Here is a 72,089-nt window from a genome sequence, read left to right as displayed (position 1 = left end):
CGCTGTGGCGATACTGCGGGAACCTGCGACGCAGTGCAAGACGTGCTCGGCACTGTTCCATCCACTGTGCTGCCAACTCCCCATACCTCCTTCAAACTTTCCCCTCCACGGAGCCCTCGAACGGCATGGGCACGACCCTCGGAAGCGGCTCCGGCCTTGACTAGGACAAGACCCTGGCCTGCAGGACCCTCGGAACGTCGCCATGCCACGCCTGGAGGATGGTACCCTCTACAGCAATGACCACGCCGCCCGCTGGAGCTACAAGGACACCGGCGCGATCTCCGCTAGGCTAAGGACGACGCCCAGGACGACTGCCACGCCACGCACCATACCCCACAGTGTACTTTCCACAGTGCTCGACCACTGCACCCCTGCGATTCGGGGAGAAGACGGCGACTTCCACGATCTCCTGTGCGTGTACACCGCCCCTCCTTGTGTCTATAAAAGGAGGAGGCGGGCTTTGTCTTGGAGGTCGGGTCCATCTGGCAGAACACAATACTCAGCACTGCTCACAGAGCCCAGGCGCTCTTCTGAGCCCCGATATTGGCACTCGCCTCAATCAACTCCTCCTCTAGCAGAGATTTGGGAGCTTCCCTCCCTCTCTCACCTCGCTTGTACCCCCTACTACAGGCACCCCCAGTGCAAGACAGTATAGTGCTCTCGCACACCCCTTTGCTGGATGTACAGCCCCATGGCCGGAACCAGGATAAACCCATGCGTTACTGTGTTGCCTCTTGCATCAACATCTGGGACGAGGAACAGGCAGCATCATCACTAGTTGGGTCTGGACCGCCGGGTCAGGACGCCGACAGTGGGCGCGCCATGTAGGGGAGCGCTGCGTGACATTTCCCTTTTGTTCCCATTTGATATCCAGGGATGGCGAGCAGATCCAACCCATTTCCCATGGGCGCCTCGGATCCGCTCCCAGCGGGATACGAGATTCGGTTCGGGAGTCTTGAGTTCAGGGCAACCGGCAACGGTTACCTCATGGAGCTCCTCTCGCCCAGACACAACCCCGACGCTCCGACTTCACCAGCCTGGCACAACAGGTGCTCGGGCCAGCGCTCGCGACAGGCGCGCATGGAGCGGCGCTGGGCGGCACGCCTAAGCTCCCCCACGTGGGTTGAGGTTGGCAGGTCGTAGGTCAGCGTCGCGGCCGACGGAGCCACCACTTCGTCATCATGTGTTCCGGCACCATCTGCTCCGGCACCATCATCGACTGCAGCCTCGGTGCCTCCCAGGGAGGGCGCGACTGCGCCGTCGCCCTTTCCCTTCAGGATGCGCAACGCTGCCACCTATGCCTCTTCATCCAGCACCAAGTTCAATGAGTATGAGGATCTGTCGGGTCATCACCTCCTCTCGATCCGCAACCTCATCGCGTCATCTCCTGATGACTCCTACCCCGAGACGGCGGGTTCAATCGCCAACGACATCAGCTTCTTCATGGACAACTTCACGGCCGAGGACTACTCCGGGGTCCGCGACCTCGACGCTTTCCGCTCGTTCCAGCTCGCGGCGGCTTACTGCCTCACCTGCTCCGAGGACTCCAGCGAGGGGGATTACGATCCCACTCGGGAGTGCTTCATGGTCCAGCTCACGTACGGGCAAAACGACGGCGCTCCGGGCGATGACGGGAACGGCGGGGCAGACGCGCAGGCAAACCAAGCAGTGGTGCCTGTCGCGACCCATTCTTCTTCGTCAAGCTCGGCGGCGCGGCAGGCATAGCTGGCGCAACTCAAGGAGCTTCAAGCCAGGCTCGACGAGCAGCGCCGGTAGACACAGGAGCTGCGCACCGCACTCGAGCAGCAGCGCACCGCGTGCGGCGCACATGCCCAGGTGGCGGCACGCGTTGCCCGGGAGCGGATCCTAGCCGACGACAATGTCGACAAACCTCCGGAACTGAAAACGGCCGGCGAGAAACTTGTTGCTGCGGCCTACCTACTCCAAGAAATGCCCGAGCCATCAACGATTTCGGGTCGCAACCTGCACCACGAGGCACAGGTGCTCTTCGAACAAGCTGCTGTGCAGTAGGCCGAGAGCTCTACATCTCGCATGCGCTCGATAGTCCCGAAGCAGGCCGGTGGGACTGCACAGTAGGACCACGAGGCTTCGGTACACACTCCACCAGAAGGGAAGGGAAAGGCAGCCGCAGCGCATGGTGCGAAAGCACCCTCGGTGCATGACCGCATCGGAAAGACTCCCGCAAGAGAGCGACTCCACGACACGCGCGGACACGCCGGCGACGGCGACGCCCGTAACATCATCAATGTCAGGAAGTACACCCCTCGACGGGGCAGCCGTTTCGACCTCGAGCACGACAGGGGCGAGTCACCAGAGCCTCCGGGCACCCGTGTGTTCAGCCGTGAGATTCGTACCGCTCCCTTTCCCCCGCACTTTCGACAGTCCACCACCCTCGTCAAATACTCGGGCGAGACCGATCATGCGGTCTGGCTCAATGACTACCGCCTAGAATGCCAGCTGGGCGGTGCGACAGACGACGCGGTTATCATCCGCAACCTCCCCCTTCACCTCGCTGACGCCACACAATCGTGGCTCGAGCACTTGCCCGTGGACCAGATCCACAACTGGGCCGACCTAGTCAAGATCTTCGTAGGCAACTTCCAGGGCACGTACGTGCGCCCTGGGAACTCCTGGGACCTCAAAGGGTGCCGGCAGAAGCCCAATGAGTCCCTGCGCGATTACATGCGGCGCTTCTCCAAGCAATGCACCGAGCTTCCCAGCGTCACCCACGTCGAGGTCATCAATGCCTTTCTCGAGGGCACGACGTGCAGGAACCTGGTGCACGAGCTTGCGCGAAGCCGTCCTGCCAGTACCAACGACCTGTTCGATGCCTCCACCAACTACGCCGCCGGCGAGGAGGTAGTTGGTGCCATCTTTGATGGCAAAGCGAACAAGCGCAAAGAAGATGCGCCCGCAGAGGGCAACGGCAGCGCCAAGACCAACGCCCCCGCAAAAAACAAAAGCTGGGGAAGAAAGGAAAGAAGCCGGCCCCACCGAACCAGCGCGGACTGGGACAGGCGGAGGACTCTGACGAGGCCTTCGTCGCTGCCCCGGACCGCAAAGGACCTCGATGCCCCCCTCGAGGAGGTGGCGGCCTGTTCGATGATATGCTCAAGAAGCCGTGCCCTTACCACAAGGGCTCGGTCAACCACACCCTTGAGCAGTGCGAGATGCTCAGGAAGTACTACAACCATGTCGCGCATCGCGACGAGGACAAGAAGAAGGATGTTGGCGACAAAGGTGGAGACGACGAGTTCCCCCCCGGCGGAGAACACCTTCTTCATCTTCGGAGGGCCGATGACAAACATGACCACTCGGCAGCACAAGCGTGAGCGCCGGGAAGTCTTCTCCATCACCAAGGCCACGCCATCCTACCTCGACTGGTCGGAGGACACCATTTCCTTCCGCCACGAGGACCACCCCGACTACGTCCCACACCCGGGACGGTACCCGCTTGTTGTCGACTACATCATCGGCAACACCCGCTTCTCCAAGGTGCTCATGGACGGAGGCAGCAGCCTCAACATCATGTACGCCCACACCTTGGTGCTCATGGGGATCGGATTGAACAAGCTCTGCCCCAGCAAGTCGCCATTCCATGGCGTTGCGCCGGGGAAGCGAGTCCAACCCCTCGGCCAGATCGACCTACCTGTCTGCTTCGGCACGGCAGCCAACTTCCGCAAGGAAGTGCTCACCTTCGAGGTGGTGGGGTTTCGGGGAGCCTACCACGCCATCCTTGGTCGTCCCTGCTACGCCAAGTTCATGGCCATCCCCAACTACACCTACCTCAAGCTGAAGATGCCGGGCCCAAGGGGTGTCATCACCGTCGGCTCCTCGTTCGAGCACGCCTACGAGTGTGACGTCGAGTGCGTCGAGCACGCGGAGGCTCAAGTGGAGGACGAGGCCCTCGCAGCCACCCTCTACAAGATGGCAAGCGAGGCCTTAGACTCTACGCACCGGCACGCGAGCAGCTTCGAACCCGCCGAAGGTATCAAGAAGGTGCCCCTCAACCCGAATCACCTCGACGACAAGGCGTTGCAGGTCAGTGCCACCCTCGATAGCAAATAGGAAGTGGTGCTCGTCGACTTTCTCCGCGCCAACGCAGACATCTTTGCGTGGAGCCCCTCGGACATGCCTGGCATATCGAGGGAGGTCGGTGAGCACTCCCTTGACATCCGACCCAACTCCAAGCCGGTGAAGCAGCGCCTGCGATGCTTCGACGAGCTCAAGAGCCGGGCGATCGGCGAGGAGCTGCAGAAACTTCTGGCGGCCGGATTCATCAAGGAGGTATTCCATCCCGAGTGGCTAGCTAATCCTGTATTAGTAAAGAAAAAGAATGGAAACTGGAGGATGTGCGTAGACTACACTAGTTTAAATAAAGCATGTTCGAAGGTTCCCTTTCCTTTGCCACGTATTGATCAAATCGTTGATTCAACTGCGGGATGTGAACTTTTATCCTTCTTTGATGCATACTCCGGTTACCATCAAATCAAGATGAAAGAGTCCGACCAGCTCGCGACCTCTTTTATCACTCCATTCGGCATGTACTGCTATGTCACGATGCCTTTTGGCCTCAGAAACACCGGAGCTACGTACCAGCGGTGTATGCTCCACGTATTCGGGGACCATCTCGGGCGAAACGTAGAGGCATATGTCGACGACATCATCGTAAAATCCAGGAAGGCGGATGACTTGGTCGCCGATCTCAGGATCACGTTCGATTGCCTAAGGGCTAAGGGGGTAAAACTCAACCCCGAGAAGTGCGTGTTCGGAGTCCCTCGAGGTATGCTCTTGGGCTTCATTGTCTCCCAGCGGGGCATTGAACCCAACCCTGAGAAAGTCTCGGCCATCACTCGGATGGGACCGATCCGGGACCTAAAGGGGGTACAGAGGGTCATGGGATGCCTAGCGTCCCTTACCCGATTCATCTCGCGCCTCGGCTAGAAAGGCTTGACTTTGTATCGGCTCCTAAGGAAGTCTGAATGCTTCTTGTGGACCCCCGAGGCTCAAGAAGCCCTCGACAGGCTGAAGGCATCACTCACTCATGCCCCATTCTCACACCACCCATAGACGGCGAGCCCCTCTACCTGTACGTAGCTGCGATGACCCAAGTGGTCAGTGCGGTGATCGTTGTCGAAAGACAAGAGGAGGGCCATGCTTTGCCTATCCAATGGCCATTGTACTACATCAGCGAAGTGTTGTCTGAAACCAAGACACACTATCCGCAGATCCAGGAGTTGCTGTACGCGGTGGTCTTGGCTCGGCGCAAGCTGCGCCACTACTTCGAGGCCCATCCCGTCACCGTGGTCTCTTCTTTCCCTCTCGGAGAGATAGTCTGCAATAGGGAAGCCGAGGCTAGAATTGCCAAGTGGTCTGTGGAGCTGATGGGAGAAACTCTCACATACGCCCCTCGCAAGGCGATCAAGTCCCAAATATTGGCCGACTTCGTCGCTGAGTGGACGGACACTCAGCTGCCCCCGCCGCAAATCCAAGCTGAATGCTGGACCATGTACTTTGACGGGTCGGTGATGAAAGCTGGCACCGACGCCGGCCTCCTCTTCATCTCACCCCTCGGAGAGCACATGCGCTACGTAATACGTCTACGCTTCCCTGCGTCCAACAACATGGCGGAGTACGAGGCCCTCCTCAGTGGCCTCCGCATCGCCATCGAGCTCGGCGTCAAGCGCCTCGACGTACGCGGTGACTCTCAGCTTGTCATCGACCAAGTGAAGAAGGAGTCTAGCTGTCATGACCCGAAAATAGAGGCATACTGCAACGCAGTACACCGCCTCGAAGACAAATTCGACGGCCTAGAACTCAACCACGTCCCGCGCAAGTACAACGAGGATGCCGACAAATTTGCCAAGATCGCGTCAGGGTGGACCACCGTCCCCCCGAACATCTTTGCTCGCGACTTCACCAAGCCCTCTGTCGATTTCAAGGATCCAGCGGAACCGGGCCCCTCGAACGCCGAGCCCCCCCGGTGGGGACCCCTCGGCGGATGAGGCCGAGCCCATGGACACTGACTTCGAGACCTCCTCTATGGACGAGGCTGAAGCAATATAGATCGACGAGGCCCCGCTTCTGCGAGACTGGCGCACCTAGTACCTCGACTGGATGATTCGAGGGATCCTACCCTCGGACCGTGCTCAGGCGCGACGCCTCGCTAGACGGGCCAAGTTTTTCGTCGTGATCGACAGAGAGCTGTACAAGCGCAGTCCCTCGGGCATCTTGCAACGTTGCATCCCGATCCCTGAGGGCAAGGAGCTGATCCGAGACATCCACGCTGGCATCTGCGGTCACCATGCCGCGCCGCGCACCCTCGTGGGTAACACGTTTTGTCAAGGCTTTTACTGGCCCACAGCGGTCGCCGACGCCACCGACGTCGTACGGACCTTCGAGGGTTGCCAGTTCTACACTCGAAAGACGCACCTCCCGGCCCACGCTCTGCAGACCATCCCCATCATATGGCCGTTTGCAGTGTGGGGATTGGACCTCGTTGGCCCGCTGCAGAAGGCACTTGGGGGCTACACCCACTTATTGGTGGTAATCGACAAGTTCTCCAAGTGGATCGAGGCTCGACCCATCGGCAAGATCAAGTCTGAGCAGGCTGTTCTGTTCTTTACTGACATCGTCTTCAGGTTCGGAGTCCCGAATTCGATCATCACCGACAACGGCACCCAGTTTACAGGCAAGAAATTCTTGGCGTTCTGTGACAGCTACCACATATGCGTGGACTGGTCGGCTGTGGCGCACCCACAGATGAATGGGCAGGTGGAGCGTGCCAATGGCATGATCCTCCAAGGCCTCAAGCCAAGGATCTTCAACAAGCTGAACAAGTTTGGCCGGAGGTGGCTCACAGAGCTACCCTCAGTTATCTGGAGCCTGAGGACGACCCCAAGCAGAGCCACGGGCTTTAGCCTATTCTTCCTCGTCTATGGGGCCGAGGCCATGCTCCACACGGACTTGGAGTACGGGTCACCGAGGCTCAAGGCCTATCAAGAGCAGCAGAACCAGTAAGCCCGCGAGGACTCATTGGATCAAGTGGACGAGGCTCGAGACGTGGCGCTCCTACACTTTGCACGTTACCAGCAGGCCCTGCGAAGATACCAAGCGCAGAGAGTTCGACGCCGAGACCTCAACAAGGGCGACCTGGTGCTGAGGCTTCGACAGGACAACAGGGGCCGCCACAAACTCTCACCACCATGGGAAGGCCCATACATCATCGCCGAGGTGCTCAAGCCCGGCACGTACAAGCTGGCGAACGAAAATGGCGAAGTCTTCACCAATGCTTGGAACATACAGCAGCTACGTCGCTTCTGTCCTTAGAGTTCCAAGCCTCCGCCACCGCCCCCCTCGCCACCGTCCACCGTCCAGCGCCACCGCACCCGCGCCTCCGCCGTCCAGCGCCGCCGTCCACCGCCGCCGCCACCGCCCCCCCTCGCCGCCTTCCTGCGCCGCCGCCACCACACCTCCGTCGTCCAGTGCCGCCGCCTCCGTCCAGCGCCGCCGCCACCGCACCTCCGTCGGCCAGCCACGTCCACGCGGCCACCGCGCCGACTGCCGTCCATGGCTGCCGGGTGAGCTCGGCTCCGCAGCTTGCCCCGCCTCTTCGCTGGGCTCGGCTCTGCAGGCCGCCATTGCCGGCGGTTGAGCTCGGCTCCGCAGCCCTCCCCGTCACGAGCTCGGCTCCGCAGTGCCGCATTCGGGGCGAGGCTGCGCCTCCGCTGTGGGCCGACAGCGCCGTCGGCCCACCTCCGTTGCGCCGCATCCTCGCCGGGGCGTTGCAGGTCCGCCGCCGGCCACGCCGGACCTGCGGGCCGGGCGCCGCGCCACCGGCGTCACACCTCCACAGCGCCGCCTCTTCGCTCGGCTGCCGCGACCCCGCCGAGCTGCCGCCACCCCGTCACCTTCGATCTGCAGTAGGGTGAGTAGGCCGTGCGTCCTTTTTTGCACATCAAGCTTCAAATTTGTCAGTTGTGGTTTGACTTCTGTAAGCCCACCGCATGCTCCATGGATATATCTGTCACGGCGCCATATGCAAATAGTTGCAGAGTTTCTGACAATTGGTGCGTAGTATTGTGTGCTTATGTTTGGCATTACTGCTTGTTTTCAGGGAGTAATCTGATTATTCCACCAATTTGGTTTTGATGTCACAGGGAATATACTCATTACTCTTTAGTTGCTTCAAATGACTGATTAATAAGTAATATAAAGTTGAATTAAAATAACCACCAGCCCCTGTCAATCATAGCTTGTTGCTCCTATTAGCAGTCTGATAAATGGATGACTGTATTCTCTACTTTCTGAAGATGTGGCTATTTTAGTGCTTCCGGTCTATCTAGGTGATGAGCAATTGGCTCCGAAACCTTTATTTGCAACTGCTGTGTTTACCCTATTCAAATTCAACCACAGTTTAGTTTTACTTGTTAACTGTGTAGTGATCCAAATGAGCATATATTGCTGCATTCTTGTTAGCACTTATTACATGAAGACTGAATTGACACAGTGTGATTTATATTAGTAGCAATTTCTGTGTAGTGTAGAGGGCAATAGGCAGTTTGTCATAATCGTTTGTTTGTAAAAATGATCCGGTATATATCATTATTTATGAAGTTAAGAAACTACTTGGGTGAATGTTCCTCGCTGCCAATTCTCCTTAAGCTGCACCTGTCTCTGTTGTAATTTGTACATAAGGTACCAGTGAGTCATATTGAAAGTCCATCAGTGCACTCTTTTTGAAGGTTGCTTTAAGCTAGTGCGTGTATATATATGTTGTTCAAATGAGTAATATTGTACACAGTATTTATCTACATCAATTACTGTGTATTGATGACTGGATGAACATTTTATCTTTATCTGTACATTAGAATAGTCCAGTCATTTTATCTCTGAATATTTGTTCTCTTACGAAAATTGTTTTATAGTTGCCGGTGTATATATATCTCTGAATATCTTTATCTGTTTTATTTGGTCTTTTATAGTTGCCGCCCTCGTCACCTGCGACCAGTTCGAAGAAGGCCCGGAGCCAACCAGAACCGCGAGTCCACACCACGCCGGCCACGCCTACACTGGTGACCCACGGTAAGCACAGCCCGCCGGCCACCTCCGATATTATGTTCGTAGTTGATGTAACCTGGTTAAGCGTCTCCCGTTCGAAATAGATACGGTTGGAAATATGCAGATCTTTGCATATCTATGGCCGTATCTGTTTCGAATTGTCCATGTTATTTGGACAACCCGAGGTTGCGTAGATGGGGTTAGTTTTCGTGGTCAGCTCGCATCCGAGACAGAGTCTCGGCAACATCTCCCCATTGTTCTCCGGATACACAATCTCTCTTTCAGGACGTGTATCTCGAGAACAGCGCGGAGGTGCTGCTGAAATTCTGTCTCGGATAGGAGGGGATCATGGAAACTAACCGCATCTACGCATCCTCGGGTGGGATTAGGACATATCTTCACCTATTAGAATGTGGGGACAACGTGTAGTTGCATTTAATTTTGTTAGTACTTGCTGCCATTATAGAGGATGGATAACCGGCAGTGGATGTACACGGGACAACAAAGTAAGAGTGCCGTCACCATGGAATGGATTGAAAAGACCAACAAATTCTTGGAAACCGCATGGGGTCAGGCTGAAGGAGTGAGTGTCATGTGGTGTCCCGGCAGTCGTTGTGCAAACAACAAATGAAAAACAAAGACGGTTATGGGCCAACATCTTTTCAATTATGGATTTATGCCAGACTATACTCGGTGGACCTTGCACGGTGAAGGCCATTGTATGAGGGACGAGGTCATGAGGCAACCAATCGATGATTGTGATGCTGATGGTGGGGTTGGAGACATGTTACATGACTATCACGAGGCACATTTCGGTGAAGGACCGCAGGAGGAGGAGCCAGAGGCAACCGCAAAGGCGTATTATGAGATGTTGGAGGCGGCACAGAAACCACTTCACGGCCTAACAAAGGTGTCTCAGTTGGACGACATTGGACGCCTAATGGCCTTGAAGTCTCAGTTCAGCCTGAGTCGAGAGGTGTTCGACAGTATGTTGACCGTTTTTGGAAGCATGCTTCCGGAACATCACATTCTGCCAAAAATAATGTATCAGGCACAGAAAATTCTTGGTGCACTTAAGATGCCATATGAGCAGATACATTTTATCCGAATGGGTGCGTCTTATTTAGAAAAGAGTACGAGGCTGATGCTTACTGTCCAAAGTGCAAAGCCTCTAGGTTCCTGGAGGTTGACTCTGGTGATGGTCAGCCTAAGAGGCAGCTCATAATCCCCGTGAAATCGTTCGGTACCTTCCATTCATACCGAGGATCCAACGACTGTACATGACCGAGGAATCCGCGCAACAGATGACATGGCACAAAAATGATGTTCGATACAACCCTGACAAGATGGTGCATCCTTCCGATGGTGAATCATGGAAAAATTTTGATGCGATTCATCATGAGAAAGCTAGAGAAGCTCGTAATGTACGTGTTACGCTTGCAACAGATGGGTTCAATCCTTATGGAATGGTGGCCGCTTCGTACTCATGTTGGCCCGTGTTCGTTATCCCTCTGAATCTCCCCCCCGGGGTCCCATTTCAGCGACAGAACATATTCGTGTTATTGATTATTCCAAAGCACTGGGGAATAAAATGAGTGTTTACATGGAGCCTTTGATCGATGATTTGCTCAAGGCATGGGAAGAAGGGGTTTGGACCTACGACCGAGCGACAAAGAGAAACTTCAAAATGTATGTCTGGTACCACTACTCCCTGCATTACCTCCCAGCATATGGGATATTCTGTGGCTGGAGTACTCACGGAAAGTTCCCATGCCCAACATGTAAGGCAGCTCTGAAGTTCATTTGGTTGAGGAAAGGGGGTAAGTATTCATCGTTTGACAAACATCAACAATTCCTGATGACCATCCGTTTAGGCAAGACATTAGGAGCTTCACAAAAGGTGTCATAGTTACAGATTCCGCACCGCAGATAATGACGGGTGCAGCGGTTCATGCTCAGATAGATGCTCTTCGGGAAAATTCCGAAGGTGGTTTTGTGGGATATGGTGGGGAACACGCCTGGACTCAGAAGTCGGGCTTGTGGAGGCTCCCCTATATTGATGACCTCCTCCTTTCACACAACATTGATGTGATGCACACAGAAAAAAATTGGGGTGAGGCACTTTTTGGAACAGTAATGGACACAGATAAGACGAATGACAACGTTAAGGCTAGAGTTGATCTGGCAACATTGTGCGATAGACCAAGATACAAAATGAGGACTCCAGGACCCGGGAGACAATGGAAGAAGACACGTGCCGACTTCGTCCTAACGAGGGCCCAAAAGAAGGAAGCACTAGAGTGGATCCAAAAGTTACAATTTCCCGATGGGTATGCTGCGAATCTGAGGGGAGTGAACCTAACTACTATGCTAATCAATGGGCTCAAGAGTCACGACTACCACATATGGATTGAGCGGCTTCTTCCGGTGATGGTTCGAGGATACCTCCCTGATCATGTCTGGCAATCAAGTGCTGGCAGAGTTGAGCAATTTCTTCTGGCAGCTTTGTGCTAAGGAGTTATCTCGGGCTGTAATTGCGGACATGGAAAAAATGGCTCCTGTGTTGCTATGTAAGCTGGAGAAGATATTTCCACCCGCCTTCTTCAATCTGATGCAGCATTTGCTTCTGCACCTCCCGTATGAGGCACAATTGGGGGGGGGGGGGCCTGTGCAGAATCGTTAGTGCTATTCAATCGAGAGATGTCAGAAGGTTCTTCGAACGAAATGTAAAAATAAATACAAAATCGAAGCTTCCATTGCAGCGGCATATATTCTCGAGGAGGTGTCAAACTTCACAACTAAATACTATAGTGAGAAGCTTCCAAGCATGCATAATCCACCCCCTCGTTACAATGCTGACAATAATGAATCCAGCCTTAGCATTTTCCGAGGGCAATTTGGAAGTGCAAGTGATGCGAGGTACAAGACTCTGAACTATGAAGACTGGCGCCATATCATGTTTTATTTGTTGACCAACCTTTCCGAGGTGGAGCCATACATAGGGTAAGTTCTCGTCTAACCTGATCACAAGTTTCCATTGTTCAGCCTCCAATACATAGGGTGCATAATCCACCCCCTCATGTTTGATACAGGGAATTTCTTCATCAATTCTGGCGTCGCTCAAGGCCTCCTACCCCGAAGGAATCGAATGCCCTTCTTAAAAATGGCGTGGGAAATTCACAGCCCAATTTCATTTCTTGGATCAAATAGAAGGTGATCTCCATTGCAGAGCCCACTTTCATTTCTTGGTTCGAATAATATGATGAACGATGGTACTTGTGCTTCCAGGGCCAAACCGATTCATCTATGAGTGCTGAGTTGAGACAGGTTGTCGATGGATTTGGCTATAGGGTCAAGTCATTTAACGGTTATGATGTGAATGGATACCGCTTCCACACAATAGGGTACGAGCAGAGTCGGCCTAATCGAAGAACCACTAATACAGGAGTTTTTACGACGGGCCAAGTTGGGATCGACTATTACGAAAGATTATTAGAAATATACGAACTCCAGTTTCATGGTTCCGTACCACTGACTCCTGTTATATTCAAATGCCACTGGTTCGATCCTAAATTAACGAGGCATACACCCAAACTTGGCCTAGTCGAAATTCGACAAGATTCAAAGTTACCAGGCGACGATGTCTACATTGTGGCTCAACATGCCGTACAAGTTTATTATCTCTCGTATCCGTGCCAAACCGACAAATGACTTAAGGGTTGGGATGTTGTGTACAAGATATCGCCACACGGCAAAGTACATGTCGCAAGCAATGAAGAATACAACAATGACAGAGAGTTCTTTCAAGAAGAGGGGCTAGAAGGGAGTTTTGAGATAGACTTAACAGACGTGATCAAAATGGAAGTAGACAATGAAAGGGTTGTCCATGAGGCAGAGGTCGGAGATGAGGTCGAAAATGTTCATGACTTAGAATTACTTGAGCGACTGCGTTTAGGCTGAGACAGTGAAGATGACATTCCTCCTTCGGATACTGCTGCTTATGTGGATGATAGTGATGATGAGGATTACGATCTAGCGGCCCCCGATCATGACGACTATTTCTAAATCATGTATGATCCGCATTATTTAATACTATGTTAATTTGTACTAATATTCTGTTCATTTGCATCTTTTTTCAATTTTGTTTGTTTATTTTGTATCGTTTTCTATGTATCATCTGCACTATTTATTACTATGTTTATCTTTGCTAATTCGTTCACTCATCTTGATTGCAGGTGATTGAATCAAGATGCCAGGCGGTGGCAAGATATCTTTCCTGAGCTCTTTGTATCGGAGGAAAGGTGGAGAGCGTCCTGAGGGGTCCAATGTAGCAGAGGCGTCTGGGAGCCATGGTGGAGGAGGTGGTGGAGGAGGAAAGGGGGGGAGGAGGATGAGGAGGGAGAGGACACCTTCTCCTGTACAGGTGGTGGAGGAGGAGGAGGAGGCAGAGCAGGAGGAGGAGGAGGACGACGATGAGGAGGGGGGTGAGGAGGAGGGGGCAGCAGGGGAACCGCGGGTGTGGTTACGAGGACCGTCGACACTCCCGCCGCGGCCGATACCTCTAGAGAGAAGGCCGATTATTCGACCCGCAGGGCCTCGGTAAGTAACTTCAGATGTTATTATTTTTTTCATTTGATATGTTCAAAATCACAATACAAACTAATACTTTATCTTGAACACTTTTGTAGGAACTGGGAGATTATGTCTGGAGGTGCCCACAACCGGAAGCCCAATGGCATCACTGGTGCTCTGTGCAGGGAGCACTTTTCTGGGCTCGTGGAGCATGCCGGGGTCAGAGAGTTGGCCTACACGTGGGACCACTACATGACCGTTGCAGATGCAGATGATCGGGAAGTGAGGAACTTCGGCACCAAGGCGAGGCTGGTGGTCGGGGAATTGTGGGTAAGTAACTGTGGCACTACATTGGTCAATATATCGGTGGCCATTTAAATTCTTGGAATACATACTGCAAGTATCGGTCCTATATGCAGGATTTCTACAGGTGCGCTCCAGGTTATGATGTCAGGGCAAATCAAGTGGCTAACAAAGCCTGCTACAAACTGGTGAAGGACATGCACTACGAGGCGCGCGTTCAAGCCAATGTCCGATACATTGCCGATTATGAGAAAAGGTCGATCTAGAAAGGACCCGCAAGGGAAATCTATCTCAGGCTGGATCAATATGCGAGGGTAAATCAGGAACATCTCTACTCATTTTTTTGTGAATTTGAGATTCCAATGTGACATAAACCTAATTACGTGTAGGTGATCCCGAACTGGTGCGCCGGGAAGGCTGAGTGCTGGGCTAATCATCGTCATCGGAGTCCTGATCCTCCTCTTCGTCTTCCTCGTCATCATCGTCATCTTGTTCAGGCTGCTGGTACCGCTGGTGCGGATAGTATAGCTGGGATGGTCGATGGTCTAGCCCCATGTGGATGAACATGTTGGAGACGTCATAATGCATGGCTAAAGTCAGTCCCCAATTCTGCTGAGCCAGCTCGGTGTTGTGTGCTATGGTGTCCTGCATCTGCTGCTGCTGTGTGCCAAGTGTGGTGATCTGGTTCAAGAGGTTGGTGATGCTCCGCATGATCGGGTCCTAATAGTTGAAGCGTGCTGATGCCGAAGGACCCACCTGTGGACCATAAGACGGATGCATACCTGCAGGGTAGTAGGGTCCCTGATCACCGGCATACCCACTACTGCCAGCCTGGAACATATTCGGGTCGCCATGGGCATAGTACCCATAGGCTTCGTCGAAGCTCATGTTCTGAGTAGAAGGTCCGGGCTATGCAGTCGTGGAGACCGGGAGTGCTTGGCACGATGGTCCTGCTCCGGCTAGCTGATTCTGCCGGGTTCTGCTTCTCGTCTGTGGACCTGCAATACTCCGTCGCGCAGGCTCCTTCTTCTCCATCTGCAAGGTTAGGCTTTTCACCGCATAGAGAGAGAGATATCGGGCATGGGAGCTCGATCTCTCTGTCGTACCCGAGGTAACACATAAAGATAGAGTTTCCGGGCTCTTCGCGCATCGTGTGTCCCTGCATGAAGTGCTCAAGGCCAACCACGTACCTGAAAGCCTCGGTCTCTGGCATGAAGATGACTTCGGCATTGTCCATCACACCGACGTACCTCTCAATGCGAGTGACCAGAGAGGTCATGTTGATGGGGCTTTTGCTAGAGATCATCTTCTGCCAGTGAGCGAGCATGGTTCTGACTAGAGAGCAGCGAATTTGCTTCGCCATGGCGTACAAGTACTGCAGCTCAGGCAAGCTGCAGAGGCGAAGGTCTGCACGAGGGTGCACGACCATGGGGAGCCACTTGGCTAGGACCCTCAGGGTAGGATTATGGATGGAGACAATGCTGTTTTTGCTGCTCACAGGTTCATTTGATATTGCACTCCACCATGAATTTCGATCATAACGATGTTTCTTAACAAGCTCATTGGGGTCAAGAAAGCATCTTTTATGAAAACCCAACATGATGCTAAAGTCGTTTAATTTCATTTCAAATTGTTCGTTGAAGAGACGGAAATGAACTTTAGTTTCAACACTGGTTTCTTCAACGGCAAGAGAAATCAGAAATTCCATTGTTAAGAGTTGCGAACCTGGTTCGACGATATCGGTGAAGTTCTCCCATCCGACAGCGGTGAGGGCGTTGTTCATGTCCTGCTTGAGTCCTGTCCTCATGAGGAAGCGTGATTCGAACCTCTTGGCATGACCAAAGTTCTGCTTCTTCAGTAGCTCCAGGGCCTCTCATTCGTAGTCGTTCTTGACGGCGATTTGCTCGACCATCGTCAGGACCCTGATGCGGAGATGAGGCCTTGGGATTGCTGGATGTTCCTCTTCCTCGCGGGGCGCATTTGTATGGTGACTGCAGTCGACTGACATATTATTCCATGAGGAAGACGAACTCCGTGAGCTCCTCGAGCTTTTCGAGAACGTCCTCTTGATCTTTTCCTTGGCCTTCTCAAATATGGCTCCTGCAAATGTTAGCACACAATACCCGAAGGATACAATAATTAAGAGGAAGGGTTAGTTGTTCTTGCGAGGCGTTAAAGCACCACTCGCGTTCGTCGTTCAGCGCTCCATGACTTTATTCAAAGGAAATATTTTTGGTGTTTTCAAGATTTCTGAACTTCACTAAACACTACAGAATTTATTTGTTTTTGGGTGAGCTAGCGCTTGAGTTCTCCACTTGATTAACCCAAAAGAGCCTAACTAAGCAAAGGAACTCAAGAAGGGAGAGGAGATGGATGAGCTCGGGCTGGAACACGCAAACCTGAAATGCTGGTGCACTGACGAGCGTCTCCATCGTCGGGTTTTAAAAGCATCGCGCAGAGGCCTGGCCGGCCGGCCTCCAACCGAGGCGAGCGTGCCACGGCTGGGGTCTATGGTGTAGCTCTGCTGGTGGTGGTGCTCCCTGTCGGTGGTGAGGGGATGTGAACGGCGCAGGGAGGCCGGCCGGCCTTCATGGGGCCAAATGGCCTGACCTTGGCACGTTTAGTGCTCATCCTTTTTCCTTTGCTCCATGTGCACGCAATTCTCTCCATTTCCTGCTGCTCCTGGCAAACATGAATCAAAGTGGGGCTGGCCAGCCTAGGCAAGGCCGGCCAGCCTAAGAAGTGGACGAAAATTTTCGAATTTTTTTGTAAAGTTATTTTGAATGCAGATTTTTAGAAATCAAACATGCTTTGGTTGAAAACAAATATGTTTATGCAGAGATGAAGTAAAGCTTATGCAAAGAAAATTTGACTATCCTATATGCAATGTGATGGTGGATACGTACCATGGACCTCATGGCGCGGGCTTGGGTTTTGAGTCCGGAGCTGGAATCTCCTTCTTTTTGGTTCGTTTGTCATCGCTGGGTGGAGTTCCTGACGACGACCCTTTCTTCCGCCACACCTTCTTGGGTGTGGGTTTTGATTCGACCTCTTTTCTTTTCCGATTCCAGAAATTTCTTACGTTGGATCCTTCGTCTCGCATTTCTGTAGTTGTGAAGCTTAATTTGCTTCGCCTCCTCTTGAATCCGTAGACTTTCTACGTACTCAATGAGAGCTTCAATAGGTGGGATGGATGGCTTCTCCGGCTCTTTCTCGGATTTCTTCTTCCGGTTGATTGCCTTGACTTGAGAACATTGTTCGACCTTTGGTTTGAAGGCGAACGTCTCCTTCTGACCATTGATGTTGAGCTGAGTTTCTCCAGCTCCCACATCAATACTTGCGTTTGCGGTACTTAAGAACGGCCTCCCATGAATGAGAGGTGTCTTGGTGTCAACTTCCATGTCGAGAATGACGAAGTCTACGGGAATGAGGAAATTCTGGATTTTCACCGGAATGTTCTCCGCTTCTCCCGTGGGGTAGTGAACTGATTGGTCCGCTAGCTGCAAACACATGGCAGTAGGGTGTAACACCCGGTTTATAAAAGGACATAAACCGAGCAATCATATACGTGACAGGATCAAGTCACACGTATATACAACAGAATGAACAGTATCTCCCAGCACATATCACGTAAAAAGATATAATAAAGCGAGTATGAATGTTATTTATTACATAAATGACAAAAATATCTGATACATCGGAAGTATAAAAACATATACGAAAACTCTCGGAAGCTGGGCGCCACAGGGACGTCGACTGGGAGACGACCGCCTAGAAGTCCTCGTACTCCTGGTAGCTCTAGATGAACTTCTCCGCGTCGCCGGGAACTGAGCAGCAGTAGGGTATCCCCAAGAAGAACAAGAGGAAAAGGGTAGAGGAGGCAAGTGTGAGTACACAACTTGTACTCAACAAGTATAACACAAACTATGAGGCTCTAAGGTTGGCTGACTCGACTGCATTAACTTTTAAGTCTTGGCAAAATTTTATTACAACTATTTACTACAAATTGATGAATTACCATAAACCCAGTTACATAGTAATTAATCAAAATTAATTTTGAACTACTAAGAACCAAACCAAACCAAGCCACCTGGGGAACCCCCTAATCAAAGGAAGATAACCCCACTAATCAAAAGGAGGATCTGGGCCGCTCATAACCATGAGCACGGCTAGTATACCAGTTTTACACTCTGCAGAGGTTGCACGTTGTGACACCTCAGGTGTTAGCACCTTTAAATCCAATCAATGTACCTTAGTTAAAGTTAAAAGAAAAATTTGAGAAATTAATTTAAAGAGAAAGGATCAAATAAAAGACAAATCATACAAAAGAAATTAAAGGAAAAAGAAAAAGGAGTGAAAAGCTACTCAAAATTTAATTCAAAAATGTGCACAAAATTTTTTGTTGGCTCATGAGAGGTGTTTCAATTGACATGTGCTCAATTGAACTTCAGCCAAAATCAAGTCAAAAACTGAATAAAACTAAAGTCCTTTTGTGCAAATATGCAAATGTGCCAATAGTTCAAAATGTGATTTTCAAATGAAAATTTGCATAACACAAAAGTTGTAGATCTTGAAAAGTTATGCAAAAATGGTATTCAACACTTTTCCTTTTGAGCCCTCTAATTAGGAGAAAATTTTAGTTTACCGAGAGGTCCCTGGAAATTTCAGAAATCACAAAAGAGCCCCCATCTCCATCTCTCTCTCTCCCGGTGCTCTGTTTTCCCGCCGCCCGCCGTACGCCGCCGGTGGACTTCGTCCACCGCGCGCCCGCGGCCAAATGGACCCGGGGAAACCGTTTAGCGCCACCTGGCCTGCCCCTTGGCGCCCTCCCACGCCCACACGCGTCCCAGGCCGCTCCCGAGCCGCCACGACGCCCCCCGGCCATGCGCCGCGCCGCTGCCTCCTCCGCCCGCTCGCCGTCGACTCGCCCAGGCCGAATCGACCGCCCCCAGTCACTCCTTTCCCCACCCAGGAGCTCTGTGGCCTATAAAGACCCCCAGAACCCCCGCAGTCGCGCCCCTTCTTCTCTTCTTCCTCCTCCCGCCGCTCCGCCATGGCCGCCGAGATCCAGCTCGCGCGGACCGGCTAGCCCAGCCCCACATTGCCCCCTCCGACCACCGCAATAGCTTCGCCACCTCCCAGTTACGCTCCACGCGCGCAGAATCGAACCCAAACCCCCTTCCGACGCCGTTCCCCTTTTGCGCCGCCGCCGGCGAGCTCGGGCTCACCGCGGACCGGCCAGCTCCGGGGAAGACCGAGCCCGATAGCTACCCCAGAAGCATCCACGAGCTCACGCGGTGCTCGTGCGCGCCTTGTTCCCCTACCCCAAGCCCTCCTTCGCCTCCAGCGCCGGCGAACCGAACAACCGACCCGCCATCAACGCCGACGAGCTTGAACCTGTGCTCCAATCGCTCGAACGTCGACCAGGGTAGGTGTTCCTCGATCCTTTCTCCCCCACGCGCCTCCCCGTGGCAGCCCCGGTAAGCCCTGCACCGCAGAACACCACCGGCAAGATGCCACGGCGGAGAAGGCCGGCGAAGGACCCGGTTGTAATTTCTTTTTTTCGTTCAAGGGTGTCTCTGCAAGTTTTATAGTGTATACCAGTGAACTTCTAAAATGCGAAACAAATCACAGAAAAATCAGAAAAATGCAAACTCAACTGATCTGGAATCCTTGTAACAAAATCTACAAATTTTGTAACATTCACATTTGCAGAAACTCAACCGAATTTAATCTAGGGAAAAGATTAAGAAAATCACCTTATGCATGTTCATGAAGTTCTGCTCATCAAATGACATTGATTTTTGGATATGTTATAACTAATGGGATGCTAAGATTACAGTAAAAAGATGACATCAAACCAAAACAGTTATCAGGTTAGAACAATCAAGATTCTCTAATCTGTTGTTAGCACTCTCGATTTAATTCTGGAAAATATGTACATGAACTTGCTCTGAAAATTTTACTACAGTCTTGTGCCACTGAATCCCTGTAAGTCTCTAAATTTCAAATTTATTAGAGTTCATTTGCTATATACCATGATTTATGCTTGTTTAATCAACTTAATTCCTCATATATAGTTGTTATGCTCGGAAAAATCCATATTTATTTCTGGAGTCTCTTTTTAGCTCTGTGTCCCTATATAAAAATTTTGAGCTGCAGTTACTGAGTTTGGCTTTGTCGAATAATCATGTTTAGCATCTTATGGTTAGGGTTACTATTTTTGTTCTGAGAAATCTACAATGTTTCTGATCTTTATTTCTGGGCATGATCTTGCTTAGAGTATGTTCTACCCTTGATAAAAAGTTCAGATGCAATGCTGGTCAATTACATCTTGAGAAAATTATGCAAACTCATGTTAAGTTAACTGAATAACTAATTTAGTATAGTGAGTTAAATCTTGAAAAATTTTCTGGAGTATGTTTAACTCAGTACTAGTCTCTGGTAAAAATTTGAGAACCAAATCCTTAGTAAAACTTTCTGTAGATTTAATCTTTGTTAATGGCTTGCCGTTTTTAATCTTTTTATCACCTCTGCTATATAAGTGTATAAAATCTGGAAAAATTTCAGTACTGAGTGCATGCTTTGAAGTTGCTTGCATAAAATTTGTAGCATCAGAATCCATGTGGAACATTCTGTACAAAAATACGAAGTAACTAGATTAATCCATTTGCATGATTAGTTATAGTTTTTGCTTTATGGTTAAATGCTGAAATCTATACCATAATTACTTATTTTGAATCTGAGTTACTTTAGTGTTCATCACTAGCTCTTTAGTAGTTGTGATGTTAAGAAATAATGAAAGCATGTTATGTGTTGAAATTAAAAATGAAAACCCAAAACCCCACTCATTCATGAATAACCATAGTTATGCTTACTACTCTATAAGCGATTGCCCATGCAATGAAATGTGAAATCGGCACTAAATTAACTTACATGGACTACAACTTTATCGTGAAGGAAAGAAATTGTTATCCATGAATAACTCATAATCTTGCATTGCATATAGAAACGGTTAATCTCGCGGACGGAGACTACGAACTGGTGCCCGCGGACTCTCGTGCGGAGCAGGAGATTAATCTGAACTGTACTAACTTGTCTCAAGACCTGGGCCAAGCCCCCGAAGTTTTTCTGCCTGACAGTGCCCAAGAAGGCAAGCCCCGGCGCATAATCCCACTATTTTTCCGAATTACCATTCTGTTATCTATTTACTAATGTATGGTAATAGTTGGTTTTCTGCATATAAGTTCTCTAGGCGTTGATCGAGAACCCTAGATGCATGATCCATAGGAACCTATGTTTGATACCGGATCTTTTTATCGACTAGTTGCCATGCTAAATAGGCACGGTAGAAGTCGAGTGGTTCTCTGCCTCTCGCGAGCAATAGGAATTGTACTGACTTTATTTCCTGCTGAAATATAAGGACAACGGGCGGGGTTGTGTAGTTGTGATACCCCGCTGGTATAGTCAAAAATGGCTAAGGTCGAGGTGTGTGGCTCATTTTGTTAAGCGTTTGAAAGTACTAGCCACATACCGAGAAATATGGTAATCGGTAAGCTTAAGTACCTGATTGGACCGGCGAGTGGAACGATCTCGCACCCTCCTGGTAGAAGTAGGGTTCATTTTATGTCGCGACGTACGGGTGCAGAGTGGTCGGACTCTGTAGTCGGGGAGGGTGTGCCGGATCCACGGACTGGAAAGAAAGGGGAAAAGTAGCGTGGGCGGGAGCGAAGTCAATCCCCATGCGTGTGGTCTAGGTTCCCCTGGCCAGGTTGAAATTCGATTCGGAATCGTCCGCCTCTCACGGCATGAGATTGCTTAATGATTTCGGTCACATAGAGTAACAAGTGGAACATGATGATGATAATACTGCTGGTTGATTAAATGATTGCTCTACCATGTTTGTGTAGAGTTGGATGCAAACTTAGAATGGTTAATCTAACTAGAAGATGGCCAAATAAAACCTGAAAATAAGGATCAACATTTAGTGGCGTTTTTGGCAAAACAAACCCCACCAACCAAAAAGCCTTGCATGTCTAGTTATCGGACTATGTTATATCCGGTGACGGGTCAGTCTTGCTGAGTATTAGTATACTCAGCCTTGCTTGTGGCACTGTTTTTCAGGTACTAACTTTGAAGATCTGTTTGCGAGTCTTACTTGGCCTTGTACTCTGCCTCCGGGTTGGTCGGTTGAGTGGGATGGCCCTTCAGCTAGTGCTAATCACCCTCCCGCTGAGTGACGCATTCGTACGGGCTTTACCGATGCGTCACGTTATTTCGTTAGTTATCTTTTAATGCTTCCGCTGAACTTTGAGACTTGAATAATTTGAGGAGTTGGAACTCCTTAGTACTTCACTAGTCTGAACATGGTTTGTAATAAATTTTTCTTTCCGCTGCAATCACTCTGAGATGTATGAAATGGTTTGTGTTGTAATCTCTGGGCTCACCTTCGTGTGAGTGTTGTCTGCTGATCCTGGAATAGCGTGGCTTTTATCGAGGCTTCACTCGAGGAACTACCGGTGAGTGCCAAATTGGGTCAGAGTTGCTTAGCAACGAAGATCAGTGCACCCGGGCCCAGTAGTTTTGGGTGGTTCCGCCACAGCTGGTATCAGAGCTCGCAGACAGCCTACCAGAGATGACAGCCTCGGTTTTCAAAACAATAAATCAAAACTTGACTTCAAAACTACTAAAGTTTTTGAAAGAGTTTAGGATCTCCAAGGACAAGTCTAGGACGTAAAGCCCTAGGGGATCTTATGGGTATAATCAGGTGGCTTATTTTGTATGGCTAACTTCCAGCACATTACTTTTCAGTATTTAAATTCCGCAATTTAAATTCTGCAACTACATCGTCGCTACGAAGGTATGCTTACTCAGTCAGCTGAGGGAGTCTGACCTTCCCGTCGGTGATGCGAGCCGAACGCTGAAGCTCAAGCAGTGGCCTACTTGAGCTGCTGCCCATATACCAACTTCGGTTGAGTATATGGGGAGTAATGGTTCGAAATTGGAATTCAATTCCCCGTCAAAGACGGTACTCAGTCAATACGTTGTTTCGATAACGTATGCTTAACGTTGTCCATACGTCGGTAATAGTATGGATGCCGATTCTATAATGATCGGTAATGTATGGGGACGCTTTCGTGAGTGCTGGCACGAGAGGTTCATTTTATATGCTGTCAATCTTCTGCAGGTACGCTAACTTGAAATCGAATTACAGGCCATCTAGCTATATCGAGTAGCTATATAGTGAGAGACGTAATATGTATGCCACCAAAGTCATTGCGTAAGACCAAGATTACTTGGCGATTTTTCCTTGGTGAGGACGTATAGGTTCTGCATTCATTCTCAAAAAGATTAGCAAATAAATCTCTGGGGAAATCGCAAGCAAATCAGTTAAAACACTATCCTAGGGAGTATCCAGAAAGTCTGCCACCTGGTTTCCACGAATTTTAACCTTCTGATAAGTTACTCAAATCGACTTGGGGTAGTAAGACTAAATGATGTTTCCTAAGTTATCAAGCTGCTGTAAAAATTTGAGAATTTTTGAAGCCTTCTAGCATGGTATTTGTATTTTTGGATCAACCCTGTGTAAAACTGTTAACTCTGAACAGTCTATACAAACGAAATTTTTTTCGACCATTATAAGTTGTTCAAACTAAAAATCGTTCAACATGAAAGTTGTAGACAACTAAGTGATGAGCTTACCATAAAAATTTGAAAATTTTTTGACGTCTGGGTTGAGAGTTATAGTCAAAATACACCCTCTCTGGACACTCAGTTTTCCTGGTTGACATCACTCTGAATACCTGAGCATATCACCCCCATGGAATCCGAATTGAGCTTAGTGATGACTAGGTGAATGGTTCCTTAATATCAGAGGGATCTTGTGTAAATTTTTGAGAATTTTTGAAGCAAGTTCTCTACAGTTTTGGCCATTTCTATCACTGTTCCAGAGTTAGTAGTTCTTGTAACCATCAGCTGATCTATCGGTCTTTTGTTGGGACAGATGGAAGAGCTGCTGGTCGTTGACGCGCAGGGGCACGTGCACTCCGCCTGCCTGCACTGGGACGGGTTTCCCCGCCGTCTTTGGGAGCTTTTGAGTGCAGCCGGTTACCTCCAGCCACCGGTTTACGATGGCCACGAGTTTGTTGAGGACGGAGTTCGTCGCTGCAGTGTGACGATGGTGATCCCGCAGCACCCTCTCAACGGGTGGGAGCCGATCGTGACTCAGATGGTCGGTCACTATCTGCTGGACACCTGGGAGCTTACCGCCATGAGGGCGATGACCACCTTTTGCTCTTCGCACCCTCTGGAGGTGGTTCTGACCGCGTTCGGGTTGTTCCCTGCACCTGACCCGGCAGACCCGCTTTGGCTCGACCGGATGGCACACGTGGACGTGGTCGCTACCCTTGACCCGGTCGGGGCACTTCGGACGACAGCGATGTGCTTGGACGGCCTCTACAGGCTTCACACTTACCAGAGTTACGCCGTCGCTCAGTTGGTGGACCACGCTCAGGCCTTGCACCTGGCAGTCCAGCTGAGAGATGGGCAGCTTCAGGAGGCTAGTACCGAGCTCGAGAGCAGGGCTACTCTTATCGCCCAGCTCCACGGCCAGGTTCACGAGCTTCAGGACACTGTGTCGGATCGTGACGCCACGATCAACTTCCTGGAGGACCAGTTTCACGACCTGCAGCTTGAGGTGGACGAGGCTCAGGGGCAGCTCCACGCGATACAGCACGCGCAGGATGCCCTTCACGCACCTCCCGACGAGATGCAGGTGGACGAGGAGGACGAGCCCCAGGAGATCGAGGGCTTTTCAGAGATGGACTCTGAGGACCAGGCGCCGCAGCCCGCACCGGTTGAGGTTCACACTCCCGCGGCGAGTGAGGCATCGGTCAACATGTAGACCGAGGCGCTGTTTCTTAGCTTTTGTAGACTCCTCTTAGTGTGGCCTACTTTTGGATCATGGCTATTAGGCTAGCTTAGAGTTGAGTAACCCCCTTAGTACTGATGTTAGGAGTGACCAAGTAGAAATGAGAGAACGATGGATGTAATGAACCCCTAATGCTACTAGTGTTAATTAAGTGATCTGCAAAAAAGGCTGAAGGCAGCAGCTAGTTCGAATTTTTATCCTCTTTTCCTTTCGGATTTAGCTCCTGAGTTGAATACCAAAGTTGTTCCAAATTTAATCAGGAACCTACTCGCAAAATTTCAGCCCAAACGGATTGGTATTGCAGGAGATAATCGCAATTTACAGAAGCTCTGTTTTATGTGAAGCAGAAAAACCAGAGGAGGAGTAATGGAATTTTTCGACTAACCTACTCTGGAAATCTGACTTTGTGATGACTACCAAAGTTGTAGATCATGAAATTATCTATCTCCTGTAAAAATTTCAAGTTTATATCATATACCGAACTCCAGTTATGAGCGTTTTCGTATCGCTGGTTTTGCTGCACCACCTTATTAAGCAATTTCCAGTATCTCCATGTCATGTTGAGTTGTATATTCCATTTGAAATGATGATAATGATGAACCTAATGCAAAAGTACTCACATTTCAGATGGTTGGATCAACTCGAGGCACCCCTAGTGGTTTTGGAGCCGGAGGGAATGGCGATCCACCTCCACCTCCTCCACCAGTGGGTATTGCTGAGGTTCTTGCTGCCCAGACAGAGATTTTGCGGCAGTTGGTTCAAGCTCAGCAACAACCGCGGGGTGGGCATCATGCTCATCACGCACAAGAGGCGAGCTACCAAGATTTCCTCAGCACTCAGCCTCCGCTGTTCAATAAAGCGGATGAGCCTCTGGACGCTGACGCCTGGATTCGCACGATCGAGTCCAAGTTTTCTCTATTGACTACTCCTTGTTCCGAAGCGAACAAAACTCGCTATGCCGCGCAGCAGCTTCGCGGATCAGCTCGTATGTGGTGGGATCATTACCACGGGATGCTACCGGCTGATCATGTGGTGAATTGGAATGAATTCAAACTGGCTTTTCGAGATCATCATATTCCAGCCGGACTTCTTGACCGTAAGCTCAACGAGTTCTTGGCCTTGACTCAGGGCACTCGTACTGTGGTGCAGTATGCCCAAGTATTCCATCAATTGTGTCAATATGCTGGACATCACGCGGACACCGACGCTAAGAAGCGTGAACGCTTCCGTCGAGGCCTCAGTACCAAGTTACAAGAAAGGCTAAATCTTGTCCGTGCGGACTCCTTCAATGAATTGGTGAATATGGCTATATCTCAGGAGGATCTTATTTCTGCACACCGCGCTGAAAAGAAGCGCAAGGCACCTGCTGGACCCTCGAGTGCCTCTGCACCGAGGTATCGTATTGTGCAAAATAGCCCACCCGCACTCTCTCAGAAGGCCCCTCAGCCAGGGCGTTGGATTATTAGGCCTCCTCCACAGCAGCAGCAGACTCGATTCGGGCTTCCCCAGCAAGCTCGATTTGCACCTCAACAGCAGCAGAACGGCCCTAGGCCGAATGCCCAGCCAGCCGCTCGCCCCGATAATAATAACCGCTGTTTCAGATGCGGGAGTCCGGATCACTTTGCCAAGATGTGCCCCCAGGCGGGACAATCTCAAGGGCAGGCTCCTCGCAGAAACGATCAGAACAAGGGCAAGAGGCAAACCATCCAAGTCAGGCAGGGCCGACTTAACTTCACCAACCTTGCTGAACTACCTGAGGGAGCACCAATCATGTCGGGTACATTCTCTATAAACCATCACCCCGCAGTCATTTTATTCGATTCTGGTGCATCTCATAGCTTCATTAGTTCTAAATTCGGAGCAAGGGTTGGGTTAGATTTTTGCCACACAAAAGGGTCATTCATGATATCTACTCCGGGTGGCAAAGTTGCATCAAACCAAATCGTTAATAATGCGCCACTAAGTTTGGGTAGTAAAACTGTCCCTACCACTTTAATATTGCTGCCACTAGAAGGTATGGACCTTATTCTGGGAATGGATTGGATGAACAGACATGGGGTAATGTTAGATATCTCTTCCCGAGCTGTCGAAATAAATTCTCCAACTCATGGTCATTCGGTTCTATATTTACCTCATCACCAATGCAAGAACTCTTGTGCCTATGCCATGAAAGATACTCGTCTCGAAGATATTCCGGTAGTCCGTGAATATGCAGATGTGTTTCCGGATGATTTACCTGGTATGCCGCCAGACCGGGATATCGAATTTATCATTGAACTTCAGCCTGGTACAGCCCCTATTTCAAAAAGGCCGTATCGAATGCCGCCCAAAGAATTAGCCGAATTAAAAATCCAGCTGCAAGAACTTCTGGACAAGGGTTTTATTCGCCCAAGTGCTTCACCATGGGGTTGCCCAGCACTGTTCGTAAAGAAGAAGGATGACAGTCTGAGGTTGTGTGTTGACTACCGGCCTCTCAATGCGGTGACCATCAAAAATAAATATCCACTTCCCCGCATTGATGTACTGTTTGATCAGTTGGCTGGGGCAAAGATCTTCTCCAAGATTGATCTCCGTTTGGGGTATCATCAAATTAAAATCCGGCCTTGTGATATTCCCAAGACCGCCTTCTCAACCCGATATGGTCTCTATGAGTACTTGGTTATGTCTTTCGGTCTCACCAATGCTCCGGCTTATTTTATGTATCTCATGAACTCGGTATTTATGCCGGAACTTGACAAGTTTGTCGTTGTTTTTATTGACGACATTCTGATCTATTCCAAAGATGAGGCGGAACATGAGCAACATCTGCGCATTGTTCTTCAATGTCTCAGAGATCATAAGCTGTACGCAAAATTCTCCAAGTGTGAATTCTGGCTGGACACAGTCAAATTTTTGGGTCACACTATATCTAGTGAAGGCATTTCGGTTGATCCCAGCAAAGTACAAGAAGTGATGGACTGGAAACCTCCTACTTCAGTTCATCAGATCCGCAGTTTTCTCGGCTTGGCGGGGTATTACCGCAGATTTATTCCGGACTTCTCCAGAATTGCTAAGCCCATGACAGAACTACTAAGAAAGGATGTCAGGTTTAAATGGAACACAAAGTGTGATGAAGCATTCCATACATTGAGAGCACATCTAACCACTGCACCAGTCTTGGCTCAACCTGACAACAATAAACCATACGACGTTTATTGTGATGCTTCAGGCACTGGTCTTGGTTGTGTTCTAATGCAAGACAATCGGGTGATAGCTTATGCTTCCCGAGCTCTTCGACCACACGAGCTAAATTATCCCACTCATGATCTGGAACTAGCCGCCGTTATTCATGCTCTCAAGCTTTGGAGACATTATCTTATGGGCACCCATTGCAATATCTATACCGACCATAAGAGTCTCAAATACATTTTCACTCAAAGTGAGCTGAATATGAGGCAACGAAGATGGCTGGAATTAATCAAAGATTATGATCTGGAGGTTCATTATCATCCGGGCAAGGCAAATGTGGTAGCCGATGCGCTCAGTCGCAAGGTTCACTGCAATTGCCTTTCAATGGAGTCATATAATGACACATTGTGTGCTGAAATGCAAAGGCTGAAATTAGAAATTATTCCTCAGGGCTCTTTGAATCATATTTCGGTGGAACCGACACTCTATGACCAGGTCATCATGGCACAATTACACGACAAAAGTGTTGGTATCATCAAGCAGCAAGTAGTAGAAGGTGAAAATAAATATAAGTGTTTTCGAGTGGACCATAAAGGAATTTTGTGGTTCGAGGATCGCCTAGTCGTTCCCAAAAATCCTGATTTGCGGAAACAAATCCTAGACGAAGCACATCTCTCTAAATTTTCTATTCATCCGGGTAGCACCAAGATGTACCAAGATCTCAGACAAAATTTTTGGTGGACTCGCATGAAGAGAGAGATTGCCAAATATGTCTCAGAATGTGACACCTGTCAGAGAGTGAAGGCTAGTCACTTGAAAGTTGCTGGAGCTCTCCAACCTCTACCAATTCCGTCTTGGAAATGGGAAGATATCAGCATGGATTTCATCGTGGGCTTACCAAATACTTTTCAGCACCATGATTCCATTTGGGTCATTGTTGATAGGCTCACAAAGACTGCTCATTTTATTCCAGTGCATACTGAATATCGAGCCAAGAAATATGCTGAGATCTATATTGATCGAATTGTCTGCCTACACGGTATACCCAAAACAATTATATCGGATCGTGGTCCTCAGTTTGTGGCAAGGTTTTGGGAGCAACTCCAAGAGGCTCTCGGAACTAAATTAATTCGAAGCTCAGCTTACCATCCACAGACTGACGGGCAGACCGAAAGGGTTAATCAAATTCTTGAAGATATGCTTCGAGCATGTGTCATCCATTATGACAAGAACTGGGACAAATGTTTATCCTTAGCGGAGTTTTCTTATAACAACAGCTATCAGGCCAGTCTGAAGATGGCACCCTTCGAGGCCTTGTATGGTCGACGGTGTCGAACTCCTTTGAATTGGTCTCAGACTGGGGAACGTCAAATATTTGGACCCGAATTAGTGGTCGAGGCTGAGGAGAAAGTCAAAATAGTACAAGCTAATCTCCGAGCAGCTCAGTCCCGGCAAAAGAGTTATTTCGATAAAAGAAGGGATCCTTTGAAATTCATGGTTGGTAACCACGTCTATTTACGAGTGTCTCCAACTCGAGGCGTTCAACGTTTCGGAGTTAGGGGTAAGCTCGCACCTCGCTATGTCGGGCCATATGAAATCATTGAAGAATGTGGACCCGTGGCTTATCGTTTGCGACTTCCTTCACGACTTGCCACCATCCATAATGTTTTCCACATATCTCAACTCAAGAAATGTGTTCGAGTTCCTACGGAAATCATTGATCAACAGGAAATTTTAGTGGAGCCCGATCTCTCATATACCGAATATCCACTCAGAATTCTGGATCAAAAAGAGAGAGGTACTCGTCGAAAGGTGGTAAAAATGTATAAAATTCAGTGGTCTCATCACACTGAAGAAGAAGCCACTTGGGAGACGGAGGATTATCTTAATCGACACTATCCGGGTTTCCTTAGCTCTACCTCAGGTATATCATTTTCCCCACCTCAAATTCAATCATCCAATCTCGGGACGAGATTCTTGTTAAGGGGGGTAGGTTGTGACACCTCAGGTGTTAGCACCTTTAAATCCAATCAATGTACCTTAGTTAAAGTTAAAAGAAAAATTTGAGAAATTAATTTAAAGAGAAAGGATCAAATAAAAGACAAATCATACAAAAGAAATTAAAGGAAAAAGAAAAAGGAGTGAAAAGCTACTCAAAATTTAATTCAAAAATGTGCACAAAATTTTTTGTTGGCTCATGAGAGGTGTTTCAATTGACATGTGCTCAATTGAACTTCAGCCAAAATCAAGTCAAAAACTGAATAAAACTAAAGTCCTTTTGTGCAAATATGCAAATGTGCCAATAGTTCAAAATGTGATTTTCAAATGAAAATTTGCATAACACAAAAGTTGTAGATCTTGAAAAGTTATGCAAAAATGGTATTCAACACTTTTCCTTTTGAGCCCTCTAATTAGGAGAAAATTTTAGTTTACCGAGAGGTCCCTGGAAATTTCAGAAATCACAAAAGAGCCCCCATCTCCATCTCTCTCTCTCCCGGTGCTCTGTTTTCCCGCCGCCCGCCGTACGCCGCCGGTGGACTTCGTCCACCGCGCGCCCGCGGCCAAATGGACCCGGGGAAACCGTTTAGCGCCACCTGGCCTGCCCCTTGGCGCCCTCCCACGCCCACACGCGTCCCAGGCCGCTCCCGAGCCGCCACGACGCCCCCCGGCCATGCGCCGCGCCGCTGCCTCCTCCGCCCGCTCGCCGTCGACTCGCCCAGGCCGAATCGACCGCCCCCAGTCACTCCTTTCCCCACCCAGGAGCTCTGTGGCCTATAAAGACCCCCAGAACCCCCGCAGTCGCGCCCCTTCTTCTCTTCTTCCTCCTCCCGCCGCTCCGCCATGGCCGCCGAGATCCAGCTCGCGCGGACCGGCTAGCCCAGCCCCACATTGCCCCCTCCGACCACCGCAATAGCTTCGCCACCTCCCAGTTACGCTCCACGCGCGCAGAATCGAACCCAAACCCCCTTCCGACGCCGTTCCCCTTTTGCGCCGCCGCCGGCGAGCTCGGGCTCACCGCGTACCGGCCAGCTCCGGGGAAGACCGAGCCCGATAGCTACCCCAGAAGCATCCACGAGCTCACGCGGTGCTCGTGCGCGCCTTGTTCCCCTACCCCAAGCCCTCCTTCGCCTCCAGCGCCGGCGAACCGAACAACCGACCCGCCATCAACGCCGACGAGCTTGAACCTGTGCTCCAATCGCTCGAACGTCGACCAGGGTAGGTGTTCCTCGATCCTTTCTCCCCCACGCGCCTCCCCGTGGCAGCCCCGGTAAGCCCTGCACCGCAGAACACCACCGGCAAGATGCCACGGCGGAGAAGGCCGGCGAAGGACCCGGTTGTAATTTCTTTTTTTCGTTCAAGGGTGTCTCTGCAAGTTTTACAGTGTATACCAGTGAACTTCTAAAATGCGAAACAAATCACAGAAAAATCAGAAAAATGCAAACTCAACTGATCTGGAATCCTTGTAACAAAATCTACAAATTTTGTAACATTCACATTTGCAGAAACTCAACCGAATTTAATCTAGGGAAAAGATTAAGAAAATCACCTTATGCATGTTCATGAAGTTCTGCTCATCAAATGACATTGATTTTTGGATATGTTATAACTAATGGGATGCTAAGATCACAGTAAAAAGATGACATCAAACCAAAACAGTTATCAGGTTAGAACAATCAAGATTCTCTAATCTGTTGTTAGCACTCTCGATTTAATTCTGGAAAATATGTACATGAACTTGCTCTGAAAATTTTACTACAGTCTTGTGCCACTGAATCCCTGTAAGTATCTAAATTTCAAATTTATTAGAGTTCATTTGCTATATACCATGATTTATGCTTGTTTAATCAACTTAATTCCTCATATATAGTTGTTATGCTCGGAAAAATCCATATTTATTTCTGGAGTCTCTTTTTAGCTCTGTGTCCCTATATAAAAATTTTGAGCTGCAGTTACTGAGTTTGGCTTTGTCGAATAATCATGTTTAGCATCTTATGGTTAGGGTTACTATTTTTGTTCTGAGAAATCTACAATGTTTCTGATCTTTATTTTTGGGCATGATCTTGCTTAGAGTATGTTCTACCCTTGATAAAAAGTTCAGATGCAATGCTGGTCAATTACATCTTGAGAAAATTATGCAAACTCATGTTAAGTTAACTGAATAACTAATTTAGTATAGTGAGTTAAATCTTGAAAAATTTTCTGGAGTATGTTTAACTCAGTACTAGTCTCTGGTAAAAATTTGAGAACCAAATCCTTAGTAAAACTTTCTGTAGATTTAATCTTTGTTAATGGCTTGCCGTTTTTAATCTTTTTATCACCTCTGCTATATAAGTGTATAAAATCTGGAAAAATTTCAGTACTGAGTGCATGCTTTGAAGTTGCTTGCATAAAATTTGTAGCATCAGAATCCATGTGGAACATTCTGTACAAAAATACGAAGTAACTAGAGTAATCCATTTGCATGATTAGTTATAGTTTTTGCTTTATGGTTAAATGCTGAAATCTATACCATAATTACTTATTTTGAATCTGAGTTACTTTAGTGTTCATCACTAGCTCTTTAGTAGTTGTGATGTTAAGAAATAATGAAAGCATGTTATGTGTTGAAATTAAAAATGAAAACCCAAAACCCCACTCATTCATGAATAACCATAGTTATGCTTACTACTCTATAAGCGATTGCCCATGCAATGAAATGTGAAATCGGCACTAAATTAACTTACATGGACTACAACTTTATCGTGAAGGAAAGAAATTGTTATCCATGAATAACTCATAATCTTGCATTGCATATAGAAACGGTTAATCTCGCGGACGGAGACTACGAACTGGTGCCCGCGGACTCTCGTGCGGAGCAGGAGATTAATCTGAACTGTACTAACTTGTCTCAAGACCTGGGCCAAGCCCCCGAAGTTTTTATGCCTGACAGTGCCCAAGAAGGCAAGCCCCGGAGCATAATCCCACTATTTTTCCGAATTACCATTCTGTTATCTATTTACTAATGTATGGTAATAGTTGGTTTTCTGCATATAAGTTCTCTAGGCGTTGATCGAGAACCCTAGATGCATGATCCATAGGAACCTATGTTTGATACCGGATCTTTTTATCGACTAGTTGCCATGCTAAATAGGCACGGTAGAAGTCGAGTGGTTCTCTGCCTCTCGCGAGCAATAGGAATTGTACTGACTTTATTTCCTGCTGAAATATAAGGACAACGGGCGGGGTTGTGTAGTTGTGATACCCCGCTGGTATAGTCAAAAATGGCTAAGGTCGAGGTGTGTGGCTCATTTTGTTAAGCGTTTGAAAGTACTAGCCACATACCGAGAAATATGGTAATCGGTAAGCTTAAGTACCTGATTGGACCGGCGAGTGGAACGATCTCGCACCCTCCTGGTAGAAGTAGGGTTCATTTTATGTCGCGACGTACGGGTGCAGAGTGGTCGGACTCTGTAGTCGGGGAGGGTGTGCCGGATCCACGGACTGGAAAGAAAGGGGAAAAGTAGCGTGGGCGGGAGCGAAGTCAATCCCCATGCGTGTGGTCTAGGTTCCCCTGGCCAGGTTGAAATTCGATTCGGAATCGTCCGCCTCTCACGGCATGAGATTGCTTAATGATTTCGGTCACATAGAGTAACAAGTGGAACATGATGATGATAATACTGCTGGTTGATTAAATGATTGCTCTACCATGTTTGTGTAGAGTTGGATGCAAACTTAGAATGGTTAATCTAACTAGAAGATGGCCAAATAAAACCTGAAAATAAGGATCAACATTTAGTGGCGTTTTTGGCAAAACAAACCCCACCAACCAAAAAGCCTTGCATGTCTAGTTATCGGACTATGTTATATCCGGTGACGGGTCAGTCTTGCTGAGTATTAGTATACTCAGCCTTGCTTGTGGCACTGTTTTTCAGGTACTAACTTTGAAGATCTGTTTGCGAGTCTTACTTGGCCTTGTACTCTGCCTCCGGGTTGGTCGGTTGAGTGGGATGGCCCTTCAGCTAGTGCTAATCACCCTCCCGCTGAGTGACGCATTCGTACGGGCTTTACCGATGCGTCACGTTATTTCGTTAGTTATCTTTTAATGCTTCCGCTGAACTTTGAGACTTGAATAATTTGAGGAGTTGGAACTCCTTAGTACTTCACTAGTCTGAACATGGTTTGTAATAAATTTTTCTTTCCGCTGCAATCACTCTGAGATGTATGAAATGGTTTGTGTTGTAATCTCTGGGCTCACCTTCGTGTGAGTGTTGTCTGCTGATCCTGGAATAGCGTGGCTTTTATCGAGGCTTCACTCGAGGAACTACCGGTGAGTGCCAAATTGGGTCAGAGTTGCTTAGCAACGAAGATCAGTGCACCCGGGCCCAGTAGTTTTGGGTGGTTCCGCCACACACATCTTTACCCACAAGTCGTTAGCTACGCTAGTTGTTCATCACACTTCCTTAGGTGAGATGGCCAGCAAGCACACTACGAGGCCGTTACAAAGAATCTCGTTGGTAAGGAGTAACCGCGAGGGTTGGATCGGCGACGATGGAGCAGGTCTAGTGGGCGTCAAGACACAAAGCACAGATGAGGCCACTCAGTACGAGGGCCATAGAAGCTTACCACCCTTGCCCCACAGGTAAGTTACTCCAAACCAAAAAGACCTAATTAGTAAGCCAAGACCGTCCCTTTCCAGTCTTGTGGTTGCGCGGTTGTCCCAGGTTGTCGCTCTAATGACGTACGGTCCTTATGGAGAGTAGCTAGCACAAAATACAGTGCGAGCACCCTAAACCAAGTTTCTAGAAAAACATGTTTTAAAGGAGATGTAAACCACTCAAGTACAGAGCACAGAGGGTAACGCGCAGAATTAAGTTGCATAAGACCATTAACAATTTAATTAAAAAGGACCATGTGTGAGAGCATAACACCTAGCACAACTAACCAAAAATGCAACCCAAGGGATATATATAAGGTAATAAAGTGGCTAGGATGATCCTTATAGGCATACAGTATTAAAATGCAGTATGAAATTGTATTTAAAGGTGATAAGTGGTGTTCATGTTATACTTGCCTTCCTCAAACTACTCCTGCTACTCGAAGTGTCCCGCGGAGGGTGGCTCCTGGTACTCCTCCGACTGCTCAACGTCTACTCACGATCGCAACGCCAAAACAAAGTCCAGCACATACATATACATGCAAACAAAAGCAAAAGCTAAGAAACAGTACAACAATACATAAAAACAGCAAACAAAACTAAGCTAAGACTATTCTACACGTTACAACGATCGCGTGGACATAAAGAACACCTAAAACGGAGCTAGAACGCGAAATCTAGGCTTAAAACAAGATCTAGGGGCAAAACTGCAAAAAAAATAGAGTTCTAGGGGCTTCTGTGCAAAAACCAGGGCTAAAACATAATAACTGGAAAGATCCGAGGGCTGACGTGCAAAAAGACCTGGGCTGGACAGTGAGTTCTATTTTAAAGAAGTTCAGGGTCTAAAATGTAAAAACAGGGGCGGTTTTGGAATTTTTTTTCAACTAGCAGTGGACTGCGGGTTGAATCTAGGAAAGGTCAGGGTCTCTTTAGCAAATTCGACGGCATTGACCGGTATGCTGGAGAATTGACTCGGCTCGGGATTGCGGATGACCGTTGGATCTCCATCAAGCGGTCCTGGATGCGGGCTTGAGATGGGGCGGCGGTGCTGGTCGCCGGAGCGAAGCTCCGCGGCGGCGAGCTCGCCGGAGTTGGCGGTTCGGGCGCTACAGGGGTCCATTTGAGCTGCGGTCTGGAGCAAAAGAACTAGCATGGCACGTGTAGTCCACTGGGACCTCGTGCGTGAGTTGGGGATGGCCGGAGAGTGGAGCTCGGCGTGAAGGCGGCGCTACGGCCACGGAGTTCGCCGGTGTTCGGCAAAAGGGTGCTGTGGGGCTCGATTCAACACGGGTTCGGGTCAGGGAGGTAGCCCGCAACATGGCAAACTCAACTGGGTAGATCGGGTGGGGATTAGGGTTTCGCAGGGGCTCGCCACGGCGAGGGGCGGCGCTGGTGTTGGTGCTCGCCGGCGTGCGGCGTGCAGGCCGTTCTGGGGGTCGGTTGTGTGTGCAACAGGGTCATGTGGCTTGCGCAAGGCACGAGCAAGCCTGTGCAGGGGTCATGTGGGGCGGTGCAGGGCTGCAGGGCATCCGCCACAATGGAGCTGCGGCGGCGAGGCACCGGCGTGCGGGGTCCAGGCATCTAGGTGCGCCACGGGCGATGCTAACTAGCACAAAAGAACGGGGAAGTGGCGTTGATGCTCACCGAGGGCTCGAAACGTCGGAGCTGCAGCGCAGGGTCACCGGCGTCGAGGTCTGGCAGCGGGATTTGCGCTGTGCTCGTGGTCTGGGTAGTGCAGGGCTCCTCCGGGCGACTGGATCCGTCGGGCTGACTCGTGGTACTCCTGCGAAGCCAGCGCTGGGACCAGCGCGACCTGAGAACCACCGGCGGCGAGCAATTGCTCAGAGATCAGCATGTACCGGAGTTGGGGGCTCGACACTATTCCGGCAAGGTGAGCGCTTGGGGTCAGTGCAGAGGGCTCAGGAAGATTCACTGGACCGTGGCGAAGCTATTGCGGGGCACAGGGGAGCTTGCGCTGGAGCGGGGCGGTGTGGCCGCGGTGGCAGAGCTGCGGCACGGCGGAGCAAGGCGCAGCGTGGCATGGCTCGCCTTTGGGCTAAGAAGGAGGGCTAGGTGCGGGCGCAGGGGGAAAGTGAGGTTGCTAGGGTGCGGCTGGGTGTTTAAAGGAGGAAGCCGTGATCCTCGGCGCAGGGCGATGGCGATCTCAGCGGGGTTCGGTTGCAGATTTTGCGGATCGCGCAGATCACGCAACTGCCTGGCGTGATCCCAGACTCTGGGAGGCTTCTAGAAGCGGAGGGCATGATTGTAGCTGGCCGGTGGGCCTGCAGGGTTGAGGCGGTCCACGGGCAGCGGGAGGGCGAGCGGAGCGTGAGGTGGAAGAAAGGAAAGAGGAGCGAAGACGCTGATGAGCGGGCCCTCTCTGTCAGTCGCAGGGGCAACGCGTGCGCAACGCGGGAGAGAGGCTAACGGGCGGGACTGAGCTGCCAGCGGGGTGCGGGCGATGCGCTCGCGGCGCTGGTGGGGTTTGCTGGGCTGTGTTCCTGGGCTGAGGACTGGGCTGCTGGTGCACGAGCCGGGCCGGTTTGGGCTGCACGGGCGGGGCTCAGAAGCTGCTGGGCTGGTTTGGGTTTTCCTATTTCCCTGGTTTTCCTTTCCTTTTTTTTCAAACTCATGTCAAACTATTTGAATTCAAATGAAATTTGAATTCAAACCATAAGCACCCAACCAAATAAAACTTATGCACCAGCATGAATGCACAAACAAGTTTAAACCTAGAAAAATTTAATTACTTTTGAAAGAAAATTAATTTAAATGCAAGACTAAGCATATAAATCTTAGAAAATTAAATAAAGCCAATTAAATTTTTTATTAAATACTGGAATTTAAATTAGGGTGTTACATAGGGGCAAGCGCATGATGATTAAGGCGGTCATAGACTACCTTGGGCATGACGCTGACGCTTACTCCCAAGTCGCATAGAGCGTTTGAGAAGTGTTGAGTTCCGATGGAACATGTGATGGTTGGGCAGCCTGGGTCCTTCTTCTTCACCAGGAGAGGGTTGAGTATAGCTGCGCTACACTCTTCTATTAACTGCATGACCTCGGTGGTGGGAAGCGCTCTCTTGTTTCCAAGAATATCTTTGATATACTTGGCATACGTAGGCACCTGCATAGCATCAAGAAGCGGTATATTGACATAGAGCTTCTTTATTACCTCGACGAACTTGCCGAATTGTTCGTCGGCCACCGGCTTCTTTATCCGTTCCGGAAAGGGTAAGGTAGTTGTATCGGGGTAATCCCGTGAAGTTCTAGGGGGTTCCACGGGGTCTTCCTGGGCTGCAATTGTGTTGGAGTCGACAGCCTCCTCCTGCTCTTCTTCTTCTTCAGCATCGGCATGGCTAGCAGATATGGCTTTCCGCCGGGTTCCTGCACCCTGCGGGAAAGGTGGCTCTTGTGTGGACTTACCACCACGCGTAGTCACCACATTAATGTTTTCTTTGGTGGAAACTTCCGGTTGCCCGGGCAGTTTCCCCGTGTTAACGTTAGGACAGGATGAGGCTAGCTGAGCTACTTGAGTTTCTATCATTTTATTGAAGCTCAACTGGTTTTTAATAACGGAGTTGAAGCCCTCTAGTTGTGAGGCCAAGGATTCCAAAATCTTGTCATTAGCTAGAAATTTCTTGCTAATGTTGTCATTTATTTGCGTCTGGCCGTAAACTAGGTCTTTTAAGGAAGGCTGAAAATTGTTATTAAAATTCATACCTTGCTGATTTCCGAAGGGGAGGTTGGGCTTTGAGTTCCAACCTTGCTGAGGATGGAATCCTGAGTTGGGATTGTTATTGTTGGTGCCAACAAAATTCGCATCCTCTTGAGTAAGGGGGGCATGACGTGCCCGAGTGCCCAGTCTCGCCACATGTTTCACATGTCATCCGAGACTCCGAAACCTGGTTAGCCTCTATGTGTGGAGACTCCAGTTTCTTCATGAGAAGATCCATCTTGGCAGCCAGCATATCGACGCTGTCGATTTGATGCACGCCCCTTAGACGGGCTGGCTGCTTGTCACCTCTCCAACTCTGATTGGAGGCTATCTTGTCAATAAGCGTCTTCACTCCCGCAACATCGAGAGAGAGGAAGGAACCCCCCGCTGCTGCATCTTCGTGGTCCTTGGCTTGCTGATTCAGGCCATGGAAGAAATTCTGGATTATCAGCCATTCCTCCATGCCGTGATGTGGGCTTGCCTGAATGTATTCCTGCAGACGCTCCCAGGCCTCTAGGATGGTCTCATCCGGTAATTGCTGAATACCAGAGATTCTGTTCCGGAGGGCATTGGTCTTGCCTATTGGGAAGTACTTGGCCAGGAATGCATTTGAATAAGCTTCCCAAGTGTTGAAAGCCTCTTTGTTGGAGTAAAACCACGTCGTGGCCTTCTCGAGCAGTGAGAACGGGAATAACCAAATGCAGACGATATCCATCATAGTACCTTTGGGGTTCATGGTGTTACTCACCTCCAGGAAAGTCTGGAGATGGGCATTGGCATCCTCGGATGCCTTTCCACAGAACGGACTAGCTTGAACCATATTCACCAATCCAGTCTTCAGCTCAAAGCCGTCATTGCCGGTTGGTCTTGGTTTAGTCCAGAAGGAATGTGGCTACTGGACGGGGCTGAGAACTAACGAAGAGACTTCTGGGCCATGAATCATACGGCTGAAGTGGATGGCAAACTGATGGGCAAGGTAAGTCTTTTCTGAGGTGGGACGACGCGGCGTCTCACAATTCTCCCAATTCTTTCTGGATTCAGATTGAAGTTACTTGGTAGATCGAAATCGATCATGCACTGCTTTGCAACAATCAAAGAGATAGAGAGAGCAATGGTAAGCTCGCTAAGATTAGCGATGACGAACTAGTAAAGTCTATCAGACTATTTACGATCTCTTTAGACAATTGCTTCCCCGGCAACGGCGCCAGAAATGCTTGTTGGCGTTTCTTATGCCCCAATAGAATGTTAATTCCGCAAGCGCATAGAATCACTGTTGACGGTGCTTAAGTGCCATTTTCACCCGTCAACTGTACTCAATAACAAAGGAAAACTACATGCTTTACTCACATATTTGTATCACTAACCTCGCTCCACAGTTATTTTCGAGTTTTGTACATTTCAGATGAGCAAGAGCAGAATAAGACAAAAATACGCAGCAGACGCCACATAACTACGCAGAATATCGCATCCGGTGTCACACCCATACAAAGAGGGCCCACATGCAGAGGAAACGGGACCTCCACACAAGATGCACTAGAGGATAAGGATAAGATCTAATGAATCAACCACCCAGCAAAGGATCAGCACGAACGGCTGACAGGTGGGGTCGGCCGACCCCTAGGGTCAGGCGAACCTGGCCTGCAACGCGTCCAGGTGCATCTCGAGGAGGAGTCACGTCCAAGGCACCTGATCACCTTCCATATATGCGTTGGCGGGAAACCGACCTCCAAGTAGTATAAATAGGGCCTCTCTCCCCCCTCTCAACACACACTTCATTCCATTCTCTCCAAGAAGGCTCTCCTCTCTCTTGCTCTCTAGGTAGTGGAGCTAGGCTAGTTCTCTTTAGCGAGCAAGTCATCCTCGGAGTCGTTGAGCAATCCTCGGCTCCTGGTATGGCTTTGTTTCCAACTTGTCAGACTTCTATTCATAATATAGAGTTCTGCCATGGTTGCTTTACTATCTTGATAGTTTATCAATCCATGCTTAGATTGTTCATAAGTTATGCTACGGTCTTGGTTAGGCTAGATGATCCGGGTACGGATAGAAGTTCGTTGTGCTTTCGGGCTTGCTCTAGTGTTTTACTCGTCCATCCGAAGGGTGGGAGACCTGGGGGCACTAGAGTAGTGACTTCATACACGAGCGTGGTGCTCGGGTATGCGGGATCCTTCGGATATGACCGTGCTCCACGGTGTGGCTGGGGTAGACGGCAGGTGGTGACAGCCCTGTCTATCCAGCGTAACAGCGGTGTTGCGTTTAGCGTACTCCCCGACGTTCAGGTTCGGTGTAGGAGTTCATGAAAAGAGGTAACGGTACTGGATGTACTCCGGTACGGGACCTTCTCCCCTCTATCCCATTTTCCTAGCACCTGCAGTCCTAACCATGATCTAACATGACCCAGCTTTGGATAGAAGCACTAGGACACCTAACCTAGCCTAAGCTCCAGCTGACTTGACGTAGGATAGAGTAGTTCCTTGTTTTATAGTTTCTCTCCTTTATTCCTTCCTCTTGGAGGGTGGATGTGTGCTGTGTCACATTACCCTTGCTTATTCTTTATTTGTACTTACCCCTGTTAGAGCATTGCCTATTATTTGAGGCACAATGTCATGGTTAATGTTGAGTACAATACCTTTGCCGCTGCCGTCCTTTGGGACACACATAAATGACGATACCCTTACTCTCCGAGTGAAATGCTACAACGGTATATCCGTGTGCTTGCGGATCCATTTGTAATCGTATTGATTATACCACGAGAGTGGCACCCCTTGGGTGCAGTTGCTAGGATGGGTTCGGCGCCCTCATTTCTAGTGATTGCACTAAGGACTGCCAACAGGCATTTCTGGTGCCGTTGCTGGGAATTAACCATTCCTAGTGGTTGCCACGGAGAATTCTGGTGCCATCGCTAAGAAATGTCAACAATCACCACTGTCGCACTTAACCATGGAGTATTCCAGGATATCATATTTTTCCTCAGGGAAGCACTGTTGACGCTCCTTAGCGCCCCGATTTGTATACCGCAAGCGCACGATTTGTGTAGCTTTTCCCTTAGAGTATTCCCCCAAGGTTTATCAATCCGTGGATCGACAAAGAACTACCTAAGGTTTTCCATCTAATCTAACGGATCTATCCTAACATGAAGCATTGATTGCATATAAAGGGTGAACCTTTGACAGATATGAGTGATGTGTAAAGGTTGATCTCATCCATGAACATAGGCTTAATCATAGCAAAAGCAAAGACATGACTAGGCCTATCGTCATCTAGTTGTAGTTCAAGCTAACGAGCAAATAAATCATGCATCTCAATCAAAAGCATCTTTAAACTCAAAATCTCCAATCCGATCCCTCGATACTCCGCCTACTCTGTGGAGACGACCTGTCACGACGCCCCCCTTTTGAACGAAATACCCTGAAGCAAGTCGAACCCCCTTTGGTAGTTCCGCCATGAACCTCTAGCCACCATGACTACAAGATCATGCTAAGCGATCTATCTCGATAATAGATCTAGGATGAAGCAAACCTAAAGAAAAGAACGAAATCGAAAGAGAGAACATGATCGCTAATAGATTCGGAAGACATGATTATCATTACTCACATAATAGATTCGTTTGGATCGTCACCACCGAGTACATACCATTGATGACTCCAACTAGCTCATGAACTTCACCATGGCACAACCACGCAGGGAGGCCATGGCAGCTAGGGGTGGCCTAAGCCATCTCCTAGACAACTTCGAAGACTTGCGGCGGCTGTCGTCTCCCTCCGGTCTTGGCCCTAGGTTTTCGTCGAGTTCTGGGTGGATGGATGCCTCGAGATGAATGTGCGAGCTATTTATAAGCCGAGGAAGCCACCGGTCGAAGGGGAGGCCAAACCACCTTGAAAACGAGCTGGGTCGGCCGACCCCATGGGCCTAGGCCAGCCGGCCTACCCTGTTTCTGGCTCGCCTCGGTCTCATTTTTCGCGTGCAGACTCCTCGCATCTTCTAGAGTTTATGTCCTTCACGATTGCACCCCTTTTGACGTCGTTATCTTGGAGATATCTTCGAGGAAAGGATGGGATAGATTATCCTTCCTTAAATCTTCATTTGCTTTGCTTAATCCCGAAGTATCTTGATCTCATCTTCGTGGGCTTGGTCCTTTGGGCTCTCTTGGAGGATGGATGTGCATGAATGGGCTTCGAATCAACATGGGCTTTGGTCCTCCCTTTGGGCTTTGGCCTTCGTCTTTCTCCGTGTTAGCGCTCGATCACGGGCCTCGTCATTTCATGCTCCAAAATAGGCCAAAAACCTGCAAAAACGAAATTCCTCCAAAATATATGTGCATATGTGAAAATGACCAATAATTAGGCCGGGGTTAGGACGGTTAGTGATTTTGATATTGAATTCATGCCATTATCAAGGATAAACAAGGGATAAAGTGGGTACTTAAGGAGCGCCAACATTCCCCCCATGGTTAAACCTTGCTCGTCCTCGAGTAAGTCCAGGAGCTTTGCTTATAAAGAAATCAGCGTTGCCCCTCAATGTCCTCTCTGCACTTAATCATACATAACAATACATATTGCTCTCTCAAGTATTTATCATTTAAGTTCATGTTGTGATCGGCTACTTTTTCATTATGGAAGATAGACTAGCAATTAAAGAACAAGCCACAATAATAAATAAATGCAATGCTCTCAAACTTAAGCGAACTTCAAACCTTTACCTTGTTTCATCGTGAAGAGTTTTCAAAAGAATGCATATCAAACATAAGTGAGGTTCTCTTGCAAAAGATCATTGAAATACTCATCTCATCAAGTCGCTCAAGCCTACATTAGATTGTCTTCAACCTATTCTACTCATATGTAAAAGTGGAAGGCTTATGTGGAGCTTGGTAGGTAAAAACAGTCCTAGCAAAACATTATATCTGAAATATTGTCAAACTAAGAGAGAGATCTATTGGATTTACTGAGACTAGTCAAAAAGGCCATTGGAAAATAATGTTGGAGAGGGAGAAAGATGAAACACACACATTTAGATAGGTGGACATGTGCAAGTGGCAAATGGATGATCCCAAGACACAAATGAAGTTCTCGTTATCGGATTGCACATGGTTGGAAGATTTGAGTATGGAATAATTCTTCAAAGTAACTTGGAAAATTAATGAACCCAAAAAGAACTAAGGAGCATTTTATTCTTCTCTCTTTTTTTTCTTTCCTTTTCTCTCTTTTTTTCATTTTTCTATTTTTCTCTTTCTTTCTTTTTTTTCTTTCTTTTTGCTCCTTAGAACTTTTGATAGCATAGAATACTTACCCAGCCATCCCCCCATGCTTGAACGAATGCTCGTCCTCGAGTATGAATAGTGGGAGAACCAACTAGCTAGGCTAAGTATCTCAAATTCACCTTCTTCTTCGTAGAACCGCTTGAATCTCCGGGGAGCCTTGTCTCCCAAATTTTTTCTTTATATGGTGCCCTTGATTCTTTTGATTCCGTCGAAATGATAATCCATACTCAAATTGGGTTGTGGTCAAGGAGGTAATCACAAAAAGATATTTTTGGTTTAGAGTGGATATCCAGCGAGGTTTGCAAAATTCCCGAAGTAGAAACTCATAATGCATGGATAAATAGGCTAGCAGAAAGAAGGTTACACAAAAAAAAACGGAATGACCAGCTTCTTAGTCTCATACCAAAGAAATCAATCTTAATCCAACTCATCAAAATATAAGTTTGCAATCTAAAGGTTTCATCATGAAAGAATATGTATGTATAGGCTTTGGTAGGTAGAACTTTGCAAGAGATTCACAAATGTAGATAGCATATGAATTAAGTTTTCAAATTAAACAATCACAAGGTGTAAGGTCATCGGTAGACTTAAATCAAAGAGCAACATAGAATATGTGGGTTTAGAATTTAGTCATTTAACCTCCACAAATAAAAGAGCCAGTATTTAATCATTTTAATTCCATTTAATTGAGAGCAAATGGTCAAGTCATATACAACATAGCGTAGGTAAAACAAAGCAGCAACTTTCATCATTTTTCCATAAGCATAAGGCATTGCCAAAATGTATCAATGTGGTGAGCACAAAGTGATGGTGATCCTACACTTATTGAAAACAAAAACAAAACTAGGTTGTCCTCCTAGAAGCCATGTGATAGGTTGAGAGGTATATACAAAGTTTGCATCTATGGTTGAAGGCATATATGTACAAGCATTTAGAAAAAGAGATAGTTGAGGAAGAATTACCGTCCTTCTCGATGCTCGTAATAAAGTGTAGCGCGGCCTCCCCCATACTTAAGCATTGTGATAAGCATGGAAGAATAATCATGAGCATCTTGTGGCAACCGTGATTATCTTACTCCATGAGATCTTTCTTCCTTGTCCACGAAATCCTCCCCCATGCTTAGCGTGATGCTAGGCGTAGAAGGAGAAGATTGACCATCTTGCAATTCTTGAAGTCCTTCCCTCATGTGTATGAATATCATATTCAATGTGTCTTCACCTTTGTTGCCTGAATTTCCTTCAACTTCTTCTTGTACTAAGTCATGGTCCCAATCTTTGCTTCTTATCGTCGTCGCCTCCTTCAATTCCTCGTTGTCCCATTGCTGCCTCATCTTCACGAATTTTCTTTCAATTTCCAGAACAGAACCTGTACTGAAACATTGCTCCATTGCGAAGTGGACGAATTTTCCTTTCCAACGAGTCCTTATTCGCCCAAAATTGATTCCGAACAAGAGAGTTGTGTCCATTTTATCCCAGCGCTGCAATTTGTTCCGAATTTCAGAACGCGCAGCGTCCAACGTTTTTGCCATATCTCCTTGTACGGGTCTTCAAATTCATTGATCTTGGATGCGTTGGAACGGAAATTTCATGGAGCTTCTGAATATCAACTTTTTCTTCCTTGTACATCTCTGTCCATGTGCAAAATTTGATGAAAACAGCGGGGCTTGCTCTCGAACTTTGGAGATGTTGACGAATTTGATTTCTTCTTTGATCACGAATTTATGGGAACGCTTTGTCATGCCTGCAAAATAATTCAAGTGCACAATCTACCCCCAAGGTGACAGTTGGGAGTAGAAACAATTGCCAACAAACCAAAAACATCCCCTAAGATACTTAACTTATGGCATAATTAGTCTAGTGAAAATTAAACCTAATGGGTGTATGAGAATGCAAGTGGGAGGTGTGTGTATGCAAATGAGAGAAAAATGGATTGCTATCTTGGTCAAAAGAGCTTAAAGATGGTGGTCCGCAAATAAGTTTAAACACCACGTTTACACAAGATTGCAAAAGTTAAATGCTATCATGATAAGCATTACATGGATAGGAAAGCATACATCAATAAGATTGAGACCAAGCTAGCAAAAATGAGGGCATGAACAATGGATTGGATGCAAAGTGCAAATGCAAAGTTAGCAAAAACAAGTGTTAGCAAGGTTGAAAGGACCTTTCGATGTTGTTCCGCAACTAGTTTATTCAAAAATAATTGCTAAGAGTGTCAAAAAGCCTTCGCGACACTTCATAAGAAGTGAGGCTTTTGTCAATGAAAAGGTTATTTATCAAAAAAGGATCAAGCAACCGAGCTAACATGGTTTTAGAAGTAGGTTTATGGGTTTCCTATATTTTTGGCTTAAAACAAAATTTTGAAGAGAGAGAGTGTTGGGTATAGAAATTCTATCTAAGGTGGTTTCAAAAAAAACTAGAGAGAAACAAAAGTTAGATTTTTTTTTGAATGAAAAACATACCCTATGGTTTTGGGATTGCTCTATGAGTGGTTTTCCTAAGGGTTTTAGGATCTCAAAAGCAAGGCTAGTCAATGTTTTTAGAAAAGTTTTTTTTAAAATGCAACATGCAATGCAATGCAAGGGTGAGACGAACAACATGGTATGCAATGCAACACGGGGTGGGTGAACAAAATGATATGACACGATGAGGTGGTCTAAAACAAAACAAAAAGTTAGCCTAAGTTAACTAGCCACAAGTTTAGAATCAAAGGGTGGTGCAATGCTTCATAAATGTCTCTAAAAAGACACAAAGAAAAAGACTCAAAACGCTAATAGGCACACAAAAAGTTCTACAAGTTTCCCTAGATCAAATAACAAAGTGCTCCCTCAATAACATTTAGAATGAACAACATGAAGTTGTGGTTTTTATTAGAGCAACGGTACAATGTTACTTGATATTCCGATTAAAGAGTGCAATGTAGACGGTCATATTAATATATATAAAATAAAAGATCGGGTTGCCTCCCGCAAAACGCTTCATTTAGAGTCATAGAGCTCGACTTTCTTACATACCTTCTCATTGATGCGAAGCCATGGTCCTTCAAGCAAGAGGTGAAGGTGTTCCATGCAGCTCTTATTCCACTTCCCATGTTGGACATGATCAATCACGCTTAATGGAAAACATGCCCAATCGTCTCTCACATCATGGTCACCTCCTTCTTTGTTGTCCTTCGTCGCTACCTTTCTTTTCACGGATTTTCCTCTATGTCCAGATTGGGAATTGCGCTAAACAATTGATCCAATGCGAGGTGCACGAAATCTTCTTTCCAACAAGTCTTTATTTGCCCAAAATGCATTCCAATTGAGGGAGTTATGCCCCTTTTTCCCCGTCACTGCAATCTGCCCCGTGCAGATTTCAGCACGTGCATCTCCGATATTTGAGACATAGCTCCTCCCGTGGGTCTTCAATTGTATCGATCATGGATGCGTTGAACCGAGGACTTGATGGAGATCCTGAATATTCAACTTTCTTGCATTGTAAATCTCTGGACTTGTGCACAAAATTGATGAGGCTTAGCGACGTCCGTTCTTGAAACTTGAAGATGTTGATGATGGTGTTCAAAATTTTGGGCACAATTTCCCTCCTCATCATTTGAGTTTCATGTCCTGCATGGTTAGTGAAATTCGGGGCTTCTCCCGACATGTGCTCTTTTAGGGTCATGAGCTTGACCAAGCGCAAAGCAAGATCGAGATTTGCAATTATTTGTAAACATATGCAACATAATCACATCCTCAATTAAATTTCATCAACAAGGCATGGTGCAATTAAATGCAGATGTGTTTCTTGCATAGCGCGGAGCTCATTATTAGGCAGAGGTTCTTTAAGCATGAAATCAACCTTCTCAAGAAATTCTAGCCTATCATCATGAAAAGAACAAGACATAGAATTTAAACTTTCATTCCGACTATTGGTTCGAGCATGAGATTTTTAACGATTATCAACAAAACCAATAGAAGCTTGAGAATTCACTGTATACCTTAGCCTCGGAGCTTTTCATACTCATTGGAGTCGTGGTTCTTTGTGCGAGATATCATCTTGATGCACTCCTGGTGCTCCGTCGTGATTTGCTTCTCACGTCTCCATGTGTTGAATGTTGCGCTCTTGTAATCCGTCGTGGTTTGTTTGCAACATCTTCGTTTGTCGAAGGTCGACCGCTTGTGCCTTCATTTGCCAATGTCATTGGGGTTCTTCCTCTGCTCCAAACCTCTGAATTTTATCATGTACACTTGATGAAAACATCGCCCAAGCTCACCTTCATTGTTATCATCATCATCTTCTTTATCTTGTTCTCATCACGTTGCTCCTTCCTCTTCTTTGTGGAATCTCTCCAGTATACTCAACAGAACATATACCAAAATATAGATCTATTGAAATTTTTATGAAATTATCTTTCCAACGAGTGGTCATTCGCTTTAAACGGAGTCCAAACGAGGGAGTCATATCCGTTTCACTTTTGGCGCTGCGTGCTGTCCAGAAATTTCGAGAGTGCACAACCTTCAATGTTTTGGCCATACCCGCTTGTAGGAATCTCCGATTGACTTGGTTCTTGATTCGTTGGGACGGGAACTTCGTGGAGCTTTTGAATATCTAAAAATATGCTGCTATTTGCTTCTGAGGTTGAGCAGAATATTGATGATAACAACAATTTCTTACGAATCGATCCGAAGATGTCGATGATCTTGATCTTGTGGTCTTAGGAGCGTCTTGTTGTGCATCCTTGGCTTCAAGGTCATCACCATTGATTCACCAGCGAGTAGCATGGCTCCAATGGTCTTTCTCCATGGTTCTTGCTTTGCCTAAGGTGTCGGGATCGAAGGAGGCTCCCGTGCTATGTGTCGATGATCAGAGCAGTCTCTTTCTTTGATTGCACTTGACTAGAAGCTTCTTGAGCATCCCATGGAGAAGATGGGTGGCATCATGGTTCCTCTAATCTTATTGCCTCTAGCATTGGTCAACTTCAAATCATCAACTTTTGTGCACAAGGTTCTCCAAACATCTTGCGACATCGTCATCACTTTCTCCATTGTTTGTTGCTGCCTCTTCTTCATTGAATTCCTTGATCATCCTGCACAAAACATGTACCAAAATTCTACTCCATGGAAAGCCTTATGAAATTACCTTTTCAACGAGTGGTCATTGATCCCAAACGGAGTCCGGATGAAGAAGTTATGGTCGTTTTACTCCCGCACTACGCTGTCCCGAGAAATTTCAGAACGCGCAGCGTTGAAAGATTTTACCATAACTCTTCACACCGATCTCCAAAATTCATGATTCTTGATGCGTTGGAAAGTAGACTTGATGGAGCTTAAAAATAATCTATTATTTGCTCATGGTACTTCTCTGATCTTGGACGAAAAACTCATTACAACAGTAACACTTTGGAGATGATGATGATCCGATCGCACGATTTTCTTCGCGGGCATGCTTCATACCTATTGCTTGAACAAATAATTTTTCCCAAAAACATTAGTCTTTAAAATCAATTGACACGGCGGCGTACCTTATTTATCATCTTTTGCTTTGGGGAGTGGGAACTCGATAGCGGATGCTGGGCCACTAACAAAAGTTAGCACCTACCACTAAAGAGTGGGTCTTCACGTAGCCATCAACTTGCTTGAGTGAGATTGGACTTATAAAAGTACGGACGTTGAGAACTTCTCAATCGCTTTGTGTCTAGGGTTTTACCTACATTCATGGACACAAACAAGAAACACAGGATATATGCAATAATAAAATTAGGGTTAGTCCAAAAACTAGATAGATCGCCCTAGGGTTCGTGTTGCCGATCCCCAGCAACGGCGCCAGAAAAGCTTGTTGACGCTCCTTAGCGCCCCGATTTGTATACCGCAAGCGCACGGTTTGTGTAGCTTTTCCCTTAGAGTATTCCCCCAAGGTTTATCAATCCGTGGATCGACAAAGAACTACCTAAGGTTTTCCATCTAATCTAACGGATCTATCCTAACATGAAGCATTGATTGCATATAAAGGGTGAACCTTTGACAGATATGAGTGATGTGTAAAGGTTGATCTCATCCATGAACATAGGCTTAATCATAGCAAAACCAAAGACATGACTAGGCCTATCGTCATCTAGTTGTAGTTCAAGCTAACGAGCAAATAAATCATGCATCTCAATCAAAAGCATCTTTAAACTCAAAATCTCCAATCCGATCCCTCAATACTCCGCCTACTCTGTGGAGACGGCCTGTCACGACGCCCCCCTTTTGAACGAAATACCCTGAAGCAAGTCGAACCCCCTTTGGTAGTTCCACCATGAACCTCTAGCCACCATTACTACAAGATCATGCTAAGCGATCTATCTCGATAATAGATCTAGGATGAAGCAAACCTAAAGAAAAGAACGAAATCGAAAGAGAGAACATGATCGCTAATAGATTCGGAAGACATGATTATCATTACTCACATAATAGATTCGTTTGGATCGTCACCACCGAGTACATACCATTGATGACTCCAACTAGCTCATGAACTCCACCATGGCACAACCACGCAGGGAGGCCATGGCAGCTAGGGGTGGCCTAAGCCATCTCCTAGACAACTTCGAAGACTTGCGGCGGCCGTCGTCTCCCTCCGGTCTTGGCCCTAGGTTTTCGTCGAGTTCTGGGTGGATGGATGTGCGAGCTATTTATAAGCCGAGGAAGCCACCGGTCGAAGGGGAGGCCAAACCGCCTTGAAAACGGGCTGGGCCGGCCGGCCCCATGGGCCTAGGCCGGCCGGCCTACCCTGTTTCGGGCTCGCCTCGGTCTCATTTTTCGCGTGCAGACTCCTTGCATCTTCTAGAGTTTATGTCCTTCACGATTGCACCCCTTTTGGCGTCGTTATCTTGGAGATATCTTCGAGGAAAGGATGGGATAGAGAATCCTTCCTTAAATCTTCATTTGCTTTGCTTAATCCCGAAGTATCTTGATCTCATCTTCGTGGGCTTGGTCCTTTGGGCTCTCTTGGAGGATGGATGTGCATGAATGGGCTTCGAATCAACATGGGCTTTGGTCCTCCCTTTGGGCTTTGGCCTTCGTCTTTCTCCGTGTTAGCGCTCGATCACGGGCCTCGTCATTTCATGCTCCAAAATAGGCCAAAAACCTGCAAAAACGAAGTTCCTCCAAAATATATGTGCATATGTGAAAATGACCAATAATTAGGCCGGGGTTAGGACGGTTAGTGATTTTGATATTGAATTCATGCCACTATCCAGGATAAACAAGGGATAAAGTGGGTACTTAAGGAGCGCCAACAAGCACTATGGTAAAGAGTATCGTAAATCGAATGATAACTGTACTAGTTAATCAACCGACTCTTTTAGACGGTGGTAAGCCAGATACAAGGATAAGATAAATGGCCAGTCTATGACCGAGTGACACACGGAGACTCAATTCCTTAGAGAAGTAGGAGCTGGGAGGACAACGAGCGAGATAAGACACCTGATACACTTCTGAACTATCGAGCTGGCCTCTCTAGATCAGACTAACTATCCAACTTATCTTCGGGAAAGAAGAGCTTACTTCGGCGGCCTCAGGGAAGGACTCAGACTGGGATGAGAAGGGAGTCCAATGGCATTGTTGACATTTCTTAGCGCAATCACTAGGAATGGTTAATCCTTAGGAACAGCGCCAAAAAGCCTGTTGGCAGTCCTTAGTGCAATCACTAGAAATGAGGGCGCCGAACCCATCCTAGCAACTGCACCCAAGGGGTGCCACTCTCGTGGTATAATCAATACGATTACAGATGGATCCGCAAGTGCACGGATATACCGTTGTACCATTTCACCCGGAGAGTAAGGGTATCGTCATTTATTTTGTCCCAAAGTACGACAGCGGCAAAGGTATTGTACTCAACATTAACCATGACATTGTGCCTCAAGCAATAGGCAATACTCTAACAGGGGTAAGTACAGATAAAGAATAAGCAAGGATAATGTGACACAGCACACATCCACACTCCAAGAGGAAGGAATAAAGGGGAGAAACTATAAAACAAAGAACTACCCTATCCTATGTCAAGTCAGCTGGAGCTTAGGCAAGGTTAGGTGTCCTAGTGCTTCTATCCAAAGCTAGGGTCATGTTAGATCATGGTTAGGATTGTAGGTGCCAGGAAAATGGGATAGCAGGGAGAAGGTCCTGCACCGGAGTACATCCAGTCCTGTTACCTATTTGTATGAACTCCTACACTGAACCCGAACGTCGGGGAGTACGCTAAACGCAACACCGCTGTTACGCCAGACGGACAGGGCTGTCACCACCTGCCGTCTACCCCAGTCACACCATGGAGCACGGTCATATCCGTAGGATCCCGCATACCCGAGCACCACGCTCGTGTATGAAGTCACTACTCTAGTGCCCCCAGGTTTCCCACCCTTCGGATGGACAAGTAAAACACTAGAGCAAGCCCGAAAGCACAACGAACCTCTATCCGTACCCAGATCATCTGGCCTAACCAAGACCGTAGCATAACTTATGAACAATCTAAGCATGGATTGATAAACTATCAAGATAGTAAAGCAACCATGGCAAAACTCTATATTTTGAATAGAAGTCTGACAAGTCGGATACAAAGCCATACTAGGAGCCGAGGATTGCTCAACGACCCCGAGGACGACTTGCTCGCTAAAGAGAACTAGCCTAGCTCTACTACCTAGCTAAGAGAGCAAGAGAGAGGAGAGACTTCTTGGAGAGAATGGAATGAAGTGTGTGTGTATTGAGAGGGGTGAGAGGGGGCCCTATTTATACTAGTGGAGTTCGGTTCCCGCCAAATGAACGTATGGAAGGTGATCAGGAGACTTGGGGGCGACTCCTCCTCGAAATGCACCTTGACGGAAGGCCGTCCAGGTTCGACCGACCCAGGGGGTCAGCCGGCCCCACCTGGCTGCCTCTCGTCCTTATCCTTCTCTGGCAGGCTGACATGTGGGCCCTGATATCTTTCCTTGTATGCATTATGCGTGGCACGCCCGTTTGCTCTGCCAGATGGGCCCTCCTTGTAAGTGGGTGACGCTGGACGTAATATTCTGCGTAGTTGTATGGCATCTACTGCGTGTTTTCGGCTTATTCCGCTCCTGGTCATCTGAAATGTACAAAACTCGAAAACAACTGTGGAGCAAGGTTAGTGATACAAATATGCGAGTAAGGCATGCAGTTTTCCTTTATTATTGAGTATAGTTGACGGGTGAAAATGGCACTTAAGCACCGTCAATAACTCCCCCAAGCTAGCCCTTTGCTCGTCCCGAGCAAAGTTTTAGACTTAGGTTGTTGATCAGGAGTTGCTACAATGTCGCATTCCTGACTTATGCCCAAGGCACAACCGAGTGTTCTTACCTTTATTCTGAATAAGTGGCCTTGTTCGCGCCTTTTACCTTACTCCTGTGGGGCTTATAGCATCATCCTCATCTTTAGCGGTTGAGGGTCAGAACGGCTTGTAGAGTACCACTTACCACTCCTTTGTTCAACCGTCAATCCGGAGGTTTTATAAAGTTTTTGAAAAGAAATAATGTAGTTCCTCGGGTGATCTCTCAGATCGCTCAATGTGTTTCATTCCTCACCAAGGCCTTTTTATGCGCCTTTCTTTTTCCATCCTACTTTTAATGGCTTCTTTTTGGTGGATCTGTAGGTACGGAGGATATAATGGCAAACTTGCTTCTAATATTTCGCTAAGTCAAAGACCGGATCCAAAGGAGAAACAAGTCATAAGCCTTGATTGTGCAAGTGTGTGGATCTTTTTGGTGGATGATGGATGTGTCGGTGTTTACCGCCAAGCCTGCTCAGGGATACCTTTAGCAGTAGGGTTTGTAGGTAGGGATCGACAGCTCTGGAACTCGATGGTGCAAGGAACACAAAGATTTAGACAGGTTCGGGCCGCGAGTTGCATAATACCCTACGTCCTGTGTGGTAGTTTGTATTGCCTTAGGTGTTGATGTGTTTCGAGGGGATCTCTGCCCGCCCTTATATATCCGGGGGACAGGGTTATATGGAAAGTCCTAGCTGAGTACAGTTGGAGTCCTTCTACAACACGATCGGGTAGTTTACTTGTACTGCAACTAGTTCTATGCCTATTCGGGTAGTTACAAAAGAGGTAAGGTACATCCATGAGCTATCCCTTACTCTAGAACATTCTATGTTTGTAAGCAGTACTGCTGCCCTGGGTCTGACAAGCCCCCGAGCTCTTCGTAGCCGAGTCCTGCAGGCATCGAGTACTTGGCTGGGCATTTTCGAGTTCTTCGAGTAGTCAGAATATCCTTCTGGTTGCTTCTGACTTTTCCTTCAGATACGTCGAGTAGTCCTTCAAGTACTTCCGTTTGCATCGAGGCTGTGAGGTGCTCAAGCCTCGAAATCTTGATCATATATTGTGCGCGAAGTACTCGCGCTCCATATGGAGTAGCCCCTGAGCCTTAGGTTGAATCGTAGAATCAGGCTGAGGGTCACTTCAGTCTTTTTCTTCTTCTTTATTTTTCAAAAAATTGAAAAATAAATCTCTGATACATATGTTCCGTAGCCCCCGAGTCTTGAATTTAAATGCCTCCATTTAGATTTAAGAATAGTAAACTCTTGGCAAAAACTGAAAACTTTCCTAAGAAGGAGAGAATCCGTTGGCATCCCAAATATTCACAAAATTGCCCCTGAAGACCTTATAAAGCCGGTTGAAAACTTCTAAGGGTTTCACCCCTTGAATTCCTGGCCGCCGTCAAACTCAGATTTCACATTAGCCTCTTCTCAGTCAAAATCCAAAAGCCCTTCTCGTAGCCCCCGAGCAAAAACTCGTGGCTTTGAGATGGCTCCCAAGAAGAACAAATCCGAAGTTGATGAGGGAACTGTCGCCAATATGTCCATAGGTTGGCGTAAAAGCAAGATATCTGAATCATTAGTCCGGGAGTTGGAGAATATGGGTCTCCTTAAAGAGCAGGGTGTAAGCCAATGGCGCGCTGGTAAAGGAGAAGATTACCCCATGGAAGGTACCCTTGAGACCATTATGTTTCGCGATTTTGTAGAACGTGGTCTCACTCTTCCCGTGTCAAAATTTTTCTATAGACTTCTTCAGTTTTGGGGAATTCAGTTACTCCATCTCACTCCCCAATCCATCTTGCATCTTTCAATTTTCACTCATTTCTGTGAGGCATTCCTTGGACTTCTCCCCCATTTCCATCTTTTCCAACATTTCTTCTTCCTTATTCCAATCCCTAATGCCACCAATCCCGCCGTCGTCGGGGGATGTGAATTGGTACTCTGCCCTGAGAACCGAGGCAAGTACTTGGCTTATGATCCATCAGGTCAAGGAGCCGAATGGAAGAAATTCTGGTTCCATGTTGGGAACTTTGAATCCCCTCTTCCAAAAAGGACTGTTGGTGCCCCCAAGTCCAGGAGAGCTGGTCGAGTAGAGGACCTGGTGGCAAGCAAGTTGAACCAATTCTTCGTGCGATTGCCATTATTAAGAAAAAGGAGTCACTGGAGATCATGTGGTCTTCTCATTTATCAGTCGCCGGACGCAGCCTCTCCAGCTGCGAAAGCATCCTGCCTTTAGATATGAAGGTACACAGGATCCCACTAGGATGTCCTCAGAACCATTGGCGCCGTCTGAAGTAATAAAGAGATGCTGCAAAGTACTCGATAACTTCGACAAGTCTTTGACGCTTCCAACACTCTTCTCGGCACAAAATCCTCTCGAGAATGCCTGGGTACGTGCTTTGGATACCATGTCGAGTACTTGTAGTTAACCAGTTTTGATGTTCTGACTAAGTATTGGCTTCTTTCTACAGAAGAATTATAAATCCTGGTATTGTATGCCTCCGACTTCTGCAAATGCTGATTCTGACGACAGCAAGAAACGGAAGGTGACTCTCGGATCAATGTTGCAGAGGGAAGTTCCTCGTCTCGATGCCGGCGAGTAAGTATATAATATTTTGTTGATTGTATCCCATTTGCCTCAGCTTTCTTATTCAGAATCTTGCTTGGCTAGGGTCCAACATCTTTTGGTGCATAAAAAACACCAAAGCCAAGACTTCCGCAACTGGGTGTCGAGTGGTTCGGAAGAAACTAGTCAATCAGCCCCCGATTCTCCTGTAATTGGGTTGATCGAGACCCCGACTGCTAGTTTTCCGAGTGCAGACACAGCTAAGAAACCGAGCGAACCAAGCCCTGAAACATCTGATACTCCCGCAGCTGCTGAAGGAGCTTCCAAAGCTGGTGGATCTGGGAATAGTGGAGTAGAATGGTCAAAAGGTCCTTCCGTTCGACTAGTACCATTCTAGTCTATGCCTCAGTCGGCCCAAGAAGAGCTGGGAAAGGAACTATTTGATGATCCACTATTGTCTCTAGACAATATGAAGAAACTTGCAGATTGTATGCAATGGAGCTTTAAATTCACCAAGGTGAGTCTTCTGCCATTACTTGTCTTTGTCGAGTAGTTGTTGATATCTGACCAGATTTGCCTTGTATGTCTCAGGATATAGCCAATCGATCTTTCTTGAAATCTCATGCTTTATATAAGACTGTAGACAATCGTAAGATCTTAGAAGAGCAAAAGATCATGATTGCCAAACGACTGGATGAAGCTCTTGCTGCTCGGAACAAACTTTATGAAGCCAGTCAGCAGATCATCTAGAGATTTGTGACATGAAGTGCCAGATTAAGGACCTTGAGGAAGAAAGATCAAAGCTGCAAGAAGAAAATTCCAGGCTTTTGAAGCAATTGTAGACTGCTCAAGCCTGTAAGCACTCGATTTTTTTGTCCTGATTTTGCTTTGTCATATCAATATCTAAGATATCTTCCCATCAGGTTCTCCGGAAGACCATACTCGACTAATAGCAGCAGCTCAAGCTCTTGTGGATGTGGTTGATACTGAAGAAGAGTCGTCAAGTAGCAAGTCTTTGGTGGAGCGTTTGGAAGAAGCTCCCCAGAAATTTTTCGACGTTATGACGGCTACTTCCAAGAATTATCTAACCCATATGATAGGAGTTGTGAAGTCATACTTGCCTCGGTTTAATTTAGCTCCGATAGCTAAAGGAATAGCTCCCAGTTGCTCAGATGAGAAATTCTGAGAGTATTGTAAGGAATCAGAAGTGATTGCGGAGGAGTTCTGAAGAACATGGCAGAGTAGACTGCTTGTAACAACTCTTATAATCTTCATTGAGCTCTTGTCGTTGTTCATAGCTTGTACCCTGTTGGTGTGTCTTCAGAAGCATAATCTAATACCGTAGGATAAGTATGAACTAGTCGATCAATCGAGTAGAATACCCACATGGAGTAATCCTTAAAGTTATTTAGTTAGGATGAGTCCCGTTTGGACTATTCAAATAGAAAAAACTTGTAAAGATACCCATAAACTACTCGATCAGGCGAGTAGTGTGTCCTTACCAAGGACTGGAGTAATCCGTAAGACAAAACTGTTAGGTACAAACCCCGTCGGGTTGCCCAAGACGTAAATGTCATAGGGATATCCAATTCTTATTCGAGCAAAGTGAGTAAGGTGTCCTTTAGCCAATGTAACACCCTAATTTAATTTCCAGTATTTTATAATAAAGTTAATTGGCTTTATTTAATTTTCTAAGGATTTTTGTGTTAGTCTTGCATTTAATCCAATTTTTGTTCCTCAAGTAATTAAAATTTTATCATAGGTTTAATTTTGTTGTTGCATCATGCTGGAGCATTGTTTTATTTGTTTGAGTGCTAGAGTGAATTCAAATTCAAATTTGAATTCATTTGGCTTTAGTTTGATTGGTGTTTGAAAATAGAAAAATAGAAAAGAAAACAAACCCAAACCCAAAACTCAGCAAACCAGCCCAGTTTACTTTCACCCCGGCGGCCCAGCCCACTCCCACTCTTTCCCTTTCCCTCCCGCGCCAACAGCCCAACTCGCGCTCAGCCCAGGTCCTCGCCCGTTCGGCCTAGCGCTTCAGCGCACGCGCCGCCCAGCCGCTGACAGCCCGGGCCCCCTCGTCAGCGTCTCCTCCTCCACCTTCCTTTCTTCTACCTCGCGCCCGAACTCCTCTGTTCCGCTCCGCCCACACCCCCGCTGCCCGTGGCCCCGCTCCGCCCCGTGCGCAGCCCGAGACCGTGGCCCGCCCGCCAGCCCGCACACCCCTTCTGGAAGCTTCTCCCGAGCTCGGATCATCCCAAATCGTGGGACGAGATCCGACTTCCCCGCGCGGCAACCGCCGCCGCGATCTCCGCGCTACGCCAGCCGGGCATGCACGCCGAGATTAGCGGGTTTCCCTCCTTTAACTCCACCCCGCACCCCCTGCACGACCAATCTACACCACAGCCACCGCTCCACCACGGCCGCCCCCAGAACACCAGCGCCGTTGCTCTGTTCCGCTCCGCCGTACCCCGCACGTTGCTCCACCGCAGGTGAGGTCAGTTTTGATTTCATCGCCGTCGGTTTTGCTCCGGCCGCCCTGACCCTTGTACACCGCCGCAGACGCACCCCGAGCCAATTCGTGGAGCCAAGGGACTTGGAGCGCACCGCAGCGACCTTCACCTGAGCTCCGCACGTGCTTCGCCGCCGGCCATCGTCGACAACTCCCATGCGCGTCCTCCTTGCTTGATTTCAAGCCTTGGTGAGCACCGGCCTGGCTTCCTCTCTCTTATGCGCTAGAAGTTGTGGCACATTGACTCTCCAGTGATCGGAACGCCGTGCTCCGGCGCTCCGCCGCCGCGCACGCCACTGCCCCGCCGTGGCGGGTCCTCTGCAGCGCGCCACCACCTCGCCCGAGCCACATTTCATCTCGTGTTGGCCTTGCACTCAACCACGGGCACGTTTGCGCACAGTTCTAACACCAGAGCAGCCGCACGCACGCACACCGGCGATGCGCCGCCACGGAAACCCGCCGCCGCCCTTGCCCTCCACACTCCGGACCTCCCCGAACCCCGTTAACCCCTCGGGAGGCTTATGCATGTCGCCTAGAGGCTCCTAGACCCCAGCCCCGCTCAAATCCACCCCGGGAAGGCCGAGATTGACTTACGCCGGCGATCCCCCGCCGCGGAAACCCTGTTTCCGGCGAGTTCCGCCGCCGCCCGCGCCCCAACTGCTTGTAGCCGTCCGATCTGAAACCTAGGGCCCAGATTAGATCGAGTCTCCCTCAGATCTGAGCCACTAGATCTAGATCCAATGATCCACATGCAAAGATAATGGTTCGCCTGGCGTTTTGTTAAAGAGCCCCTCGGCTTTTATTGAAATCAACCCGCAGTCCGCGCCCGTTCAAAACTATTTCCAAAATGACCCTGTTTTATTTACTTAAGCCCCTGAGCTTTCCCAAATTAGTACCCGCAGTCCAGACCTGTCTTTTTCGCGAGTTAGACCCCAGAACTAACCTTTAATTATGTTTTAGTCCTCAGTTTAGTCCAGAAACCCCCTGGAACTCTAGTTTTCTTACAAATAGGTCCCTGGAACTTGTTTTTAGCCTAGATTTTGCGTTTTAGCTCCGTTTTAGGCGTTCTTTATATCCGCGCGATCGTTGTAACACGTAGAATAGTTCTAGCATAGTTTTGTTTGCTGTTTTCATGTATTGATGTACTGTTTCTTAGTTTTTGCTATTGTTTGCATGTATGTTTATGTTGTGTATTGTTTTTGGCCATGTGTTCGCGAGTAGACGTTGAGCTACCAGAGGAGCCCCAGTACCAGTACCCGGAGTAGCCGTCTTCCGACCAGTTTGAGCAGCAGCAGGAGCAGTACGAGGAAGTCAAGTATAACATGAACAACACCTATCACTTTTAAATACATTTTCATACTGCATTTTAATACTGTATGCCTATAAGGACTTTCCTAGCCACTTTATATCTTTTATATATATCCTTGGGTTGCATTTTGGTTAGTTGTGCTAGGTGCCGCGCTATAACACATAATGGTCCTTTTTAATTAATTTGATTAATGGTATATGCAACTTAATTCTGGGAGTGGCCCTCTGTGCTCCGTGCTTGGGTGGCTCACGTCCCGTTAAAATATGTTTTGTTAGAAACTTGGTTTAGGGGGCCAGCACGGTGCTTAGTGCTTGGTTGGCCACTCTCCATAAGGACTGGTTCATAGAGCGACAACCTGGGACAACAGCGCTACCACAAGACTAGAATGGGACGATCTTGGCGTAATAATTAGGTCTTTTTGGTTTGTAGTAATTTACCTACAGGGCAGGGGCGGTAAGCTTCTATGGCCCTCGTGCTGAGTGGCCTCGTCTGTGGTTCGTGTCTTGACGCCCACTAGACCTGCTCCATAGTCACCGATCCACCCTCGCAGTTACTCCCTACCAATGAGATTCTTTGTAAAGGCCTCATAGTGAGTTTGCTAGTCATCTCACCTAAGGAAGTGTGATGAACAACTAGCGTAGCTCACGACTTGTGGGTAAAGATGTGCAACCTCTGCAGAGTGTAAAATTGGTATACTAGCCGTGCTCACGGTCATGAGCGGCCCAGATCCTCCTTTTGATTAGAGGGGTTATCTTCCTTTGACGAGGCAGGTTTCCCCGGGTGGCTTAGTTTGGTATGGTTCTCAGTAGTTCTTAATTAATTTTGATTAATTACTATGTAACTGGGTTTATGGTAATTCATCAACTTGTAGTAAATAGCTTTAATAAATTTTTGCCAATACTTAAAAGCTAATGCAGTTGAGTCAGCCAACCTTAGAGCCTCATAGTTTGTGTTATACTTGTTGAGTACAAGTTGTGTACTCACTCTTGCCTCTTCTCTACTTTTTCCTCTTGGATACTCTACTGCTGCTCAGTTCCTGCCGACGCGAGGGAGTTCGCTCAGCGCTACCAGGACTATGAGGACTTCTAGGCGTTCGTCTCCCAGTCGACGTCCCTGTGGCGCCCTGCTCAGCTCCGGAGAGTTTTTATCGTATTTGTACTTCGCTTCCGCTGTATCAGACATTTATGTCATTAATGTAATAAATATCATTCGTATTCTCTTTATTATATCTTTTATGTGATATGTGCTGTGATATACTGTTCATTCTGTTGTATATACGTGTGACTTGATCCTGGCATGTATATGATTGCTCGGTTTATGAACTTTTAAAAACCGGGTGTTACAGCCAAGGACTAGAGTAATCCTTAAGGCAAAACTGTTAGGTACAAACCCCGTCGGATTGTCCAAGATGTAAATGCCAAAAAGATATCCAAAACTTACTCGAGCGAGGCGAGTAAGGTGTCTAACTTGTAGACTGGAGTAACTACTAAGATTGACCTGTTAGGGTGAACCCCGTCGGGTTGCCCAAGATGGACAAAATGTAGTAGTATCCATAACGTACTCGAGCGAGCGAGTAGTTTTACATTGACAGCAATGCTGGAGTTCCTCATAGTTGACCTGTTAGGATGAACTCCGTCGAGTTATCCAAGATGGACAACTAGTAAAGGTATCCATTCACCTTCTCGAGCTAGGCGAGTAGGTTGTGCCCTTTAAGGGAAAGGATGCGGCTTGTGTAGTTGTTCTGATGGAAAACTGTGTAAGCTTATCCCGGACTGGTGATGCTGTCAGACTTCCTTTAATGTAGTCGATATGTCAATAAGAATCCTCACTTTATGAAAGAAATCAACTGACACCACCAGTCTGCTTGGATCAAGGATAAAACTTGCGCAAGTATTCAATGTTCCAGGAGTTCGGTACCTCATTGCCATCTGCAATAGTGATTTTGTATGAACCTGATCTTATAACCTTAGTTACGATGAAGAGACCTTTCCATCTGGAATTTAACTTGTGCAGTCCTATCTCATCCTGAATCCGGCGAAGTACTAGAACTCCAATGTTGAAAGATCTTTGCTGGACGTTGCGGTCATGATAGCGTATGACTCCTTGAAGATATCTAGCCAATTGAGTTAAGGCGTTGACTCTGGCCTCTTCCACTGAATCTAACTCCAGTTGTCGAGCTTCATCTACTTCTCTTTCTTGATAGGCTTCTACTCTTGGGGATCTCCACATGATATCCGCGGGTGGTATAGCCTCTGACCCATAGGTAAGGAAGAAAGGAGATTGTCCAGTTGCTTTGCTAGGCTGGGTTCGCAGCCCCCAGACTACATGAGGTAGTTCTTGAATCCACTTTCCGCCTTTCTTGGTGTTGGCATCGTAGAGTCTTTTCTTCAAGCCATCGAGTACTAAACCATTGATGCGCTCAACTTGACCGTTTGCCCGAGGATGAGTCATGGAAGCGTATTTGACCTCGATGCAGGAGTTGTCACAAAAATCCCAAAAAGATTGTGACGTGAAGTTGGAGCCAAGATCTGTAATAATGGTGTGAGAAAAACCAAACCGATGGATAATGTCGGAGATGAAGTCCACTGCTCTATCTGATGAGATCTTGATAATGGGCTTGTACTCGATCCACTTGGTGAACTTGTCGACTGCTACCAGCACATGATTGAATCCTCCTGGAGCGACGGTTAATGGTCCGATCATGTCCAAGCTCCAACGGGCGAACGGCCATGATGGAGGGATTGTTATCAAGTTGTGTGCTGGGACGTGAGTCTTTTTGCCAAAGAATTGGCAGCCAGGGCACCGTCTGACCAAGTCTTCTGCGTCCGAAACAGCTGTTGGCCAGAAGAATCCCGACCTATACGCCTTGCCGACTAGTGTCCTTGATGCAGTGTGATTGCTGCAAACTCCTTCGTGTATTTCTTGGAGGATGTCTTTGCCTTCTTCAAGGGTAACACACTTCATGAGGATGCCTGAAGCAGAGCGCTTGTATAGGTTGTCGCCGACAAGGACGAAACCCTAGCTGCGCCTGGTGATGCGGGCAGCTTCAGCGCTTTTAGGATCAACATGTGGTGGAAGCTTGAATTCCTTGATGAAATCAATAAACTGAGTTCGCCAATCTTCATCAATCATCAGCACTTCTCTGACTGTGGTCGGGGCCTCCATGTTAGTAGCTTGTTGGCTTTGTTCCTTGACTGATGGGTGGTGAAGTTCATGGACAAAAACTCCTGGTGGAACAGCTGCTTGAGTGGACCCAAATTTGGAGAGGACATCAGCTCCCACGTTGTTGTTGCGATCGATGTGGTGGATCTCCAATCCCGAGAACTTGTTTTCGAGCTTTCCAATTTATGCAACGTATGCGTCCATTGTATCCTTGTTGACGCCCCATTTTTTATTGACTTGTTGAACGATGAGTAGAGAATTACCGTAGACAAGTAGTCGCTTGATGCCGAGAGATACTGCTAGTTGGAGGCCGTGTAGCAATGCCTCGTATTCGGCTTCATTGTTGGGGACCTTGAACAAGATTTGGAACACTTACTTCAATTGTTCTCCCTTGGGGGAGATGAACAAAACTCCTGCGCCGCCTCCATCGATCTTGAGTGAGCCATCGAAGTACATCACCCAATGCTCTGGAATGCTCTGGGGTCCTAGAATTTGATTTTCCCGCCATTCAGCCAGGAAGTCGACTAGTGCCTGTGACTTGATTGCTGTTCTTGGCTTGAAGTTGATTTCCAAAGCTCCCAGTTCAACTGCCCACTTTGAGATTCGTCCAGTGGCATCCAGATTGTGGAGTATATCCCCCAATGGGAAGTCAGTTATGACTGAGATCTTGTATTTGTCGAAGTAATGCCAGAGCTTCCTGGAGGTGATTAGAATTCCATACAGAAGTTTCTGAATTGATGGATATCTAACCTTTGATACAGAGAGTACTTCACTAATGAAGTAGACTGGTCTCTGGACATCGTAAGCGTGGCCTTCCTCCGGGCGTTCGACTACTATCGCCGTACTGACTACATGAGTAGTCGCAGTGATGTAGAGGAGTAATTCCTCACCGAGAAGCGGGGCTGTTAGAATCGGCGGTGACTGGAGATGATGCTTGAGATTCTCGAGTGCTTACGCGACATCTGTAGTCCACTCGAATTTATCTTGTCACTTTAAGAGTTTGAAGAAGGGTAATCCCCGTTTGCCAAGCCTGGACAAGAATCGATTCAAGGCTGCCATGCAGCCTGTAAGCTTCTGGATGTCTTGATGGTAGCTGGAGCGTCCATGGCCATGATGGCATTGATCTTCTCTGGATTAGCCTCAATTCCTCGGTTACTAACAATGAATCCGAGTAGTTTTCCAGAGGGTACACCAAAGACGCACTTGGTTGGGTTGAGCTTCCAGCGGAATTTTCGGAGGCTGTTGAAGGTCTCTTCTAGGTCAGTAATGAATTGATCCTAGGTCTTCATTTTGACAACGACATCATCAACATAAGCTTCAACATTGCGATGTAGCTGGTCAGAGAAGCACAGCTGTATCGCACGCTGGTAAGTAGCGCCAGCGTTCTTCAACCCGAAGGACATGGTCTTGTAGGCGTATGCCCCATAAGGGGTGATGAAGGCCGTCTTGATTTGGTCTTCTTCTTTTAGGGCGATATGATGATACCCTAAGTAGCAGTCGAGGAAGGATAACAGGACACATCCTGTTGTCGAGTCGATTACTTGATTGATACGTGGTAGCCCGAAAGGATCCTTCGGGCAATGCTTGTTTAGATCAGTGTAGTCGACGCACATCCTCCACTCGTTGTTGTTCTTCTTCTGGACGAGCACAGGGTTGGCCAACCAATCAGGGTGGTAGACTTCCTTGATGAACCCAGTTGCGAGTAGTTTTTCCAGCTCTTTCTTGATGGCTTCTCGCTTGTTTGGTGAGAACCACCTTAACCGTTGCTTTTTTGGTGTTGCTTTGGGGTCGACCTTCACGGCATGCTCGATCAACTCCTTGGGCACCCCTGGCATATCCGCTAGTTTCCACATGAATACGTCTCGTTTGGCCCTAAGGAAGTTGACGAGCTCGAGTTCCTATTTGTCACCCAGTCCTGTTCCGATGATGGCTGTTTTGGAGTCGTCTCCCTCTTGTAGCTGGATAGTCTTAGTGCCCACACCATTGGTTGGTTTAGCCGTTGATTGGCTTGGCTTCTTGGAAGGCATCGACTCCTTGAGTGAGAGTTCTTTAGCAGCGGCAAGTATTTCGTTGACAGAGCTAGGAACCCGGATAGTAGAAGCATGATCTATTGCTTCCTTGTCGCACTCGAAGGACTTGAGGAGGTCTCCCTGTAGTGAAAGGACTCCTGTGTTTCCTGGCATCTTGAGGAGCAGGTAGACATAGTGTGGCACTGCCATGAACTTGGCTAGTGCAGGTCTTCCCAAGATAGCATGATAAGAGGACTCGAAATCGGCTACTTCGAATTTGATGTACTCTGTCCGGAAGTTCTGTTCTGCACCAAATGTGACTGGGAGGGTAACCGAGCCAATTGGAGTAGAGGAATTTTCGGGGACGATGCCATAGAACGGAGCCTTGCTTGGAGTAAGCAGACTCATATAGTTGAGGCCCATCTTTACCAATGTGCTTGCAAAGATTAGGTTGAGCCCACTTCTGCCGTCGATGAGTACTCGAGTAAGCTTGGATCCCTGAATGACTGGATCGAGTACTAGCGGGAACTTTCTAGGTTTAGAGAAGCTGGTCCACTGATCCTCCTTGGAGAAGGTAATGGGGACCTCGCTATATTTGAGTGGCCTCTAAATTGCTGGTTCGACTGAGAGGACCTCTCTGAGTAGGAGCTTCTGAGCTCGCTTGGAGAAGGTAGAATCTCCTCCAAATATGACGTTGACGATGTTTTGCTGTTGTTGGAAACCATCACGGTCTTTCTTGTCATCTTCATCATCTTTGTCTTGTTCTTTCTTTGGAGCAGTTGTAGGCGCCGACTGGAAGGATTTGCGCAGGATCGTGCACTCCCACATCAAGTGGTTGCTCTTGGCGTGGATTGGACATCTTTTGTTGTGAAGTATCTTGTCGAACTGGTCCTGCGGTTTGTCGCCCTTCTTACTGCGCGGTGTGCGATCCATAGTGCCGTAGTGTCGTCAGGCTTATGCTTACGCGTAGGATCCCGGTGGTTGCTGGGCCCTCCACGGTCGTTGTGGCGCTTCCCGTTGTTGTCGTTGTTGCGACGGGGAAAGCGACTGCGTTCTTGCTCCTCTTCATCTGCCCAGCGCTGCATCATGTCACGTAGATCTACCACCGTTTTGGGCTGATTACGCCCAAAGTCGCGGTATAGTGACTGGACGGTGATGCCGCTCTGGAAGTAGTCGATGACGTCATCATCGGCGACGTTGGGGATGGTGGCTCTTGTGTCGAAGAAGCACTTGACGTAGGATCTGATCGACTCGCCTTGTTCCTGCTTGATCATGGATAGGGCGTGACGAGTAGCTACTCAATGTAGCGACCATTGGAAGTTGTCGACAAACGCCTTCTTGAGGTACTCCCACGAGTGGATTGAATCGCGCGCCAAGCTTTCGAGCCACATGAGGGGTGCGGGCTCCAGGGCCATCGGGAGGTAGAGGACCTTGGTGTTGGTGTCTCCCCCTGCAACACTAATAGCGGTCGAGTATAAACGTAACCATTGAGCCGGGTCTTGCTTACCATCGTATTTTTGGAGGTTCATAGGCTTGAAATCCTTCGGGTACTCGATGTTATCGAAAGCCTTGCTCAGGGCTTGGAAGCGGTCGGAGTTGTCCGTAGGTTGCGCTCTGCGTCTTGCGTTGATGATGTCCCTTGCGTCCACAATGGAATCAGCTACCTCTTCCCTATTGTTCCCACGGTTGTTGTTGTTGTGGTTTGGTTGAGGGCCAGGAGCTTGATTTGCTTGTGGTTGGCCACCTCTGAGGCAACGACTACTCGCAGCTTCCTGATCCTCTTGGTTTCTTCGGTTCTGCTGTTCCTGCTGCTATTGACGCTGGCGGCCTCCGGGGGTACGGCTTGCTTGAGGTATTACTGTTGAGGTAGCCCTTGATCGTGTACCGTGAAGCGAGGATAGGGGGTTCTGTTTCTCGAGTTATTCAACAGTGTTTTTGGTGAGATTTATGACTCGCTCCAACTCGGGATTCTGAGGCATCGTCATGAGTCGCAGGGTTGCTTTTGTCATTGCGGCGATTGGTGTTCTGAAGATGGGATCCGCAGCATTGTTAAATTCGTTGTTGAGGTTGCGTGGCGGGAGATGAGCACATTCAGCCATACGAGTCCTGCGCACTTCTTTGCCTTGATTCCTTTCTCTGCGGGCTGTATGAGTGACTTCATCTTCATCATCTGGAGCGTCTTGGGTCAGGTTGTCTGCTGAGATCTGATCTAAGGCTTCGTTTGGATCATCGTGGCTTGGAACACCTCCGAGCTGGATGATTACCGAAACCAAACGCTTGTGAGAGAAGCTTTCCGGGTTTGATTTGTAATAAGCTAGGACAGTTCCGCCGGAGCCAGTTTCCCTCTCGGTTTCGAGGGGAGTGCCGTGTTGAAACGGGAGATCATCAATGCTGGCGACTTCTCGCAGGTTGTCGAGTAGTTCTGCGAGAGTATGACCTCTTCAAGATTTGAGTTGCATCTTAGCCAGCGCATTGGTGATGAAATCCAGGCTGTCTTGAGGTGACTTGACTGGATCTGAGTAAACGTCAAAAATGGGTGCCTCCCGGCTAGCGGTGGCTGATTGGTTTTTGACGTGAAGTATGCGATCCAAGCTATTTTCATAGGGGGATCTAATCATCTGTTTGTAAATAGACGATGAATTACGCAAACCAAAGACGGGTTGCGCGATAAGAGTCCCAATCCGAGTGGATTTCGGTTTGAGATCAATCTGAGTCCGAGTAGAACTCGAGTTGTTTTCAAGTTTCGACTCGATCTCCTTGGCATGGTCGGGAAGCAACATAACGCCGCGATCATGAGATCTGGCGAGCTTGTTGGAGTCTTCCGACGTGGAGCTCTTCGGCGTAGGAGAGTTGGTTAAGTGGCTATCAAAGCCTCCTGAACCATTGGCGACGCAGACCCACGAACGGAAGATGAAGGTGGCGCTCTGGGAGGCGTCATGGTGCTGAAAGCGAAAGTGGCCATCGAACTCGCCGAGTCCCCTACCTGGCGCGCCAGCTGTCGGTGTTTATCGCCAAGCCTGCTCAGGGATACCCTTAGCAGTAGGGTTTGTAGGTAGGGATCGACGGCTCTGGAACTCGATGGTGCAAGGAACACAAAGATTTAGACAGGTTCGGGCCACGAGTTGCATAATACCCTACGTCCTGTGTGGTGGTTTGTATTGCCTTAGGTGTTGATGCGTTTCGAGGGGATCCCTGCCCGCCCTTATATATCTGGGGAGAGAGGGTTACATGGAAAGTCCTAGCTGAGTACAGTTGGAGTCCTTCTACAACATGATCGGGTAGTTTCCTTGTACTGCAGCTAGTTCTACGCCTATTCGGGTAGTTACAAAAGAGGTAAGGTACATCCAAGAGCTATCCCTTATTCTAGAACATTCTATGTCTGTAAGCAGTCCCGCTGCCCCGGGTCTGACAGGATGAGAACTCCTTTAAATGAATTCTCTTTCCCTTGTAATGTTTTTGGTATGGGCTATATTTTCTTTTTCTCTCTCTTTTTTTTTGACACACCTTCTGGGTGTGTGGCATACCTTCTTTGGGTATGCATCTTTTCTCTTTTTTACATGCCTTATGGGCATGTGGCATACCTTCTTTGGGTATGCATCTTTTTATTTCTTTTTGTATAGCCCATACATTATGATGATAAATTTGGAGAGAGATAAACATGGCACATCTTGGAGTTTTATTTGTGGATGGATGGGGGATGTACTTGCTATCTTCAAGGTGTAGAAGTATAGCATGTGAGTGGATGTGTACGTGATCTTGATCATGGGCGTATGAAGTGATTCTCACAAAGAGTCACAATAATTTGACAAAGCTCAATGAGAAGACAAGTTGCATATGTAGAAAAGGCTTTTCAAACTTATAACTCATATGGCTCTGGATAGGAATTGCATATCACCGAGGAACTTTATTTTATTTTTTGTATTTTTGAAAAGAAATACTCCGGATATCAAGCATCACATAGGAGAAGATCATAGCAACTCTTTTCAGCCATATCATAACCCACAACAACCTAGATTCGAATTATGCTTTTCGCTACCCATAAGTTTCAAGCTTAAGGTTTGAACATCTAGCCACCAAACTCAGAATTTAGGGAGAGCACAAGGTTGTAACTAGGCATATGAAAGGAACTAACAGAGCAACTATTCATCATCTCAACAAGGAAAAACTGCACATGCTTACTACACATACTGGAAAGCAAGTAAATATTTTTGGGTTTTTAAAGGTTTTGTCAATTTTTATTTGATTTTAGTTATGTAATTTTTTTTGGATTTTTAGAATTTTGCAAATTTTTATTTGGTTTCATGCAAGGTTTTGAAAGCAATAAAGATAGAGTTTGATACAAAGTACCTCTCATGGGGGTCCTCCCCCAAGCTAGCTTCAGGCTCACTTCTGCTGGTTGGGATTGAACCTAGCCCAACGGTAGTAGGCCCTCCACTCCTCCTGGGATTGCTGCTGTTGCTGCTCTAGGTTGCGGATCCTCTCGTCTGTGTATCGCTGCTAGTTCTGTGTTGACTCGATGTGCTGGCCCAGCGACTCGTTGATGTTGGTGGTGCGCACATTCAGCTCGCCCATCTGCCGAGTCAGAGTGGCGAAGCCTCTGGACGAAGCTGTACATTGCGGGGGACCACTGGAGCTGGAACTGGTGGACCGGTGCCCTGAGGCCTGCCGTGCCCACTCAGTGGAGCTGGCACTCTGCCATGACGAACCTCCAGCCTCATATTGCTGTGGTTGAGGCTGAGGTTGATGCTGCATGAATTCCTCCCTTCTGGCCCTGCTTCTTGTAACCCTGCCAGGAAGACCAGAAACACTATACCGGCGGCTCTCCTCTTGTGGGACAAGAGGGATGGTTAGCGAACGACAGTTATACAAATGATACCCCGCATTTGGCATTGTGATTTCATTTGCATAACCAAGCGAAAAGAAAATCAAGGAGTCATTCGGGCCTTTCTTGAGCGTGTGGCCTTGAACTAAGTACGCCTCATCGATCATAACACGGGGCTCCACAATGAAGGGAACGGGGTTCCCATCTAAGATTCCCATGTTAGATGTGATGCGGGTAACCAAAGAAGTGCATTCAATAGGACCCGTCATCCAATAATTTGTGTGCCATTGCTTAACCATTGCTTGTGTGGGGGAGATTAGGATTTTGTTGACCATGGCGTATAATATCATCAACTCATCATTCCGCACTGGTTGTGGATCATCTCTTGGAAAGAGAGTGATAGTCACCCACTTGTGCATCAAACGAAGAGTCGGATTTTGAATGTCATTGCACCGAGGTGCAAACTTGCCATGAACAACTTGACCCAAAATCAAACCCCAAAACTCATGTCGATCAAAACCGCGGCAAGCTTTTGCAAGGGAAACTGGCAAGCGCGCGCTAAAACCAAGGAGGTGACTGAAATTTCTCCAATTAAAATAGCGTTCAACTCCAAAAAGTCGGAAAGAAACACCATCATGTAACACCCAGTTTATAAAAGGACATAAACCGAGTAATCATATACGTGCCAGGATCAAGTCACACGTATATACAACAGAATGAACAGTATATCACAGCACATATCACATAAAAATATATAATAAAGCGAGTACGAATATTATTTATTACATGAATGACAAAATGTCTGATACAGCAGAAGCGTAAAAACATATACGTAAACTCTTGGAAGCTGGGCGCCACAGGGACGTCGACTGGGAGATGACCACCTAGAAGTCCTCGTACTCCTAGTAGCTCTGGGTGAACTCCCTTGCGTCGGCAAGAACTGAGCAGCAGTAGTGTATCCCCAAAAAGAACAATAGGAAAAGAGTAGAATAGGCAAGTGTGAGTACACAACTTGTACTCAACAAGTATAACACAAACTATGAGGCTATAAGGTTGGCTGACTTAACTGCATTAGCTTTTAATCTTGGCAAAATTTTTATTAAAGCTATTTACTACAAGTTGATGAGTTACCATACCCCAGTTGCATAGTAATTAATCAGAATTTAATATGATACTACTGAGAACCAATCCAAACCACCCGGGGAACCCCCCCTAATCAAAGGAAGATAACCCCACTAATCAAAAGGAGGATCTGGGCCGCTCATGACCGTGAGCACGGCTAGTATACCAGTTTTACACTACAGAGGTTGCACATCTTTACCCACAAGTCGTGAGTTACACTAGTTGTTCATCACACTTCCTTAGGTGAGATGACTAGCAAACACACTACAAGGCCGTTACAAAGAATCTCGTTGGTAAGGCATAACCGCGAGGAGTTGGATCAGCGACGATGGGGCCCACCTCACGGGGGTACAAGACACGGAGCACAGACCAAGCCGGAGGAGCAGGGACCATTGAAGCTTACCACCCTTGCCCCGCAGGTAAGTTACTCCAAACCAAAAAGACCTAATTAGTAAGCCAAGACCATCCCATTCTAGTCTTGTGGTAGCGCTGTTGTCCCAGGTTGTCGCTGTATGAACCGGTCCTTATGGAGAGTGGCCAACCAAACACTAAGCACCATGCTGGCCCCCTAAACCATGTTTCTAGAAAAACCAATTTTTAACGAGACGTGAGCCACTCAAGCATAGATCACAGAGGGCCACTCCCAGAATTAAGTTGCATATACCATTAATCAAATTAATTAAAAAGGACCAAGTGTGTTATAGCGCGACACCTATCACGACTAACCAAAATGCAACCCAAAGGGTATATATAAGGTAAATAGAGTGGCTAGGATGATCCTTATAGGCATACAATATTAAAATGCAGTATGAAATTGTATTTAAAGATGATAGGTGTTGTTCATGTTATACTTGCCTTCCTCAAAGTTCTCCTGCTGTTCAAACTGCTGTGAAGACGATGGCTGCTCCGAGTACTGGTACTGATGCTCCTCCGGTAGCTCAACGTCTACTCACGAACACATGGCCAAAAACAAGGCAACAACATAAACATACATGCAAACAATGGCTAACACTAAGAAATAGATAAAAACAGCAAACAAAACAGGTCTAGAGCTATTCTACACGTTACAACGATATCGTGGACATAAAGAACATCTAAAACGGAGCTAGAACGCGAAAACTAGGCTTAAAACAAGATCTAGGGTCTTTTCTGCAAGAAAAACTAAGTTTCTAGGGGTTTATCTGCGATAAACTGGAAAGTTATAGGGGGGGTCGGGTAAAAACTAGGGACTAAAACATAATTAACCTATAGATCCAGGGGCTAACGCGCAAAACTGCACGTCCCGGGACGGCGGGTTCAATTTCTGGAGAGCTCAGGGTTTAAAACGTAAAAGCATGGGCTTAAATGGAATTACTTTTGAACTAGGATGGACTGCGGGTTGATTTCCAGAAAACCTAGGGGCTCTTTAGCAAAAGTGCCCGGGCGAACCGGTATCTACAGATCTAGGCCATTGGATCTAGATCTGATGGCCGGGATCTAACTGTTCTACGTTATAATCTGGGCCGTTGATTTTGGATCACTCGGCTCTGGTTAAAAGGGGTCGACGGCGGCGGCGGAACTCGCCGGGAAATCACTTCCCGCGGTGGCACCTCGCCGGAGATGGCTGATCTCAGTCATCGAAGTTAGATTTAGGCTC

General features: G+C 47.7%; 1 non-coding gene across 1 annotated transcript; it reads left to right on the top strand.

The window, feature by feature from the left end:
* The first annotated feature begins 38,866 nt into the window (after positions 1–38,866).
* On the top strand, positions 38,867–38,973 carry LOC120710941. Its single transcript, XR_005690108.1, has one exon. It is a non-coding gene; the product is annotated as a small nucleolar RNA R71 (small nucleolar RNA).
* Positions 38,974–72,089: the final 33,116 nt, after the last annotated feature.

This window comes from Panicum virgatum, chromosome 5K (genome assembly GCF_016808335.1).
Source record: "Panicum virgatum strain AP13 chromosome 5K, P.virgatum_v5, whole genome shotgun sequence".
Classification (NCBI taxonomy): domain Eukaryota; kingdom Viridiplantae; phylum Streptophyta; class Magnoliopsida; order Poales; family Poaceae; genus Panicum; species Panicum virgatum.
Note: the sequence above shows the minus strand (reverse complement) of the source record. Positions and strands in the feature narration are given on the sequence as shown.